Raw genomic sequence first — 72089 nt, 5'->3', positions numbered from 1 at the left:
TTTTTGACTTTTCTAGAGGATGTAACTCACTTGGTTAAGCCACTAGGTAATATACAAGGTCAAACTTAAGAGTTTTTCTATAGCTCAAATTAGATATCTGATATACATGTAATTTGGCAACTAAAAGTACAGGTACTTTAGTATCTGCCATGTGTGTGAGTGAGTGTACATGTGTGTGCATGCATGCACATGTGTGTGCATGCATGTGCATGTGTGTGCACTATAATTGAAGGAGAGAAGCTGGTCTATAGTCTTGGCATAACTTGGTCTGAGTCTTGGCACAACTCCAGTATACGAAGTATGTGTGGTGTGTAGTTGTAGCCTAAGTCATAGTGGCTCAGATGGTAGGACACTTCTTTTTTAATTTTTTTTTTTTTAGTTGTTGATGGATCCTTATTTTCTTTTCTTTATTTTTATGTGGTGTTGAGGATCGAACCCAGTGCCTCACAAATGCTAGGCAAATGCTCTGCCACTGTGCTACAACCCCAGCCCCTAGAACGCTTCTTTGTAGGGCAGCTGGGAGGACAGGGGAGGACAGTACATGGATGGAACATGGGCTTTCTTCATCATGCAAAATACAGTAGATTCAATTCAGTTCCGTAGCCATTTCTTCTTACCCCACCACATTGATTGATGTTATCTACTATCCTTGAGATGTCAACCATGTTGATAAAAAATTTGTTTTCTTGAGAAGAAACCTTGGTAAATGGAAAAAGGATAAACTATAGCCAGATAAGGTCATGTGAGGCTTGAGCAGGAGAGCACAAAAGGTTGTATCAAGGTATATGTTTGTATATTCATGGCCTTGGGTTTTCTCAGATGGGAGAGGGATTAAGCTGTGTGTCACTTGGCATATGGTTCCTGTAGATCAGTGCCTTAAAACAAACATGTTGGTTTTCAGAGTTTCCTTAGGTGCAGATTTCTCTACCCACATAGCACTATGAATATAGACTAATTATAAGCAAACTCTAAAAATGTGTGATTATGTGGTGGCTGATTTACAGCATTCTCCTTTACCCCACCCTCTGTCTGTGGCTGGAGAATAGAAGAGCCAGGCTTTATCTGTGAGACTCTGATGAGCTGCCAGGTCCCTTTGCCTGCCTTGGGAAGAATCAGGATCCTGTTAACTGGATGGAACTTTCCAGAGGTTTCCCCTTGTCCCTTCCAGGCAGAAAGTATTCTTAGATGGAGGAGAAACTGGTGTTCCCTCTTCTCTTACTGTTTCTTTTATTAGCAGTAAAAATTGGCCATGACAAATGGCATTATTCAAAGTGTTTAGAGGTGTGTGTGTGTGTGTGTGTGCCCTTAATTTGAGAATCCCAGGCATTAGAAAACCTGACCTTCAGATCCTAGTTCTGCTGTGTGACATCAGGGAATTCCCTCTTTTCTGAGTCTCAATTTCTGATTTGTCAAAGGCAGAATTGGGGAACTGGCTTTAATATCCAATGGGCTATGAACAGTTATATTTACCTTGAACCCCAAACTAAAAGCATAGATGGAGACAGAGAACACCCAAGAATTTATTTTAACAAGTCATTTGTTTACAGATGGGAATCTTGAGAGAAAGAAGAGGAAGGACCTGTTCCCCCACCCTCAGTATACCCAACATCCTCATTGTCATTGGAAACACAAAATTCTGGATTCAAATCTCAGTGCTGCCACTTAATCACCATGGTAGCTATTCCTGTTGTTGTTTTCCTCTGAGTCTTGGTTTTCTTTTCTATAAAATGGGAAAGAACACAAAGCCCTCCCAGTGTGCTATTGCAGAGTGGGTTGGGGGAGCGACTGTTCTCTGCACTCCAGTATCTAAGCCCTTGGAGGGCTGGTGGTGGCTCCCTCTGTCCTCAGCACATGGTGGCCACCTATTAATTACTGAGTAAATCCACAGTAGCTGGCCATGGGAAAGGGGCAGTCCTCATGCCCGAGGCATGGAGTGACTCCTATGATCAACCCTGAATTGAGAACCACACTCACCTCAAGTCAAAATTAAATGCCTGCTGCGCATGCTCACTTTGAAAGCCAGACTGGGTCCCTTAGGTTCTTAAAACAAAGACAGATTCTCACGGTTTCCATATGCTTTTAAATTAATTGCCTTCGGTGAAGTTCTTTGACCTTTGTATGTTTTTAAATCAATGCACCAAAGAAATGTGTTCTCCCGGCTTAAAGGCTTCCTCAACACAAGGCTGGGCAAAGCTCACTGTCTTTCTCCTCTCTGGATTGTGGACCTGAATTCAAAGAGAATCGAATTGAAGTTGGTTTTATGCGCCATCCTGGGAACTGAACCACCAAATCCAGAAGAGATTCTGGATGAAGCACCCATTCCCTGTGCTTTCATCACCCAAGGAGATACATCTTCTCTTGTAAATCTGAGATAAGTTGCCACCTCTAGTTACCTATACAGTCCCATGAGGACCATGTTCCCTCATCCTGCAGCTGTCATATTGGAGCCACCCTTGCCTTCAGGCACTGGGCTGGCCTAGCCGCTTCCATAACTTGATAACTTTATAATCTTCATAACACCCTTGCTACTTAGCTATTGTGCTGACTCTAGAAATGAGGAAACTGAAGTTGAGAAAACTTAAGCATCTGCCCCAAGGACTTACGGCAGGTATACTGCCTAGTCGGGGTTCTGGAAGTTTCTAAGTGGGTGTTATATTGAAGGATTTGCCTATGTGAAGACAGAAGGAATAAGGCCTTCTGCTGTCCAATGAAATGGCACTGTCCCCAGCCCTTGTTCTCCTAGACAAACTATGATTCCACTTCCCGAGCCCCCCATGTGGGGTTCCAGAGACTTTCCCAGCCTCATCTCCACCTCCCTTCGCCCTTCGTCTGAGCTCCACCATGGTTGTTCTCCGTGCACCTTCCTGGGTAACGTGTCCTTGTTCTCTCAAATATGCTAATTTTAGTTTTGTGTTCCTAACCCAGTCTTTTTGCACATTCTTTTTATTCCTTGGTTTCAGAAGTCCTCAGTAATATCATCCATTGGAATTATCCAGAACTGCAGAGGGCTTGTTAAAACACAGATTACTGGGCCCCACTCCCGGGGTCTCTGAATCACTGTCTGTGTGGGGACTGAGAGTTTACCTTCCTAACCAGCTCCCAGGCGATGCTGCCACTGCTGCTCTGGAGATACGTGTTTATATATGAATGAAAGTGTTGTAGTTTTTCACTCAACACCATTTCCCAAGAATCTGCCAGGGCTCTGCTACTTCTCGAGTAGGGAATGGACTCTCTGCCTTTGAGAGTCATGGTCTCTATAGCAGTTCTCAAGCTCAACTGCACCTTAGAATCACCTAGGGAGCTTTAAGAAAAATTTATGCCTGGCCCCTCCCCAGAGCAATTGATCAAAGTCTCTGAAGTGGGACCCGACATTGTTATGCTTTGTTAGCTCCCCAGAGGATGCTAATGTGAAGCCAACCAGGACGGAGAACTGCTGGTCCAAGGAGGGAAAGTCTTGTAAACAGAAAGTCACACTGCTAGAATCAGCAAATTCACTCTGCTAAAATCAGGGTATTTCAAACACATTCCTCAGGCAGGTGGTTGGGTTGAGTTACAGGGACAGGATGGAGGAGGATGTCAGCAGCCTTAGGTTTTAATTCTGTCTCTGTTTTGTGGTCCCAGGCAAGATCTTGGCCTCTCGGATCTCAGTGTTGGGCTCAGGACTGGAGTTCACTTTGCCTGGATTAGTGGTTCCCAGACTATGTTCCCTGGGTCAACAACAACAGCATCCCCTGAGAACTTGATAGAAATACAAATTCTTGAACCCCACCCAGACCTATCCAATCAGATACTCTGGGACTCAGCAATCAGAGGTTGTAAGGCATGTATAAAAGTAAGAACCTCTGATCTCAAGTGTTGCTGCGATTCATACCCTCCTCTCTCGCACCAATCCCAATGAGCACAGGGAGTTGACATCAATTGCAAACTCCATGTGTCTTTGTAGAAGACTTAGTTTCCCAGTTTTCTTTGAAAAGAAGGTGATTGGAAAGATGTTGGCAGCATGTACTTGGTGTGTTCATTGGCAATTTTCACCCTGCCTCAATCACGTATATATATTTTTCTACTCATGTTTGGTTTTGGAAATGAATATACTTTGCTTAAAGTAGAAAAAAGGGAGGAGACATTTGTTACCATGTATGATGATCAAGATCGTTATTTTTCTCTAAATATGTACACGATCCAAGTTCTTGCTCATAATAGCCCTCTGGCTGCAGTTCCAGTGATCTAATTAGATTACAATGGAGAAAATTAATTATTTAGATGTGTGCTGTTCTGCAGAAAGAAAGTGCCAGAATGTTCAGTAGGAATGTAAATCCGAAGCTGGACCTTGCCTCTGGTTGCAAAAGGGTGGGCTTGAAAGGGTTTGGAGAACGGCTGCATTGTGTCAAAGCAGTTAAAAGGGAAGGTCTCTTCTACTTTCAGCACAAGAGGGCTGCCTGTAAGGATTCCAGGTCTGCTTTTATGAATATGAGGCTCTAAGAAGTGTTGCAATTGTGAGCTGTGGGGGACAATGTCACCTTGATCCACCAATTTACTGCTGCCAGCAGTCAAAAGAGCTAAACATCTTCACAAGCTTCTCAATCCACTTTCATTTGATCACCCAAAGAGGTGCTGGGACAATAGTCTTGGGATGTGACATTGATGTGATATATATTTGCTTCAAGTAAAAGAAGCAGGTGCCTTTGAAGAGCTCAAAACTAGGAGAGGATTCTGATTTCCCTCGAGCTCCCTGGTACCCTGAGGAAGTAAAACTAGGGTTTTGCTGACTCTTATTGGGCTGAAGTTTTCCCAAATGCCAATCATCTTTGAACCCCCCCAAATCCATCACTTCCTCCTGAGCTGTCACATCTTTCTGATGTCAGACAGACCTTAGCAACATTCAGCTTGCATCCTGCTTCAGTATCTGCTCACTTGCAAAGGTGATTTTGAATTTTTATCTCAGGATGGTAGCATAAAACCCAAACATTGGGTAATGGTGTTTTGCCGCCTGTTCCATTTAATTGATGTCTGGCATGTTCCCCCACCCCTCCTTTCAATTTAGCCCTGGAAACATCTGTCTTTTTAATCCACCAATAGTGTCTCGAAAGGGTAACAAACCTGTTAGATAAAATATCAAAGTTATGAATTCTGATTTAATAAATGTGCATTTGAGAGATGATTCATGGCATGTATGATAGCTTTCAATTGCTTGCTCAAACAGTTCATGCTTCATTTCATTAAGAGCTTCAGTCAATGCCAACTGATTATCACAGCACTAGACATCTTTTGTTTAGAAAGCACGTGCACAGGACCTGTCTGAGATTTGGTCATATAGAAACTCATTTAAAAGGCAAATAAAAATGTTTTCAAAAAGATACTTTCATAAATATTTTTAGAGATTTTTTTTTTTCTGTTGTGACCAAAATACCTGATGCAAACACAATTTTAAAAGAGGAAAAGTTTCTTTGTGGGCTCATGGTTTCAGAGGTCTCAGTCCACAGAAGTCTGTCTTCATTCCTTGGGGCTCGAAGTGCAGTAGAACATCATGGCATAAAAGTGTGGTAGAGAAGAGTCGCTCAAGACATCAACTAGGAAGGGGGGTTCAGGAGAGAGAGAGAGAGAGAGAGAGAGAGAGAGAGAGAGAGAGAGAGAGAGAGAGAGAGAGAGAGAGAGAGAGAGAGAGAGAGAGACACTCTGCTCAACAACAGGGACAAAATATAAACCCCAAAAGCATGCCCCAGGATCTGCCTCCTCCAGCCACATCCTACCAACCTGCAGTTACCATTCAGTTAATCCCTATAAGGGGATTAACACACTGATTAAGTTAAGGCTGAATCATTTCACTTCTAACCTTCTTGCACTGTCTCACACATGAGCTTTTAGGAGCCACCTAATATCCAAACCATAACCTCCAATAAAATGATATTAGGACCAATGCCTACTAGGTACCAAGTGCCTTAAAACCCCACAGGATATGCCATCCTGCCTTCTGTAAGCTCATGTTCTAGCATGGGCTGCAAACCTTTGTGTCCAAATTATTTCACTCCAAGGAATTCTGAGTTCTGAGGGTTCAGAGTTTATAACTTGGAGCCCCCAAATGGCCGTGTGACATTGAACAGTTACATCAACACCCCAGGACTTGGTTTCTCTTATTATTTCAAATGATCTGTCAGATCCTGCTGTCTTTCAAGCCCTAGCAACAGTGACATTATCTAATCCTAATTCTCCAGGTATTGTGTTTGCCTCACACTTCAATTTCAACTAGAGAGACCCCAGAATAAGAACACTGAGGCTTAGTGAAGCCAGTCACACTATTAAGGGGAATTCTTCATTTCAGAGGACCATTGATATTCTTTGGAGTGTTCAGACTGTTGCCATAATTGTAAAAGTGAAAGAGAAAATCTCATGTATGGATGAAATTCAGTGCCTTAATAGGTGGAGATGAGTGACATTTTCATGTCACATGTAGTTTCTGAAGGTTTTGGGAAAAAATTGTTATACCAAATAGAAAAACAATCTTTTTTAAACAAATACATGAGGAAACAACTTCACCAGTGATCTCTGGAGACAATGCTTGTGTTGGCCACTGCTGGCAGTAGGGGCCACTCCCTCGACAGGCCTCCTCAGTCACATCTTGGCTTGCTCCAAGCCATCTTGTTCCAGGAGTCATCAAGTGTGGCACCTGGCTCAGTAGAGCCCTCAGCGAGATGTTTCTTCCCTGACCTACAAAAATGTTACTTGGCTAACTGTGGGCTGTTGTGGCTGACAGGGATGGCCTTGAAGGGTAGGGGCATTTGCTAAAGAGATCCACTGAGAGAGGCCGGTAACTGAGCAGAACATGTGGAGGGAATGAAAAGAAATGTCCAGAGGTTATCTTCCTGGTGCGAGCAAAGTGTGGTCAGTCAGCTGTCAGCAAGACTGGAGAGTTTTGACAGTCTATTTAAAGGCAGTTTCTGCTGTTCTAACTGAAGGGCATTTTAGGATTTAGGATTCTCAAAGGTAAGTCAGGCAGGGTAAGGGGGGGGGTTATACATTTTCTAGTCAGCCATAACTATGGATTCTAGTTCCATCCCTCTGGGGAAGCTTTAGGTAAATGATCTTTAATTTTCCTCATCTGTAAAGTGGGCATGCTTACCTGATAATGGTTTTGCTTCTTGGGAATTGAGTATGTTAAAGGTATAAAGTTACTGCGGTTATGAATGACTGGTAGTTATGAATTTTAAGAGTCATATTGATTTCTTAGCTATGGGTCTATATTACCACCCAGGTGCAAGCACTTTACAGGTTGCAAAGCATGTCTACATCCCAGGTCTTAGGTCCCATCTGAGTCTCAGAGATGTTCTCAGGGAGAGTGTGAGCTACATCATGCAGATGAGGGAGGTTGGCCCAACCAATAGGATCACAGCTCATCCCAGAGAGGATGGACTTCTATTTGGTTCCTTCTACTGTATCAGCCAGGAGGATCCACTGAGCAGCCCAGAAGTAGTTCCTCAATGTGCTGATTGGATGCCAGTTTTAAGTGGAGGAATAATGACCTTAGAATTCAACTTTTTAATTTATTTTTTCAAATTATTTTATGATATTCACAAGGCTAGTTTCTGATTATTAAATAATTAGATAATACATGTTCATGAAAGACATTTTTGACTATATAAAGAGACTTTCCAAAAAAGATAAAAATTTTCATAATTCAATCACCCCGAGATAACTGAATAAAATATTTGTATATTTCCTTCCTATTCTACCTGTATTTGTGCATTCTTATTGGATTGTGGGTGTGTGATATGCATATTATACTGCATGCCTATAGTTTCACAATTTGCAATATAGAGTTAACGCAGAACATGTTTTCTGTTCTTTTTATAAAAATTTCATACTTCAAAAATGTTGTAAGACCTGAACAAAATCTCCTGCACCTTTGCCAGATTTTAGAATTTCTAACACTTTTACCCCATTTCATCATTTGCCCCCCTCATTTCCTCTCCATGTTTGTGTGCATGCATATGTTCATATGTATCATCATTATTCATTTTCTGAATTATTCAAAGAAGTATATCCAATACCTATCTTCCCTAAAAACTCCAGTACACTTTTTGTCAAAATGAAAATACTCTCTGATACATCTTAATAGTTTATGCTTTCCCTGTCTTCAATGACTTTACATTTCTGCTAGGACAGGACTTTTCTTCCATAAGTGTATGTTTATTCCATTTTTTTTTTGTGATCAGAATGAAGCTCTATATTTTTTGGAGCTATGACTCTGTAATCTTCTCAGGGGACAACATTAGGAAGGACAAAATTCCAACCTATTCCATGATGCCAACTCTGATGCCCTGGTGGAGTTGTCTGCCTTTTCTTTCTTTTAAACCACAAAGTCACCAGTTTCCATTTTTAACCAAATGCATGCCGAAACATCATATTGTGCACCTTAAGTGTTGTGTTGATAGTTTTTGTTGCTATGATCAAAACAAATGACTTAAAGGAGTAAAGGTTTATTTAGGCTCCTTGTTTCAGAGGTTCAGCTCATGGTCAGCTGGCTCTATTACTTTGGGCCTAAGATGAGGCAGGACATCATGGTGGAAGGGTATGGTAGAAGAAAACTGATCAGATCATGGCATTCAGGAAGCAGAGGGAGAAGGGGTGAGGCAGGTGTAAGATAGTCTCTGTAGGCATGTCCCTAGTGACCTGCTTCCTCCAACCTTGCCCCAGTGCCTACAGTGTTCATCATCTCCCAGTAGTCCATTCAGCTGTCAATGAATTCATCCATTGATGAGGTCAGAGCCCTCAAGATACCTCACTTCCCCAAAGCTCCACCTCTGAACACTGCTAAAGTGGGGCCAAACCTTTAATGTGAGACTTTGGGGGACATTTTCAATCCAGATGATATCAAATATATATAATCAAAAAGTCTTTTGAAACTGCTTCAATACCCTGTACTTCTTCAAACCTCCACCCATTAAACTCAGCGTCTACTGATGCTTCCTGAAGAATTAATCACCTCTGTGATGGTTGTCAAGTGGTGATTTTCTATCTTCATAATCCCTCTGCATTTATTAGGTGGCATTCTACTGTAAGGGGGTGTTTTGCACTTTCTTCCATGTATTAGTTACTTATTTGTTTGTTCATATCTGCACAGACCCATGAATTCACATTCCATTCAATGGGTTAAATGGATTCCTATTATTATTTATTTTGGTGCTCAAATTGCCTCAGACTTGGGCAGTGGAAGACCCTTCGTGCCGACTCCTTGTGTGTGAACATATGCTCATCCTTCTTTGAGGACTTTTCCTATTTTCTGACCCCAGCACAAGTTTACAGACTCATCCTTTTCTTGCACCATCCCTGGAATCAACTATTTCTGTAAGGAAATCCATTCCCATTTGTAGGAAAAACCAAACTATAGAACCAGCCTAGGTGGTGAATGGATAAAGAAAATGTGTATAGACACAATGAAGCTTCTTCAGCCATAAAGAAAAATGAAAACATGTCATGTGCAGGAAAATGAATGGAACTTGTGATGGTTATGTTAGGAAAAATAAGCTAAATGCAGGAGGTCAAGGGTCATATGTGGAAGCTAAAGAGGAAAAAGGAAAAGAAATGTAGGTGGGTGGGTCTGATGAAGATTTAAGGAAGATTAGCAGAGTAGAGGAAATAAACCAGTGGGAGGGAGGAGGGAAATGAAAGGAGATATACAGGGGAATGATATTGTCCAAATTATATTGTTGAATTGTGTACATGAATGAATTTGTAACAACAGATCCCACCATTATGTATAATTATAATGCACCAATACAGGCATGTTTACAGCTACTCAGGTACCATCACTTCTAGGTCCTTTTTGCAGACTAAGCAAGGAAATCTATGTATGATTGTAAAGGTACACACCTGTCTATATCTCTACACATGCAATACATACTCACAGGTATACACACACACAAACACACACGCACCCTACATCACGATTTTCCACCCTTGATAGTAGCATTTTGGCTGGATAAATCTTTATTTTATTTATTTATTTGTTTTATCTATTTATTTTTATGTGATGCTGAGAATTGAACCCAGTGCCTCACACATACTAGGCAAGCACTCTGCCATGGAGCCACAACTCCAGCCCCTAGGTTGGATAATTCTTTTTTTTTTTTTTAAAGAGTGAGAGAGAGTGAGAGATAGAGAGAGAATTTTTTTTAATATTTATTTTTTAGTTCTCGGCGGACACAACATCTTTGTTTGTATGTGGTGCTGAGGATCGAACCCGGGCCGCACGCATGCCAGGCGAGCGCGCTACCACTTGAGCCACATCCCCAGCCCTGGATAATTCTAATTATCCAATTGTATAATTGTTGGGGGCTGTCCTGACTAGAGGATGTTTAGAACCATCCTTTGTCTGCACCCTCTATATGCTCTCTACAGCTCCCCCTTCAAACCCAGATAGCTCCAGAAACTGCCAATTTCCCTCTGAGGTTTATCAGTCTGGCTGATAACTAACTGACCTATGTCTATTTCCATATTTATTTTAGAAACACAAATTCACACTGATACCTTCAATTCCAATCCAGCACCTCCATACTTCCAATTCCAATCTCTCTTTCCATGTGTGTAAATTTCTTCTCTATTAGTAACCTGGTTCCCATTTCTCTTGATAGAGTTATATATTTGTCTAACTCCCCTGAATGCAACCAGTGTCCCTGTCATCCTGCTCACTTTCTGGTCCCTCACACCTTCTACTGCCATCTATTCAGCTCCCACCACCTCCTTTCTTGGTCTCCCAGCCACACTGGGCCACTGCCTCCATCCTATAATTATTTTCATCCATATTTGCATTCCCTTCCAATTTTTAAATCTCATGATGGCAGGAAGCAAGTCTGTCCTATTCATATTGAATTCCCAAGTGCCTGGCATAGTGCTCGTATATATGTGGTGCTCAACACTTGTCTGTTGGAAGACTAGATGCATGACTGCTATTCAGCCCCACGGCAGCAGGGCAACATCATGCCTAAGCATATGAGTCTTTTCCTATTCCCATTTTCCAGGTTTCAAGGGTTGAGACTGAGCTCCAGGTTGCTCATCCTGGATACTCATGTGACCAGCCAAGTGGCTCTTGGCCTGAATTCAGCTCTGTGCTCTCACACCCCAGCAGACAATATGACTTTTTGACCATACCTGGTTTTTCTCATTTTGCAGGGTTTAAGAGCTGAATTTCCAGCTGCCAGCAAGTGTTTATTTGTGTCTCTGCCTGACAACAGGGAAGCTCTCCTTTGCTGTCCCTCCCTGCCTGACCTCATCCTTAATAATCCCACCGCCACACTGCTCCCGCTCCCACTCTTCCATAGCAGCCGGTGATATTTGTTCTTCTTTGCCGAGCCTGCCTTGGGTAGACTGCTGATGTGGAAAAAGACTGTTTCTCCGGCACCCTGAAGGGTTTTCAAATAAAGCTCCTTTATTGAAGTTCAAAGACACCTGACTATCTTGCACCAATGGTGATACTTAACCAAAAAGAAGGGAGTTGGGATGCTGGGAGGCTGCTCTTTTTCACCTTCATCTGAGCTTGATGCAATGGCTTCCTTGCAGGCGATGAAAATATTTCTGAATGGTGCACACAGACCCTGACCTTCCTCCTACCTTCCTCCTACCTCCCACGATTCACAGCATATTGTGGGCTGCTGGCTTTCTATAGACCTGGGGTGAGGGGTCAAGTACAATATTTCAGCAAAACAGCAGCTCATGAAAAAGACAGCCTGGACCTGAAATTCTACCAGTCTCATTTTAAAATCTGTGCTCCTTTTCCAGCTCACTGTGTGGCCTTGGGAAAGTCTCAGAATCTCTCTCAACCTCATCCGTACAATAAGACATACAGTGGGTACATACAAAGGGCTCTTTGACCTTGGCCATGCCATGATTGTCTGAGGGTCCTTCCTATTGCAGGGGAGACAGAGGATGACCAAGTTGACATCACAAGACCTACATTCTGGAAAGTTCTCTGCCTCAAGCCTGACCTGGGAGCTTTGTCTATCTTGCTCATTCTCTTAGCTGGGTTTCTTGGGGGTGCCCCGCCCAGGTAGGCTTGTAATAAACGTATCCTCAGTTTTTGCTCCTGCTGGGTGAATTGATCTCTGAAATCCCTCAGTCTCCAGTGATTTCACTGTGAAATGGGGATAATGACTTGCACATCATGGAAGGTTGGGAAGGACTGAGAGGATGTCCAGCAAGCTCTGGCTCTAGGAGGTGGCACATGATCAATCCTGAAGGCATAGAGTTTACATTTTCATTGCTTGATCCAGGCCATCTGCTTCTAGGAGAGCGAGCTCTCCTGCTTTTTCCCATTGTGTGCTCAACCCTGGATGGTGGCAGAGCTGAGAGCCCTTAAGTGTGAGCCCTGTACTGGTGAGTGAACTGTGCTACTGAATTTTGCCCTGCGAGACAGAATAATTATTATCATCACCATGTTACACAAGAGGAATCTGTCCTGTACGCAGGGAAGGGGTCTCTGTGAGGTCGCTCAGTTGGGAAGTCATAGCACCTGGTTTCTAACCCCAGGTCTACCTGACTTCAAAGCAGGTGCTCTTTCTACCCTGTCGTCTTACAGGATTGAGGCTGTTTGATTTACCTGCCAAAGTCCATCTATTCTCCTCTGATCCAGGGTCTCCCTTGGTGTGACCAGGCCTGTGACCCTTGAGTTCCCTTAATTCCAAACAGGGGGTCCTTGTTGTCCACTTTGGCACCCCCAGGATGGAGAGTATGGATCAGGCTAATGCTATTGGCAGAGAAATAACCACAGCATCATCACGCCCTCTAACTGTGTTTGATCCAGTGGCTAATGGGGTCATTAGCAAAGGAGAGTAATTGTAGGTGTGCCTTGCCCTGTGGTTGCTAGATCAATGACCGTTTATCATCCTCTGACTTCCCTGCCTGGGGTACAGGCAATGGCATCAGATTGGCGCTGGCATCAATTCCTGGGAAAGTAAACACACTTTATAACCATCCCTGGTGATAGGCAAGACCCTTCAGGGCCTTCCCTGTGGTGGAAGCCAGCAGCTGCCTGGGTTGATGTTCCTCTGCCCAGAAATGGGCCTTGGTAACTCAATATTCTCTGTGTGTGACAAGCCAGGCCCTGGGGGCACACTGGAGATGGCACGTTTGGTCCCGAAGGCACCCAGCAAGCCTCCTGCTTGAAACAGCACCAGCTAGACAGAATCAATTTCCCATTGACTTTCAGCTCCATCTCAGACACAGTGTAATTCTCCTCTGAGGGTTTATAAAGGCCATTGACTGTCTTATAAAAGATTTAAACACTCACCTTGTGGCATGTGGGAGCTCTATCTATCATGATGCCTTTTTGACAATTTGTGGGGATGGGAATGAGTTGGGGGCGGGGGTTGTGGCCAGCAGTCCCAGGGCAGGCGTGGCTCCGACAGCCTGTGCCTGCAGAACCTCACTACAGAAAAGCAAATGGATCAATTGGAGGGTCCTTCTCATTCATCACCCAGGGGGCTCTTCTCCGTGGGAAGTCAGCAGCCCCTGACTTTGCTTTGAGAACAAGTTACCTGTGACACAAAATAAACCTGACCCTAGCATGGCTTCTGCTGGAACCAAGGGCATGTAACTGAGCTAAGATTGGAAACTGAGGCAGCTCTGAATCACGTCCAGAGTATTTTATGGTTAAAAACAATAGGATTTACTGATGATTGGGCATTCGGATAGCCCCACTCATGGGCTCATCCATATCTAGTCTCCTTTTAGATCCACCGAATTAAGTCTGGAAGGAGGCAGAGCCAGGATCTCTGCACTCATTTTACATACAGGGAAACTGAGACTGAGAGGTCATCTGTTTGGCCAAGTAAATCTCAATTTCCAAGCAAAGCAACCTTTTTCTACTTAACTCTCTCCTCCCCTTCTACTGCTCCCTCTCTTTCCACCCACCCACTCTGTAGCAAGCCAGGCGGTGCTCCCTAGGGGAAAAGAGAGGAACAAAATGATGGGGTTTCTTTCCTGTAGAAGTTCTGTCCAGGGGTGATACAGACAGGGAGTTGGGTGACTTGTGTCCTTATTATGGTTATTACTGATGTTTTTTTTTCTGTGAAGGCAGACATCAGGGTCTCTGATTCATCCCAAGTACTTAGAACAGCAACTGGCATGGAGTAGCTACTTGGTAAGGTTTGCTGAGTGGGTAAACGAATGAATGACTGGCCTCCAACCATTAGCAAGTGGGAGGCTTAGAATTTGTTGTTGTGGAAGATGGAGAAAGTTAAGCAGAGGAGCTATATACTTAGATTGTGTTTCAGAGAGGCCTCTCCAGTGCTACATGGAAGGTCAGAAGGGATCAAGGAGACATAATCTAGGTGAGAGAAGAGGAAAAAGCTCTGGACTGAGGTGAGGAAGGTGGGAACTGGGGAGAGGGAGACATCATGGCCCTGGGCTTTCAAAGACAGGGATCCTACAGCATTGTGGCAAAGGACTAGATTTTAGTCCCGACTCTGTTATAGACACTAGACATGCAACCTAAGGAAAATTCTCTTTCTTTTTGGAACTTCAAGACTATCATTTGTTGAGAAGGATATTAATGACTTCCCTGTATGTCTGGGTCATAATGGTGGGCTCTCAGGATTGAAGGGTTGGAACAAACTGTTGGGTTTACTGTGGGTGGAAGGGAGGACCACTTTATTGCGTACTTGCAAATATCTCATGAGATAGTATCCAGGCTATGTGAAAGACACCTCTCACAGCACCTTCTTTGTTGAGTGGCACTCTCTGTAGTAGGAAAAACCATCTCAATAAAAACAACAACAACAACAACAACAACAAACTACATAAAAACTATTCCTGTTAAGGACATTTCCATTATATTATAAAAATATCCCAACTTAGACCATATTTGATGAATAACCTCTGGAACTTCTAAAAAACTTTATTTTCTACTAAAAGCATTTTGTGGAACAGGGATACATATGTGGTTGAGGTATGTCCAGTTAGATTCTCAATCACCATACTTCAGTTAGCCCCTGTGTTAGCTTTCTGTCACTACGAAAATACTGGACACAATTAACTTATAAAGAAATAAACATTGCTTTTGGCTCACATTTTGGAGGTTCCAGTCCTTGATCAGTTGATCCTGTTGCTTTGGTTTTGTGGCAAGACAGTGCATCATAGCCAGAGTGTGTGGCAGAGCAAAACCATTTACCTCATTCCCAGAAAGAAAAAATAGGAAGAGAAGGGGGTTGGGGTTCCACAATCCCCCTGAAGAGCAGGTCCCCAACTGCCTAAAGACCTTTCAGTAGGCCCCACCTCTTAGAGGTGCCACCATCCCCCGATAGCATCATCCTGGAGACAAAACTTTTAATACACGATCTTTGGGGGACATTCAAGATTTAAGCTATAGTAGCTGTCATGGTGGCCTGTTCACTAAAGCCACATCATAAAGGGTCTTCCTTTTACATCAAGCAGAGGAGAATAGGTTTTTATCTTGTAATGCTGCACCAGGAGAGTAATGTTCCTATTTTCCTTCTTTGATGGGGAATGGGGCTCAGGTGGGGAGAGAAGAATTAGATGTCTTTGGATGAGGCTGGAAGGCCAAGGTACATCACTGATGGATGGAGAGATGGGGAGAATTTTAAAGGTATTAAGCCAGTAGAGTCAGATTTGATGGAACTTTGAGATATTAAATGGGAGAAATGAGGAAGGGAATGGAGTTGAACATAACCCTGTATCTGTTATTGATCTTGTTGGAGTAATTTCATGGGAAGTCAGAGTGCAGAGTCAGTGGAAGGGGAAGCAGCAGAGGGGAGAGGTAACCCACTTTTTGAAGAAAGTTGTGTGAGAGGTCTGTTGAGAAAGAGAGCATTAAGGGAGATTATTATTTTTGTGTTGGGAGAACTGAGCATATTTCCATGTTGAGGGGGAAAGGGTTTTCAATGAGAAAAATTCAGGAAAGGCAGAACACAGAAGTGCGTCTTAATGAGCAGGAGTTCTGGAGTGGTGCAGGGAGTCCAGAGGAAGGTGGGAATGGACACATCTTCTCAGGAGGAGGAGAAGGTGGTAAGAAGAGACACGGAGACTTCTAAATGTGCAGGCAATGAAGCAAAATGCTGAGGGAGTTTATCCCCAATCCTTCTATTACAGTGACATAGAGAGTAAGGCCCTCTGCTACCAGGCTGAGAGTGGAGGTGGGACTGGGGACTTAAGAACTGTGAGAGTAGAAAAATCTACTTATTGTAACGGAGGGGATCTGCCTTAGGACCAAGGTGTCTCAATGTCACAGTGGGGTAGGATTCAGGATAGTGCATGGCTGGATCATTTGCTCCAGCATTAGAAGGGGCCCAGTGGGGCAGGAATGGTGTGGGGCAGACCACTGGGTTCTGTTGGGGAGTGTGGCGGAGAAGCTATAGAGCAGAATGAAGGGAGGAGTGACCCGAGAGCTGATGTGCTAAGGGAACAACCCAAAGGACTGGGCATCCTGATAAAGTCAGATTGAAGGTGCCACATGATTAAGGGAGCTGAGAAGAAGTAGGCTGTAGGGAGATGTTAGATTTATGACTTTAGAGCTGGAAACTTTCTAGGTGACTATGAGCCCCGGAGCACAACCGTGGACACTGAAGCTGAGGTGATGAAAATAGTCACTAACGTGATGCTGAGCACACAGCTAAATGATTGAGGTGGATTCTCCTCTGAAATCTCTTAACAATCCCTATATTAAAGAGGAGAAACTGAGCCACAGAGGGAGGAAGCAACTTTCTGAAGGCAATGATGAGTCTTGGTCAACTTCTGGAATGTGAAGCCAGGTGGCCTTCTTCACACTTAGGACAGCAACTGACTGGGTCAACTCTGTGAACGTCAATGTTCCTTACCATGATGGCGACAGTTGGGCTGGAGAGGAAGGTGATAAAATAGGAACTGAGTCCTTCCTGAAGTGTTGATCTGTACCAAAATGGTAGCTGTAGCATCAATCTTGCCAACTCCACTCCTTGGGGCAACCCATAATGGCCAGTTCAACTCTGGGCTTCAAAGAAGTGGCAAGTCAACTGTTAGACATATTAATCACCTTCATGGGCCTCTCATCTGCCTAATGCAGTGATGGTGTCTGGGACCCAGAGATTAGTTTGACATAGTATTCAAGTCACAGTCATCGGGACTACAAAGCACAGGGGGAATCAGCCTTGACATGTCACTGCTGCTTGCCGAGGGAGGGGAACATCTCCTACGGTGCAATTACTGTGACACGGGGCTGTGTGCTAACCCAGGAGAATGGTGGCTTCTGTGCTCTTCACCATGCCCCCTCATCAGGCCAAGATGTAAAGTTCCCCAGGGGCCATATTTTCCAAGAGGTGTCAGCATCCCAGACATGTTTCAAATCATGTAGTCACTTTCCTTGGAACAATTCTCCTGGTACAGCCTGGATGCAGGCAAGTGAGGCTGTGCATACTCTGGCTGTTCACCAAGTTTCCCCAATGATCCAAATTGCTTTATTTTTCTCATTTAATTTAAATTCTTGTCCCTCTCTGCTTATCCCATCAGGAAGAAGTAGCATGGTATAGTAGAAATATCATCATTTACTTGCTTATTTGACAGCTATTTATTGAATCCTTTAAGAAATACTGGAATATGGGTTTTGGAGAAAAGTGAGTTTGTGTTTAATCCTAGTTGTGTGGGGTATAAACACATAGGCAGAGACTGCATCATAATGTACAGTGACTGTCACAAGTGAGCGGTTTTTAAATGGTAGGGAATCTATGGCCATGGGGGATTTTATTAAACCTTTGGATCCTCAGTTTCTTTCTTTGTGACATGGGGCATTTGCATCATGGTAGTGAAAGTGAGAAATCAGGAAGAAAATATCAGTAGGAACCCAGCATGGCGGTTGGCCCTATGCTGCATTCAACTCATTGATTCCCCCTCCCTCTGATCTCTGACAGGGACATTTCATTTTCCCAAATGAATAGGCAAGCTGGTTGCACAACTGTGGCCAGCAGGAGTGTATTTTTGTACCTGTATGGTGGGCAACAAAGGTTATTGGCATCTGTGGGTGGTATGTGGTCAATTAGCCCAGCTGAGTGATATGGACATTTTGATTGGAACAGGAAGAGAGATGTAAAAAGTTTATTTGACATCCAGAAAGCTCCATCTTGCCTCCTTCTGTGGTTCTGCTGGTCTGGAATGGGCTTGGCCAGGGGATGTGCTAGGATCTGCTTGGCTTGGGCTTTGTACAATAATCTTTAATGTGAGGATTGAACCAAGTGTGAAATAGCATGTGATGCTTTACAATTCCAGGAACTGAAATTGCATTCCTCATACCAGTTACATGTCGAGATGATCCAGGACTACTCTTCAGTGGCAGCTTCCATTTTAACATTTCTGGACCTGGGAGAAGGTCACTGGGTCTGATGAGACCCGCCTTTGCTCTGGCATTGTGGGAAGTCATGTCATACTCTGGCCTTGTAGGTGTTCCAGCTTGGTGATTGTACCATGTTTTTTTTTTTTTCCTCACAAATGTTATGAAATTTGTTCAAACATAAGAAACACTATGGTCTTGTGGAAAGAAGGAGGAGTTTCTAGTGAGGTTCCCTGGGGTTGACTCCTGGCTTTCAAACTCTCTGAGTCTCAATTAGATTAAGTCCACAGGACCCTCATGGAGTCCAATGACATAATGCATGAGAAAATGCCATGAAAATATGAAGAGCTGTGTAGAAGGTAGTTAGAGTCTTATTTATTTTATCCTTTAATTTATGGACCATGGCCTGCACTTTGATGATAAGCTTCAAGACTGTGACAGATTTTTTTCTGTTATTGTTAAAATATCATTAATCTTACAGACCATCAATAGAGAACATGGGTTAAAATCCCTAGATGTTTGTACACTCATTATTTGCCTTTAAAGGCAGTTTTGGATGGTTGGTCAGAATTTAATTTTTTTTTAGTTTAAACAGTAAATATATTATCCTTCATGATAATGAAATTATTAATGGAAATTAAGTGAATGGAGTTCATGATTTTGCCCATGTTAATTAAAACCCAACATAGATCTCTTGAACTCAAGGAGTTGGGAATGATATGAAAGCCAATGACTTGGTTTCAGGGATGTAACTGATAATTGCCTGAAGTCCCCTTACCTTTTGTATCTTCCTTACCTACAAGAGCACATTAATCCTATATACCCTCCTATCCTCAAGAATCTGCCATGGCATCCTATTGCCCAGTGAGTTCTGCAGAGTTTTGGATGGTGGCCCCTCTATTTGACATTATTTTCCCAGTCTCATCCACTGATGATCTATGTTTAGATGTTTGAAACAGTCCTCTCTTGAAGATTTATTGTCAGCTTGTGTGTTAAGTTTTGTAAGAATAGACCCCCAAGGGGTACTTCCTTCTGCTCCATGCCATTATGATTTTCCATATCATTGCTTCTAGAAGAATCATCTACCTTAGGCTTTGCATAATGCTATCATTGCTTTCTACAGGGATTTGTCCTAAGTAGATCCTCAAGGTAGTGTATTGACTAGTCCAGAGCCAACTGGGGAATTCTCACAGTGTGGGTTGCTTTGCAAGATGATGAAATCTGGGCAACTAACTTTGATCTAACCAGATCTCTGATAGGAGCAACTGTTCCTTATAGAAACCTACTTGCTCATCTCTCCAAGAAACTGAGAAAACTGGGATATGTTGGTCTCTGTAAAATATCATAGTTTCCACCATTGTATCCACACAGAATATACTCTCAATAAAATCCACCAAATGCATTAAAATTATGGGTTCTGTGGATCTACAGAGGCCCATATCATTGAATCAGGAAAATTCCCAAATGTTGGTAGAAGCTTGGCGAGCCCTCCCCAGAACAGCATGAGGTCAGTGAGTGGAAGTGTTTGTTTAGAAAAGTGTTCAAGTTTTCTATTGCTGTGACAAGCTACCACGAATTAGGTGACTGAAAGCAGTTTAAATTTATTATAGTTCTGTGGCTTAGAAGCATGACTTAGGAGTAGCTGGGTTAAAAATCAAGGTACTAGCAAGTTTGTGTTCCTTTCTGGAGGATCTAGAGAAGAATTCATTTCTTATCCTTTTCAAGTTTCTAGAAGTTGCCCACATTCCTTGGGTCCTGGCCCCAGCTCCATCCTCAGAGCCAGCAATATGGCACCTCTGACCATCCTTATAGCTTCCTCTGATTTGATTTTCCCTTATGCCTCCCTCTTCCACTTTTTGGGGGGGGTGGAGGTACCAGGGATTGTTGAACCCACTGAGCTATATCCCTAGCCCTTTTTATTTTTTATTTAAAGACAGGGTCTTGCTAAGGTGTTTAGGACCTTGCTAACTTGCTAAGGCTAGCTTTAAACTTGCGATCCTCCTGTCTGAGCTTCCTGAGGATTACAAACATGCACCCTTGTGTCTTTTCCACTCTTATGGGTCTCTGTGATGACTAGAACCCCCTTGGGAACTCCAGGATAATATTCCTATTAATTAGCATTATTATTTCTATCTATTAAGTCTCCTTTGCTATGTAGCCTAATTTTTCCAAATTCCAGATACAGAAATATGGGCATATTTGGAGGAGAAATTATTATGCCTATGACAAATACAGAATTGGGAATATGGTCCCTGATTCCATTTTTCCCTCACTCAGAGTGAACTATTTATATATGTAATAGATTTGCACACTATGGTATCATTTATTGACACTATATTGTCTATAACTATGATAGAACTCTTGACAAGGTCAGTCAACTCACCACCCATCATCCAACCTCCCCAACAACTTGACTGATGCCTGCCTGCTGCATGCTAGAGATTTAAGACAACTGATTCTCTCTATCCAAATAAGATCATAGGTGAATGCAACGTGGGGACATGATGATGACTTAAGGCTGCAGCACATCTTCAGGGATTCAGAGAGGAATCGGAGAATACAATATCTGCTTTGTCCTCATGCCATGCAAGTGTCTCAGGAGCTTCTTGTGAATAGACACAAGCTCTCCTACACCAGCCCTGACTACCTGTGGCTATTCCCTCACTTCATGCCATGGTTGGTCCCTGAGATTTTACTCATGAAGATTCTTCCATTTAGACTACATGCATTTTTATAATATCTTTATTTTTACAATCTAGACCATAAACTCCAGTATGGTAGAAACCATGCTTTCTGAGGGATTTGGGGTGTAAGAAACACTGTTTTTCTTTTCCCATTCAAGCTTTTGAACGTTAGAGAATACATACACACACACATACACACAAAAGAAGAGGTAAGAAGAGGTTGATGAATGTGAATCCCTTTAGCGTCTTTCACAATGGTTGTCCAATGCTCAAAACCATTCATCTAGTGCAGTGGGTTGGAATTTGTGGTTTAAACCCTGGGCAGTGTGGAATCTCTTTGCCATCCTACATTTAAACATCAAGATAGGCAATATGAACAATTCATTAGCCATAGAGCGTGGCTGGAAAAACCAACATGGACTTCTTTGAGCCCTCTGACCTTATGAAGTAGGACTGCAGCCTGCCCACATCAACCACAGACATCAAAGGGAGCCAAGAGGAGAATAAGGAAGAATTGTGGGTTCGTCTCTGCAGGGGGATCCTGCTGGCTTCATGACAGAGAGGCAGGGAAAAGAAGGAGGATGTATAACATCAGAGCTTGGAGGGCAAAGAAAGAGGAAGAAATCTCAGAAGCAGCCTCTCTACCCATTAGGAAAATGTAGCCTGTTGAATCTAAACTGACCAATAGGACTTCAGGAGGAATGTGGCTGGGAATGTCATAAAAATTCATACTCTGGTGAGATGGCGTGGGAACCTGGGGGAAAGACCACATGCCACTTTCCATTCAGGCCTTTTGCACAGTCTTTGTGTCCCCAGCAACTGACATGAGACTGGCCCTAAGGAGGGACTCCGATAGTGCTTGCTGACAGAGTAAATGGATCACTGAAGGGACAAGGAGTGGCAGTGGCTGATAGAATGGTGGCCATCATCCTTTCCTCATTACTCTTAGTTATTAATTAATGTCCTTCAGCTACTGAAGTATTATAAATGGACCTCATCTCCACCTCATAAGTAAGCCTGTCACTGAAAGTCCCTCAGCATCTCGTGCAACCTTCCCTTTAGCCACATCCATCATGAAGGTGTGTTGTCATCTAAGATGAGCTCCTGCCAGGGGAAGGGGGGCAAGGGATGTAGAAGGAAGGTGGGGTGGGGACACTGACCATGGGATCAGGGCTTCTTGTCAACCTGATGAAGTGAGCCAAGCAGGCCCTGTTATCTGACAAGAGCTGACACAGTAGAGAAGGTGAACGCAGAGAGTTTATGGGCATCCATGGTGGGGGGCAGTGGGGCAGCTCCCTCTGCTTCATCTCCTTGTGGTGGAATGGAGGCAGGACAGATGGTAAGGAATAAAGAGATGGACCAAGAGTTATGGTCCTCTGGAAACAAGAGCTGCCGGGACTCAATCTAACCTCAGAAGAGAACTGGACAGGGAAAGGTAAGGACCTTATCGTAGGAGGTGGCCCACTCAGACAAGGAATAGGAAGGCGACGTTGGACGGGAAGATCCCTTCTCTGAATCCCCAGTATCCAACACATGTCTGTTGCTCTGGAGAGAATATTATGAGCTCTGGATCCCAATTCCACCCTTGCCAGGTTGCATCCCTTTCCTTTCCTTACAAGTTCATAAATGGGCACAATGGGAATAAACCCTCTATTTCTCAGCCTCATCATGGGAATTTAAAAACATTTTCCTTTGTCCTACTTCCATCCCACAAAGCTCCTAGTGATACTCCTCATACATTAATTTTGTGGAAAATAAGTAATTTTTTGAGTATTGTCTATGAGCCAGGTACTGTGCTAAGAACTACAAAAACAGGTTAAGAGAAAAATGTGGCTTTACCCTTGAAAAACTTCATGTGGGAAGCAGACCCCAAAAAGTAATAGAAATAACATGGCACTGTGGTTCTATTGAGTGATTTTAGGAATGAAGATCTGGAGAATAATAGGAATGCCTTGAATCCAAAGCCACCTCTCCCCACAAATATCCAGGCAAAGGGTTTGCATGGCACATACACAAGAAATAGAGCCAATGGCCTAAAAGAGCACAGTTTTACAAACTGGGAGAAAAGATTCAGGAAACCAGACTGAACCTATTGAACCAGCCTTTTTGCTAACATACCAAGGATTCTTGTGAAAGGAGACCCTGGGGCCCACTCTGTCTCGTCACCTCCCATGCCGAAAGCCAGGTCTGAGATCTCTCCTCTCTGGACAGCAAGGTGCATACAGGGAATTTCCAGTCATTTAGTGCTGCTGAGGTTGAAGGCAGTCTGCTGTCAAGAGATGAGACTGAACCCTCAGGCAGGTCCCAGGTTACCAAAAACCACACTGAGAGCTTTAGAGTTTCTATTTTGTCTTGAGAATAAGTGGTTTGACTTCTCTGTTCATCTAATTCCTCGGCGGAGCTATCAAAGAGAGGGCTGCATGGTCTTTGCCTAGAGGATGGGCCTCAAATGTGTAAGGGACAGTGAGAACGCGGTTGGGAGGCCTCAGCAGAGTCAGGGTTCTTGATTGTATGACTCTGGTGTGCAGATATGGGGGTGGTGATGGGATTTGGATATTACACACCTGCCATGACCCTTGGAATCAGGGAGACTATGGTTGGCCGTGAGGGAGATCCCTTGAAGCCATATAGGAATAAAAGCTTTTGGTGAGAGATCAAGATCATTCCCAAGTCCTTCCATTTCCTTGGCTATAAGGGTATCAAGATAAGCTGGAAAAATAGTCAAATGCTCAAATTCCAATAAGGAAGAACTACTTCCTCTGAAGATCACTGGCTTCATCCTGGGGTCATTCTGACTGCTAGAAAGTCCCCCTCCACCCGGCGATGCTATCCACTCCTTCCTATTCTGTTTATTCATCAGTGTTCACAGAGTGAGCCAGGATTCATGATGCTTGAGGCTTGTTTTAGTTGAAATTAGTAATCAATAACATCTATGGTCGATAGGCACAGGGAAAAATAAATAGTCACATGAAGGTGACCAACCCTAATTTAATGAGAATGATTCATCACTTTAAGCAAAGTGCTATTGGCCCCAGAAATTGGAATCAAATCCTTTAGCAGGGGGTCCGGGCTTCCTGGGAGGGGGAGAGTGGGCATCTGTGTGGGATCACAAACTCGTTAGCTTTGTCGATGGCCCTGCACACAGAATATGGGCCCCCTCAGTAGCAAAGCTGTCAATGAGCAACATTTATAGGTTACGTTTAGATGGAAAAATTATTAGTGTAAATACATTTGGTGTCCAAAAACACACGTGCTGAGTAGCCAGTGAAGAGAGTATTGGGAAACCCATTAAGCAATACAGCATTGCAATTAGCATCCACACCCACACAAAATGCAAATACAGTTGTAAACTGAATCTTGAAAATTGAGTTTTTCCAGCTTCTTGGTTCCCATGTCAACAATGTTCAGCTGGTGCTATGTGGATTCTGATTGCAGGAAAACACATCTTGTTCTTAGCCCTTTTATATTGTCCTATAACATGGGGTTGACACTTGGTACTTTATGTGTAAAAAAGAAGAGGGATCTATTGTGAAAGCCACTTTTGTGGGGCATTGTGCTACTGACAGCTGAGAGCATCTATGCCTTTCTTCCGGGCACTTCTGCCTCTGGTGGGATCTTCTTGTCAGCAGAGATTTCCTGCCTTTCCAGTTCAAGGTCTCAGCCTGAAAATCAACTCAAATTCTTTCTCATTTGATCTCTTCCCAAGCTACTTCTTTTTACCCTCAGATTTCTCTTGTCCAAAAATACTTTATTTATGGACATTGAAATTTAAATTTCATATAATTTCTCACGTGTCATGAAATATGATTCCAATCTATTAAAAACGGAAAACCACCCTTATCTTGGGGACCAGGTTGTTCATTAACAAGGCCATACATGACTAAGGTTTTCTGACCCCTGAGCTATTATGACCAAGAGCGTGGCTTGTGAATCTAGAACCCTTGAGTTTGAATTGGTTCTGCTGGTTGCTAGCTGTGTGACCCTGGGCAAGTTATTTGATATTTCTGTGCCTTGTGTTCCATCTGTTCAATGGGGAAGCAGCACTACTCTGCAGGATTGTTGAAAGGCTGATTTGATTAGTAAAGGGCTTGATTAATAAGTGCTTAAGAAGTATTAACTCTTGTGGTCCTGTTGTCTTTACATGTAAGCATCCCTCCTCCACTGTGTTCAAATCAGGTGTCAGTATTTTGTGGAGGAGAACTCGATCAGCAGGCAAAGGCATGGCTGGACCTGACTCCATGGTGTTTGCTATAATGCAAGTTGCAATGCAAGTTCCAGCCTGTATTACATCTTCTCTTGAATACCCAGGTATTCTCTTGAATACCCTGTATTACATCTTCTCTTAGCAATACCCAGCTAACTGAACCCAGTGGAACCACCTCAGTCATCAGGTCTTGTACTTTTCACTTGCTGTAAAAGTAAAAGCTTCCCCTTCTGTAGCATTCATGAACTATTCTTCTACCACATCCAAGCTCTCTTTCCTTCACTCTCTTAAAAAATAAATTTCTTGTGAATGTCTTCTTCTTTTTCTTCCTCCTCTTTTTCTTCTTCTTCCTCCCCTCCTTCTCTTTCTTCCCTTCCTCCTCCTCCTCCTCCTAATAGAAAATAATGCAAGAGAATGCATTATTTTCTTTGTCAATCTCAACTCTAGGTTTCAAGAGAGACCATCACTCCCCATTTCCATACAGGTCCTTATCTTCAGAACTAGGTCTTACAATCCACTGAGCACACCAATTAGAATGGTCAGATATACCTCAAGCTCTGAATATCTCAAAACAAACAAACAAACAAAAAAAAACTAAACAAAATAAAACAAAACACTCTTGGTATTCTTTCACGAGCTTTTGAATCTAGTTAATGGAGCTCTGGTCTGATTTGGGGGCCAAGTCTATAGCACATGCCTCAGTTTGTTCCCAAATTCTTTTACCTGAGAGAGTGTATTGACAACTCACCAATAACCTTAGACTGAAGGAATCAGTACCCAGTTAGTGGGAAAGAGATATTCCTATACAATGAGGTGACTTTGGAAGTTGCACAGGGTTTCTAAGTGGGAAATTCTTGATTTCTATTAAGGCTGCCACCATCCTTCCAACTACACAGATGTGAAAAGCTTATTGTTATTACTATTTTTTTAACCACCTCTTACTCTCAAATTTGTTGGCTTCCTCTCTACATTCCTTTTACTTTGGTGGTATCAGAACTCTTCTTTTCATGTTTATCTTTCAAGTTTATTCCCTTTTCAATTCTTGGTCAGCTTTTTGCAACGCAATTTAAATAATCTTCCTGACTCTATCCTTTCATCTATTTAATCCATCACATATTGAGTCACCAAATTAATCCTCTCAAATAGGATTTCTAATTTCTCAGGAACCTGCTCAGAACCTTCAGTGATTCCCTATTGTAAATGGATTTGATGAAATAACTTGTTTGAACTTGATGGTCTGAACTTCAGAGTCATTTCTGTCTTTAATATCCTTAATTATGCTTATTCCTAAATATTTTATTTATTTTTTGATGCTATCATAAAAGGGGTTGTTTTCTCAATTTCTTTTTAGATATTTAATGTGTTTAAAAAACATAGATGTTTTTTATGTTGATTTTTGTATACTTCAACCTTATTAAAGTTTTATATTCTAACAGGTTTTTGTGGACTCTTTAGAGTTTCTAACAAATAAGATCACAACATCTGCAAGGAATATAATCGTATTTCCTCCTTTCTGATTTGTATGTCCTTTATTTTTTATCTTGCCTAATTGCTTTGACTAGGACTTCTAGTCCTATGTTGAATAGAAGCTCTAACATTGATAAAAGAAATTAGAGAAAAATAAATGGAAAGACATCACATGCTCTTAGATTGAAAAAAAACATGTTGTTAAAATATTTATACTGCTGAAAACAATGTACAGATTCAATGCAATCCCAAAGCCTTTTTAAAAACAAAAATAGAACAAAATAATTCTAAAATTTATATTTTAGATCTCAAGTAGTTAAATTGTGAGCAAGAAAAACAAAGCTGAGATCATCACACTTCCTGTTTTTAAAAATGCAATAATCAAAACAAAATGGTGCCGTCATAAAAATAGAGTCAAGAAGATTATTTAAATTGAGTTGCACAAAACATAAATACTTGGAAATAAACCCACAAATAAATGGTCAACTAATTTCATAAAGGGTTCCAAGGTTCATAATAGTGAAAAGATGTTCTCTTTAGTAAGTGGTGTTGAGAAAACTGGTCACAATTTTTCAGAAGAAAATCAACTAAAAATGGATTAAAAATTTAAACACAAGGCCTGAATTCATAAGTCTTCTAGAATAAAATACAGAGGAAAAGCTTCTTTTTTTCCCCACATTTTTTATTGGTACATGATAATTGTACACAATGGTGGGGTTTGTTGTTACATATTCATATGTGCAATATGACAATATATTTTGGCCAGCATTATTCCCCAGTATTTCCCCCTTTCCTTTCCTCTTCCCTCTTCCTGGTCCGTTTCCTCTCTTCTACTTATCTGCATTTGATTTTCAGGAGATCCCCCTGATGTTTCTTTTCCTTTTATCTCTCTAGCTTTCACTTATGAGAAATCATACAATCCTTGACCTTCTGAATTTGGCTTATTTCACTTAACATAATGTTCTTAATTTCTATCCATTTTCCTGCAAATTACATAATTTAATTTTTCTCCATGACTGGATGAAACTCCATTGTGTTTTATACCACATTTTCTTAATCCATTCATCCGTTGATGGATACCTAGGCTGGTTCCATAGTTTGGCTATTATGAATTGTGCGGCTGTAACATAGGCAGGCATTCTTTAGAATAAATACCCAAGAGTAGTATAGCAGGGTCCATGTCTAATCTTTTGAGTAGCCTCCATACTGATTTCCATAGTGGCTGTACTTATTTACAATCCCCCACAGAATAAAAGTATTCCTTTCCAGTATTTATTATTGTTTGTATTCTTGATCACTGCCATTCTGATTGGAATGTGATGAAATCTTAGTGTAGTTTTGTTTTACATTTCTGTAATTTTTAATGATATTGAACATTATTTCATATATTTATTGGCTGTTTCTATTTCTTCTTTTTTATTAATTAATTAATTTTAATTAGATATATATGACAGCAGAATGCATTTTGATTCATTGTACACAAATGCAGCACAACTTGACATTTCTATGGTTGTATACAATGTAGCACACACCCTATGTGCACTCATACATGTACCTAGGTTAATGATGCCCGTCTCATTCCACCATCTTTCCTGCCCCCGTGCACCATCTCTCCTTTCCCCCTCCCTTTGTCCAATTGAAGTTCCTCATTTTTTCCCATGCTTCCTCCCTCCCCACTATGGATCAGCATCCACTTATCAGAGAGAACCTTTAGTCTTTGTTTTTTTTTGGGGGGGGTGGGGTGGGATTGACTTACTTCACTTAGCATGATATTCATTCTCCAATTCCATCCATTTACCTGCAAATGCCATAATTATACTCTCTTTTAATGCTGAGTAATATTCTATTGAGTATATATACTACAGTTTATTTATCCATTCATCTATTGAAGGACATCTAGGTTGCTTCTATAGTTTAGCTATTGTGAATTGAGCTGCGATGAATATTGATATGGCTGTGTTACTATAGTATGCTGATTTTAAGTCCTTTTGGTATAGACCAAGGAGTGGGATAGCTGGGTCAAAAGGTGGTTCCATTTCAAGTTTTCTAAGAAAACTCCATACTGCTTTCCAGATTGGTTGCACCAATTTGTAGTCCCACCAGCAATGTATGCATGCATCTTTTCCCCACATCCTCACCAACATTTATTGTTGTCTCAATTCTTGATAACTGCCATTCTGCCTGGCATGAGATAAAATCTTAGAGTAGTTTTGATTTGCATTTCTCTAATTACTGGAGATGTTGAAAATTCTTTCATTGAGGTTTTTCAATCTTTTTCTGTCTTCCTCAGTTTCTTCCTTCTTTTTTTTTTTTCAATTTTTACTGTAGAGGTCTTTCACTTCCTTTGTTAGATTTATTCCTAGATATTTTTTGAGGCTATTGTGAATGGGATTTTTTTTTTTAATTAATTGGGCTAGTTTTTTTGGTGTTAAGTTTTTTGAGTTCTTTATATATTCTAGATATTATCTTTTGTTATAAGAGTAACTAGCAAAGATTTTCCCCTATTCTGTTGGTTTTCTCTTCACATTCTTGTTTCCTTTGCTGTGAAGAAGATTTCTAACTTAATGCCATCCTACGTACTAACTCTTGGCATTATTTCCTGGACTTTAGGAGTCCAGAGAAATTTGTTGCCTGTGCCTATATGCAGGACCATTGATCTTATGTTTTCTTCTAGGGGTTCCATCGTTTATGGCCTAATTCCTGTCTGTGATTCATTTTGAGTTGATTTTTGTGCAGGGTGAGAGATGAGGATATAGTCTCATTCTTCTACATATAGATAACCGGTTTTCCCAGCAATAATTGTTAAAAAGATTGTCTTTTCTCCTGTGTATGTTTTTGTCACCTTTGTCAAGGATCAGATGACTGAATCTGTGTGGGTTTGTCTCTATTTTCTATTCTGTATCATTGGACTATGTGTCTGTTTTTATGCCAGTACCATGCAGTTTTTGTTACTATAACCCTGTAATATAATTTGAAGTCCATTATTATAATGCCTTTAGCTTTGCATTTTTAGCTTAGAATTACTTTGTTTATTCTGGCTATTTTACTTTTTCAAATAAATTTTAGGACCTTTTTTTTCCTAGTTCTGTGAAGAATGTTACTGGTATTTTCATGGGGATTGTATTGAATCTGTATATAAATTCTGGTAGTAAGTCCATTTTAACAATATTAATTTTGCCTATCCATGAATATGGGAGGTCTTCAATCTTCTTCTCTTCCTCAGTTTCTTTCTTCAATGTAATTTTCATTTTCACTGTAGAGGTCTTTTACTTCCTTCTTTAGATTTATTTCTAGATTTTTTTTTGAGGCTATTGTAAAAGGGATTATTTTTCTGATTTCTTTCTTAGCAGGTTCATTGTTGGTATATAGGAAAACTGTTGATTTTTGTATGCTGATTTTGTAACCTGCTACTTTGTTGAATTTGTTTATTAGCTCTAGCAGTCTTTTGGTGGAATGTGTTGGACCTTCTAAGTATACTACCATGTCATCTGCAAATAGTGATAATTTTACTCCTAAGGAAAACCTTCTTGACACTGCTTTTTGCAATGATTTCCTAGATATGACATCAAATGCACAGGCCACCAAAGCAAAAACAGTAAAGAGGGAATAAGCAAATTAAAAATCTGCATCGCAAAGGAAACAATTGGCAGAATGAAAAGGCAACCCACGGATTAGGGAAAATATTTCCACACCTATATCTGATAAAGTGTTAATTTCTAAAGTACATAAGGAACTCTTACAACTCAATATCAAAAATAAATAAATAAATAAAACCCAATTAAATTAACAGGCAGGATACCTTTCATCAAAAGTATCAAAGATTACTGTTTAGTTGGCATTTTTTTTTAAAAAGACCTTACAAGAACAATTGTAAAGGAGGAAAAGTTCATGTGGGGGCTCACAGTTTCAGAGATCTCAGTCCATAGTCAGCTGACTCTATTCCTTGGGGCTTGAGATGATGCAGAACATCATGGTGGAGAAGTGAGGCAGAGGGAAGCGGCTCACATCATGGTCAGAAAACAGAGAGAGATTCCACTTGCCAGATAAAAATTATATACCTCAAAGGCACATTCCCAAATCCTCCTCCTCCAGCCATGTCTACCCACCTTTAGTTACCACTCAGTTAATCTCATCTGGGGGTTAAGGCACTATTTGGGTTAGGACTCTGATAACCCAATCATTTCTCTTCTATATTTTTTTGCATCATCTCACATATGAGTTTTTGGGGAACACCACACATCCAAACCATAATAACTACATAAGAAGAGCCAATAGGTATATGAAAGAAAAGTGCTTAAAATCATGAATCATCAGGGAAATACAACTTAGAACCATGGCACCTGTTTGAATGTCTATTATGGAAATGATAAAAGACAGCAATATTTGGCAAGAATGTGATAAGAAGGGAAACTTCACACACTTTTTATAGGAGTGAAAATTAGTATAGCCATTTGGGAAAACAGTATGGAGATTCCTCAAAAAAGAAAAAAAAATAGAAGTACCATGTGATTCAGAAATCCCAATTTCTGAGTATATAGCCAAAGTTATAAAATCATTATGTTGAAGACATTGTCTGTATTCTCATGTTATTTGCAGCATTATTCACAATAGCAAAGGTCTAAAATCAACCTAAGAATCTGTGAAGGGATAAACTGATAAAGGGAGGGTATATGTACAACACAGTACTACTCAGATTGAAAAGAGAAAGAAATCCTGTCATTTACAACAACATGGATGAAGCTGGAGGAGATATTTAGTGAGGTATGCCAGGTACAAAAAGAAAAATACCTCATTATCTCATCTATGGACTATAAAGAAGTTAAACTTGTAGAAGCAGAGAATAGATTAGAGATTACCAGAGGCTGAGGGTTGGGGGAATTGGGGAGATGTTGGTTAAAGGATATAAAACTTCAGTTAGGCAGAAGGAAGAAATTCAAGAGATTTATTGTACATGATGGTGACTGCACATAATAACAATATATTGGATATTCGAAAAATGCTGAGAATAGTTTTAAATGGTCTTTGCATAAAAACTGTAAGTATATGAGATAATGTGTAAGTTAGTTAGCTTGATTGAGCCTTTCCACAGTGTACACATATATCAAAACAGTATGTGTTGATACACACCATAAATAATACAAGTTTTATTTATCCAATAAAAAAGAGGAAAGAAAAAAGGAAAAAAATACTACTCTTTGTGACCACATAATTGGACTTAGAAAACAAGTCAAATAAGTCAGTCACAGCAGGACGAATACCCCATGATTCCTCTCAGATAATGGTTTTAAAATAGTCCAACACAGACGGAGTAAATAGGTGCTGGGTACTGAGAATGGTGAGGGGATTGATGAGAAGTGTTGTTCCAGGAGATAATGTTATAGTGATATAAGATACATAAGTTCCAGAGGTCTGCTGTACAGTATAGTGCCTGTAGTCAACAATAAGTTATTGCACTAAAAACAAACTAAAATAGTAGATCTCAGGTTAAATGTATTTTTTTTTTACTCTTAATACTAGGTCTAGTGGATATTTTTTCTTTTTGAATTTGACAAAATCTTTTTTATTTTTTATTTGCTCTTTTTAAATACATGACAGTACAATGTATTTTGACATATTATGCATATATGGAGTACAACTTCCTTTTCTTCTGCTTATACATGATGTGGAATTAGATTGGTAATATATTCATATATGAACATAGGAAAGTGATGTCCAATTCATTCTACTAACTTTCGTACTCCCATTTTCCCTCCCTTCCCTTCATTCCCCTTCGTCTAATTCAAAATAATTTATTATACATATTTATTATATGTGTGATCTCCATCCTCCACCTACAATGTACAGAGTCTATGTAGAAAAGGGTATTTTTTTGGTTCACTGCTTGATCTCTAGAACCCCCAAAGGCCTAAAGAAAACATAATAAACATTTTGGAATGAAAACCTTGAAGTTGTTAAGTAAATTCTCAGAATATTCAAATATAGAAACAAATTCCAAAAATTGAGGTTCTTGGGTGGTTAATTCTTCAGCTGAGGTTCTCTTGTTTTATCCCTTTCTTCCTGGAATGTCACATAGGTGAGCACCAGGAATTCAGTGGACAGTAGTGGCTTGACTTTTTCAACCAGAAGCCCCCAAATAGCCTCTGGACAAAGTCATATTAGGAAAAACTTGAAATATGCATGTCTAGGGGGAATATTATACAGCCTTCATCAGAAGCTTTCTTTATAAATCCGAGCTTCTTCCTGTAGAAGAAGTAAACTTTGCAACCCATAGAGGGACCTGATAAAATAAAAACCTTGCAAAGTCTGTGGTTCATCATCCCCAAATTGCCTTCTCTTATCAAAACAGTGTTTGTGCCTTTTTCAGAGAGGGTGGTTTTTGAAGGAAAAGCATTGAGTCCAGTGATACATGAGTCACTTAGTTGCTACCCTTCCTTGGTGTCATGGAGCATGACAGACATCACATGCACACACTATAGAGGGGCCCACCAGGCTTTTCAAGGAATTCATGCATAATGGAATACTGTCCCGGATGGGGGCAAACCCTCTTAGACTTGTGGTTCTTAGCCAGCTCTGGGGGAGCTCTATCTTACTCTCCCTGCTCAGGCCCCAGGATCTCTATGGAGCCAGCATGGTCTTGTGCTCCATCGTCTTCTCTGAAGTCTCTTCTCCGCATCATGACAGCACAGGGGCTGGTTAAAGATTGCTTGAACCCCACCAAGACTTTTCTAAATAGGCATTCTTTGTCACTCTAATCCCACAATGACAGCTGATGTGCCGTAGTTGGGATCTTCGTTCTGATCCTTCAGATTGGTCACACTTGGAGGCAAGAGTGATTCTGTGTCACTTCCTGAGTTGGTCAGGTCCTCTCATTGATCACGCATCCCTTATGCCTTCAGTTCTATTCTCTAGACCTCATCTTGGAGCCTCACATTCTTATCTTGAGTTATCCCCAGACTTTCAGTTGCAATCGTTCAAAAAACAATGGTGTATTTTTACAGAAAGTCTCATTAACCAGATCAAATAAACAATTTCAAGGTTGCTAGTGTAGCCCCCAAACATGTACCATTTAGTTTTGCCTCATCAATGAATAAAAGTAACTATCTCACCACAGGCTTTCCAGCTTTGAGTCTTACTGTTTTTTTTTTTTTTATTAGTCTTTGCTAAATTAAAAGAAAAAAAAACTATGATGGAATTTCATTACTGATTCAATTTTATTTCTTTAATTATCCAAGAGATTGAGCAATTTTTCATATGCTGATCCGTCATTTGCATTTCTTCTTCTGCAATTTATCTTTAACCTCAACGAGTTAATGTATTTGCATTTCCATCTACCCCCAGAAATGCAAATCTATTTTGTAGTTTTCCCTGGGTGAATTTTCAAATTAAAACAGCCAATGGTCAGACCCACACTAGGATATCCATACTGCATTGCAATTGCAGATAAGTCTCTTCTTGTTCATCTCATGCAAAATCAACCTGGACTTAAAACTCAACAAGAGTTTGCAGATGAAATATCTGCTACCATATATCTATACGTGTACATATATGTATGTATACCCACATGCATATTCAGGATGCACACATATATAGTCAATTATGTGTGTGTTTACAGGCACAGATTTAATATGTATATATATTAAAAATGGATATATATATATATATTCAACTCAAAGTATGGGTAGGACTTTAATCGGGATAGGTGGGAGCTATGGTTTTAATAAAGAGTGTTCTCAAGAGGCCAAAATGAGTCTGCAAATCAAAATAGGTTTTGCTTTATAAACAAACAACAGTTGTTTATGAAACTCTGAAAATTAGCTTCTGGATATAGTACAACAGAAAACGGTCTGGTCTATAATGATTGTGCCATGGTCGCTGTCTGATGGAAAGGTAGAACTCAGTATTCTGGTGCTGAAGTGATGTGTTCCTGTACATTTTTTCAAAACCTTCCGTAATGCTGTATGGATGTCACTTCCTGAAGCAGAGGATTTTCTCAGCTAAAAAAAAACCAAAAACAAAACGAACACGTGATGTGTGTGCTTTTTGCTTCTATAGACGTTTGCATCTGTCTCTGGGTTTTGCATTGAGGGTGCCTCCTGGATGAGGAGAGGACATCAGGAAGCAGCCAGGGCTTCCACACTCATTCTCCTCAAAGAGCTTTCTGGGCTTCCCATGAAGCCACCGCTGGAACCTGAGAATTTATGAGGTGCATACTGTGGCAGCAACAGGGCGCGTTTATCAGGCCGCTGGGCCAGGACAGTGGGGGTGAAGGGGAATGCAAATCTATTTTATGGTAAAGATGACTTATTCAATAAACCCAGTTTATTAAAGTGCTCCCAGGGTTGATGTTTAATGTTCCAATATGCCATAGATCTTCCTGGGCCCACCTTATCTGCCCTCCTCTCCTTCATCTCACCCTGTGCTCTCTCCCTCTTCCTTCTGTTCTCATTTTTCTTCTTCTCCGTATTAGTTTCTAGAAGCACAGGTGAGCACAGACCAATCTCACATGCCTCTGGCCTTTGCCCAACCCGGACCCAGGGAACACATGATCCACTAGAAGCTCTGCACCTGCAGTTCATTAATTGAGCATGTCCCTCCAGTTGGCATGCTTGCATTCACCCTGCTCTCTCTATCCCAGATCTTTGACCTTTTCCCAGCACACCCCATGAACATGCCATCCTTCTCTCTGCCTATGAGTCCTGGTGCTGCCTTCCTGCTAAGGACTTCTGTCTTGAGCTGTCCCTCTGGCCTGAGAGGTCTCTTCTCCAGCTAGCAGACCTTGCTCTTGCGCATTTGCATCCTGGCTTTGCATAAGTCCAGTTTCAGCTTATTTACTAGTGCAGAGAAGAGATGCTCAAACTCTTGGCCTCTGCCCCATGGGAGCCATTCCAAGTCAGCTGTTTCCTTGGTGTTCCCTGCAAGACAAGGACATTTGTAACCACCTCATCTTTCAAAGGAGAAAGGCAGCATCCATCTAGGAAATGTCCACTCAATCATCCCTTCCTGGATGCATGCTACACACAGATGCTGGGCCAGGAGCTGGGGCATCTCCCTGAACTGGTCAGACTGCCTGGAGTTGAGGCTCAGCTCTGGTGCCTGTACTTGTAGAGGGAAACCCAGAGTGGAGCCGCAGAGGATGGCCCAGCCATCAAAGACACTGGTAAGCAGAGTCACCCACTCTCCATACCAGGGTCCATCATTCTTCTTTACTGTTCCCCAAAGCCAGTGCAGGCCTGCTCTAGTGGCACACATGAGTTGGGAAGTGTATGACCCCTGTCACAAGAGTTGAAGGACTGCTATTGTCTACCTTGTAAAAGAAGACTGAGGGATCCTCGAAACACTGTCACATCAGAGTGTTCCCTGTGATTCTAAAGTCTCAAACTGGAAATAAAGAGTGCAAGTTATGGAGACATAGATTTCACCTTCCCTTCATTATGGTTGATGAACGAGGAAATGGGAGGAGTCCTGGGATGATGAACTTCTGTGGTGTGGAGATACCCAAGCATAAGAGGCACACGGCTTCCAAATCGTGGTGCCTTGAAGGGGATTCTTATGTGTCTAAATGAAGCAATGATTATTATTAAGACACCTACTGGGTGCAAGGGAATGTATCACATTCTGAAAAGGAGAGATGACAAAGCTCCTTGTTCCCAGGAAGTTTCTGGCAGGTTCCTTAGTTTGGTGGTCACTATAAAATGGAAGAGGTATACAGGAATCCCACTGTGTATATATGGACACTGATGTCAGAAATGTGCAGCGTTCCCCCTGGTGGTCTCTAGCAGGGGGTCCTATGGTGTGCTGGTCCTCGTGTGAAGATCCTACTTGCATTTTCTCCTTTAGTCTTCACCTCAGTCCTGGAAGGAAGATATGAGTATTAGGGTTTTGATCCAGCACCACATCCTATCCATCAGACCACCATCCTGTGTACTTCCCATCACAATTCACAAAGGCAAATTCAAGACATGTGGCCATAAGGTCCCGGAGTCCCAGAAGCTCAGAGCATGGAGCAAGCAAGACATGATAAATATGCAGAGGCTACAGGGAGGAAAACTAGTGCTTTCTGCACTTGCTGGGGACCCGACAGAGTTTTAATGATATCATTTGATTTTCTCTACAAGATATATGAAAATCAGACATTTTTCAAGTGATGAGCCTCTGGCTTAGAGAAGTTAATACCCTGGTTAATATGACACAGGTAATAACTTCTGAAACTGGAATATTCCCTTTACCATTACCACTCCACTGTTCACTTATAGTAGTACTACTACTATCACTGCTACTGCTACTACTAATCCTACCTGCCACTACAATTCCTATTAATCCTACCTTGATTACTAATATTGCCACTATGGTTACTGGTGCTACTACTAGGAGGAGCAGTGTTACAAGTACTATTTGCTCTTCCTGCTCTTCCAGATGATACAAAGTTTGGAGTTATTCTATATACTTGGGTGAGATGCCAGGCTCAGTCCTTTTCAACTTTATTAGTTTAATTCTCATAAAAATTTGGTGAGACTAATAATAAAATCTTTATCCAAAAGCTGTTGGTTGGACCTACATTCTGGGATCAATACAAACAGCCCCAATCTATAAGTGAGCTGGAAACCAATGAACTAGAAGCTAGTTTCCATGGATCATAAAACCCTCCTGTGTTTATCTTAATTTGGGGATTAAAAAAACAAGAACAAAGCAATCAGCCTATTTTCCTTGGATATTTTGCTTAGATAGGGCTCTCCTGAATTTAAATCAGGTAAAATCCCCAACAGAAGAAAAAAATCACTAAGAACAGCAGGAATTATGCACCAGGCTATAGGTTGAGCGGTCTGTGGATGCTGCTCCATTTCATTCTTTGCTCATCCAGAGGTAAGTTCTAATTGTTCCCATTTTACAGATTGGCAAGCTGAGGTTCAGCGGAGGGGAGGAGCTTGCCAGAGGGGGCATCCCCAGTTGGACACGCCCCTGGATATGAACCCTGGGCTCTTCTTCTTTGGACCTCTCTTACACCAGCATGGGGCTTCAGCAGCAGAATTAAAATGTAAATCAAAACATAATTGGCTTTGTGTGCACAGTTTAGATAAGATTTACTTTTGAAGAATGACTTTGTGTTCTAACCCAGCAGGCCCAGCTCCGTGAGGCCCACTTGCACTTAATAACGGCCAGGGAGCGGGGCCATAAATATTGCAAACGATGCAGCTTGAACGAAACGCCCTATGAACCGTAATAAAACCCCCCGTGATTAATTCCAGGACGCGCTCTGTTCATATTAGACCTGCAGTGGCTTCCCTGATGAGATCAATACAGCGTGGCGGAGTGATCCTAATAGAAGTGTTATTATCTTTTAATCTTCGGGAAAATGCCAACTTCTCGAATCCGTCACCAGGCCGCCTGCTTTATTTTCTCGGTGCAACCTTGAAGGCAGTTGTTTTCCCTGAAATGAAGATACATTAGAGTCTTTTCAAGGATTTATCAATAATAGGACCTGGGCCTTCTTTGCAGGGCCCACCGCTAAAAGGCACATTTGTATGCAGCGAGTCAGAACTGGTCACGGTGACCTTTGCTGTCATCTGCTATTTTCCCAGCAGACAAATGCCTCTGGAGAGTGAGGGGTAAAGACAGATTCGCAGGAGGAAGACAGGGACGAGAGCAGGCAGTGAAATAACACCACTAACAAATAACCTGGGGAGGGTGTTAGGAAGCCAGGCGTGTCCCCTGGTGAGGTCTCAGGCAGCAGAAATGGCCTTCATGGCGTGAGCCGGCAGCGGTCGCCCTTTCTGCAGCTTCTGCAGGTCTCCAGGGACCGGAGCCTAGTGGAAAATGAAATGTCACTGCCCTGTGAGGAGTGTCCAGACAGCAAGGAAGGAAGACTCCTTATCTCTTAGCTTCGTACCCCCTAGGGATGCTGTATCTCCAGGCCACCAGAGGCAGAGAGGTTTTGTGGTTGAGATTCAGTGACAGTTTGGTGAGCTCCTCCCCAGGAGGGTGGGGTAAGTGGGCCATGCCTGTCAGGAGGCACAGATGTACTAGCTCACCAGTGAAAATTCTAGGAAAACCTGGGCAGGGTGCCATCCTCCATTCTTGGGCATGTCCTGAACCTCACCTGCTGTGTTCTGCAGAATTCTATTGGAGGTACCACAGGAGGCCCAGCAGATGTCCTCCGTGAAAGCCACCAAGAGCCCATGGGAAGGAGGAGGATTCCCAGTATGTTCTTCCTCCTCCCCTGCAGAGCAACACAGCACCTCTGTTTAAAGACACACCGCATCTCTGAACTTCTGCCTTGGGGGAGAACTGGGCATTATCCCATCCCCCTCTGTCTTGTACATAAAGAGAAATTTAGGCCCACAGTGGAGGAGTGACGGAGCACTGGTCTCACAGCAGGTTATCTGCAGGGCTATGTCTTCTGGGATTCTGCTAAGGGCTCTGTCCACCTCAGTGTGCTCCATGTTGTCATTCGGGAACCCAGGCTCCCAGGCTGCTCTTAGCTGATGTCTCTGCTGTGCTCAGGCATCTGAGACCTGCTCATTATCATCTGTGTTCATCCAGCAGACAAAGGAAAATGAACCATGAGGACCTTGTAGGGAAACATGAGGACCAGGGAGTATAAAATGGCATCTGCCTATCTTTTGCCCAGTTCCACTGGACAGGGCAATGGCTCTGCCTAAGAGCTGGGTTTTAGGTAGTGTCATCTGCCAGTGTGCCACAGAAGCAGTGTACCTGGAGCTCGTGAGTGACTAGCTTATTACTGCTGCAGCACCTGCATCTATAAATAAGGTGCCATGATTTGGTTCTTAAGCCCGGCTCCCCACAGGTCCCTGGGAAAGGCTTGCTCCCTAGGAAGCTTCTATTGGGAGGTTATGAAAACTTAAAGAGGCAGGGCCTAGTGGAAAGTCTTTCTGTTATTGAGAGCCTGCCCCGAAGGAGGCTGTGGGACTTCTTTCTTTCACTTACTGGCAGTTTTGTTCCATCACTCTACTGCCATGTGCATGGGCTGCCTCTCCACAGGCCCAAAACTTACAGACAAATCAACCAGGGATGAAAACTGTGAACCAAAGTAAACCTGGTTTTTTTATATAAGTTGGTTTGTCTCAGGACTTGTTATAGTGATGAAAAGTTGATTGATACTGCAAGAGTGCAAAGAATTCCCTTATTGAGCGATAGCAAGGACTATAAGGAAATTAAACATCTGAAAGATCTGACAAACAGTTGGTGCTAAATAAATGCTAATCACATGTCATTGCTTTTTCCAGTCCCTGTATCCTTGGTCTTGAATCCATTTCTGAGTCTCTACCTCAGTCCCAGTAGCTGGGCTCTGCCCTTTAGTGGAGATAAACACTTTACATTCTGATTTGGCATTGAAAGTGACCTTGACCTGCCCAGCTCACTAGGACTGTTGTGAGACTCCACCTGCCCCTGGGCAGTTCCTTGCTACCTCTGTCTTCTTTCCTTTACTTCTCCCATTATCTCCAGGTGGTCTATGATCTGAGTCCAGCAGAAAACTTAGACTCATTAGATTCAGGTTGGCCCTACCCTATGTTCCAAGAGTCACACAGCTTTCTGCTGCCCATGCTCTTAAACAGAAAGTGTTAACAGCATCTAGAGGGGGCCCTTTCCTTACTTCATTTATGACCTTGTGACCTCAGGAAAGTGACCTTGATTTCTTGAGTCACATTTGAATTATAGGAGCCTTGTTAAAAAAATAAATAAATAAAACAAAAACAACTAACACACAGGCTGTTAGGAGGAGAAAAAAAAAGTCTTGGTTTTGAGCTCACTGGAGGAAGAATTTGTCTCAGAAACTGGTAGTACATACTGAGGTCACTCTGTAGATATTCCTCATTTTCCCCATCCTAGAATTCAGGATCTCTGAGAGGGCTGTGATAGTGCAAGAATAAGATAAGTTTGAGGGACAGGTACCTAGGATCTGCCTCTCTCCAGGGCAGTGCTGAAGGACATAAGGTCCCAGCACGTTTTCCTCTCTCTTCCGCAAACCTCAGCTGGATTATGTCTGTTTTGCCAGTGGGTCAGACTTAAGGAATATTGCAGCAGCCTTGGTGGAGGAAATCTCTATTCTTGGCTGATCACAAAATAGAGAGAGGCTTTTAATTTTCCAGGATGTTACTTTTCCAAATCAACCCTCTACACCCCACAGAGCTTTTAGCACCCAGCATATGGGCTCCAAATGAACTCATCAGAGGTAAAGGTAGACAGGACAGATGAGAAGCAGTGGTACAGGAAGGGTTGATTCTTGCTTTGTGATGTAACTCCTCCCCTTCCTTGTACCTTGGGTCATCTACTTTTCCTTTATGAGTACTTTTACTTTTATCGAAGCACTTTAAGTTTAGGTGAGAAGTCTCAAAGGAGGCAAGGACCATGCAGATGGGAGATATCAAGCATGCTGGTGTTCTGGCTCTGCTGCTCACAAAGCCACTCATACTCTGCTCATCTCTGCAATCATTCATAAAGTCTTTAACAAATTAAAAAAGTTTAGCATACTTCCCAAATCATTCTGTGAGACCAGCATTACTATGATACCCCAAACAGGCAAAAATATTGCCAGAAAATACAGACTCATATCTCTTATGATAATATGCAAAAGTCCTTAGCAAAATACTATTCAATTAAATTCAACAATGTATAAAAAATAATTATACACAATGACCAAATAGGATTTATTATGGGAATGCAAGGCTGGTTTAACCTCCAAAGACCAATTAATGTGGCATACCATATTAATACAATACAGGAAAGAGACCATATGATCATATCAAAAGATACTGAAAAAATTCACAAAATTCAACACTGCTTCATGATAAAAATGCTCAACAAATGGAGTAGAAGGTAGCTTGCTCAACCTCATAAATTGCACCTATAAAACCTCTAATACCATATTAAAGTTGAAAGTCTGAATGCTTTCCCCCAAGAGAAGGAAGAAGACAGGATATCTACTGTGATCACTGCTATACAGCATTGTACTTAAGCAACCAATTCCATTTAAAATAATACCAAAAGAATAAATAAGAAGAAATTTAACAAAGGTAATGCAAAATTTATATTCTGAAAACTGTAAATATTGTTGGAAGAAATTTTAGAAGATGAAAGCCTTATAAAAAGATTGGAGGACTTAATGCTACAAAATTAATCTTTCAATTACTAACCTATTGGTTTTTGAAAGGATGCCAAGACCATTTAGTGGGGGCAAATAATAGTCTTTTCAATAAATAATTCATGGAAAATTTGGTATTCAAATGTAAGAGAATGAAATTGAACACCCTACTTCACATCAAATAAAAAATATCTCAAATTGATTAAACATCTAAATATGAGGGCTAAAACTATAAAATCCATTGAAGGAAACATAGGTGTAAATCTTCATAACGTTGTATTCAATGGTTCCTTAGATACGATACCAAAACACATGAAACATGAAACAACAGAAAAAATAAGTGAGCTGGGCATTGTCAAAATCAAAAAGGACTTGCATCTAAAATAAATAACAATTGCAATTCAATAAGAAAAAGGAAAATAGTCAATTAAAAATGGGCAAAGGATCTGGATAGATATTTGTTCAAAGAAGATATATTTGCCCAATAAACACATGAAAAGATGTCCAACATCATTAGAAATACAAATCAAAACTACCATGAAATGCTTCTTTCCAATGACAAAGGCAGATAATAAAAAGTTTTGGAAAGGGGTAATTGAATCTTCACACACTACAGGTAAGAATTTAAAATGTCATAGATACTTTGGAAAATGGTCTTGTAAGTTCTCAAATGATTATGTGGTCGAGTTACAATGCGATGCAATATGATAATCCCATTCCTAGGAATTTACTCAGGAGAAATGAAAACATATGTCTACACAAAATTGACACATGAAGCTTTATAGTATCATTGTTCATAATAATCCCATAGTGGGAAAAACACAAATGTCCACCAACACATGAATGGACAACAAATGTGGTACATCTATATAAAGGGAGGTTATTCCAAAACAAAACGGAAAGATACAACATGGATGAACCTTGAAAACTCAGTACAAGGTGAAAAAAGCCAGTCACAAAAAACCATGTGTTATGTGATTCCATTTATATGAAATATCCAGAACAGGCAAATCTACAGAGAGAAGTTGGGTCAATGGGTGCTGAAAGTTGGGAGGAATGGGGGAGTTTGGGGGAGTGATGATTAGATGTGTGGGGATAATGAAAACATTCCAAAATTGATCATAATGATGGTTGTAAAATGCTATGAATGTGCTGAAGGTCATTAAACTATAGGGTTTAAAAGGATAAATTTCATGCTACTTGAACTATATCTCAAAAATGTTGTTAAAAAGAAATCAGTGAGAGGAGAAAACTAAAGTGCAGAGAGATTGAAAAACATGTCCATAGTCACACAGCACTGGTAAGTAGTGGAGCCAAGATGTGATTCATACCAGAGAGTAGCACCCCAAGAAGCAACAGATGTTGTTACTACAGATTCGTTCAACAAGGATTTATTGAGCACCTTCTCTGTAAAACCACATTCGGACTTCCTGTCTGAGATGATGAGTCAATAAAGCAGGGTTGATGTTCAGAGGTGCTTTTATATCTGCTTGCTTAGTGATTCTGCAGTTCAGTCAGGATGGAGGGGTGTGGTTATAGCAAACATTTAAGAGATATGTGGTTTGATTTAAAGGGTGGACAAGCACACAGTTGCAATGATACTATAATCCACGTTAAGTCAAGATAACATCTTGATCAAGAGTCATTTGTACTAACAAAACTTGTGATTTCATTGAGACTGAGAAGATGTGTGATGGTAGAGAATATTTGCTCATGATCCACGAGTAATAACATTTCTAGGTTCAACTCTTCTGATCAATGGTCTTTTGACTTTAGAAAGCCACGCCTGGACAGATGTGCCAATATTAGCTGAGGATCACTAGTGGAAGGTAGTGGTGGAAGTATTTCAGTGGAAGCTGAGTATTTATCAGAGTCAACATTAGCTAGAGACACACATTCATCAGAGGTTGGTCACATCTTGGCATGTCAGATTAAAAGCAAAAATTCATCATGTGCCCTGTGCCCTGTGATTCCTATTAGAAGAAAACCAAATCCAAACTAGGACTCATCATGCCTACCATGTGTGATGGTAAGATGCAGAGACAAAGCCGCTCAAGGTTCTCAGATACAGTATGTGGTTTAGGTTGGTGGAGGTAACATGGGGTGGGGGTTAGGAACAGTGACTCTGGAATAAAAAACTGGGTTCAAATTTTCACTTGAACATTTAAGAAGTGGTATTACTGTTGGCAGGTCATTTAATTATCCTGTCAAGCAAGGAGGATCAAGAATACTTTTGTCCATTATTTTGAGGATTAAATGAAATAAGGTATGGTAAATCCCCATAGTGTTTGTAAAATGGGAACTGTTGCTACAGGAATGATAATCAAGCATCATCCAGGTCACTGTCACCGATGATGGCCAGAATCCATTATCAAGGACATTGGGAGGCAAAAGGCTGTCAGTGGCCACTCCATACACATCATCCTCATTTGGCAGAGGAGGGAAATGGAACTCAAGGAAAGGATATTACTTCTCCAGCAATCTCACAGCAGAACAGTTGTTCAAACATCATCATTTGGACCTCTTTTGACCTCTTACTACCCTGTCACACCACAGAAAGGAAAGAAGGCATCATGGTAAAAGCCCAGCCTGGGTTGAGTGAAGGACTTAATTAACCAGTTTTCCAATCCAATTAACCATCTCTTTCCCAGGATCCTCTGTTCTCTGGGTGAAATGCCTCTTGGCATTTCACCCTCTTGGCCAGGAGGAATCTTGGCCAAGTTTCTGGCTAATGGAATTCATAATTGCTTGGCTTACAATGTGGTTGGATAATTCTTCATTAGTTAACGTCATCCATTCTAATGGGAAGAAGGTGAGCTGGAAAAACTACTAGCCAGCTCTGTTTTGGGTGCCAATTTCTTTGTGTGCTGCATGACAGTCTTGGTTTTCTTTTGGTTTATTGTCCACCCTTTTTATGTCAGGGGACTTTAATTTTTTACTCTTGTCATTGTCAAACTCCTGTTGTACCTACTTTGTGTCCCAGTTCCTTAAAGTGAATGGTTTTTACTCCTGGCTCCACAATTCAGACTCAGATAGCAGGGAAATGCCCTGGAAACATCAAATCACCATTACTCATTTTTGCAAATGAGTCAACTCCAGCTTCAAGAAGTAACTTGTTCAAGATCATGGTTGGTGGGAGGGAGGACTTGGGAACAGTCCACAGTGTTACATGGCCTTGTGGATGAGAGAGAATGAGGCTTATCTGGCAAAGTTCCATCACCTCTGTCTTCTAGACTGGTTTTTGACTCTCCTCCCTCTTGGTTCCCACATACTCTGGAAATTCAGACTTCAGGGCAGAAGGATGGGTATTCTCCAAGGCAAGAGGGAAAAACTCTCTTGGCAGAATTAGGAGCTCATTGGGAAGGCTAAAGGCAGACACAACACACTGTTCCAGAACATTCTCTCCAGATAGTCCATGATTAGTTACCCACCTGCATGGTGGTTCTTGGGGTGAGATCTCATTGATAAACAGGACTCAGCCCCTGTTTAGAAGATCTCTGAGTCTGAAGACACCTGAACTTAGCTTAGCCCCAACTCTATTGTCCCCCATAGATCCCGCCTCTGGTGTTGCCTCATGCTATTGACCCTGTGAAACTCAGTTCTCAGACCGTTCCAGCTTCTAAAAGGACCAAGAGAGAGTCTTGACTCTGGCTGGCTGGATGTAGAGCAGAAAGTGCTGTTGGGGCCTGGAAAAGCCCTGTAGCAGGTGACCAATGAGAGGGGCCTATGGGATTGAAGGTAGGATGTCATTCTGAGTGATGGTTGCTCATGTGCCACTGATGACATTCCTGGAAGACATTCAGACAGAGAGGTGCTTAATAAGAATTAGTGGGAATGAATGGATTGGATAAACAAAAAGAATGGCAAGGGAAGGGGAGAAGACTGTGAATGAATTAAAATCCCAGTTAGTGATAATAATAGTTAACATTATCTGGGCACTTAGTATGTACTTGGTACTCTGCTTCCATTATGTTACTTGAGTTTCCCATCCACCATATTGGTGGGTACCTTTATGCATATCTTCCAGCTGAAGAAAGTAAAGCTATGGAGGTTTAGTGACTTCCCCAAGATCACACAGCCAGGACATGGGAGACCCAGGATTCAGTCCTTTTATCAGCTCCAAAGCTTGTGTTCTTCTCAGTGAAAAGTGTTCTTTCCCCTCCACCCTGACTCTGAGAAAAGCCAATTTCCAGTGGTCGTGGTTGTTTGCTGAAAGGAGCAATTCCCTTTCCTCTAGCTCTAATTTTCCTCCAACTAATTGCAAATTAGTGGTAATTTTCAAATGAAAAGAGGGATCCTGCATGCCATCCATTTGTGCTTACCCAGCAAGACCCTGGGCCTGTGACAGCTCTGTCGCCATGGCAACCCTGCCTCCAGGCCTTCCTGGAATCCTTGGCAGCACTGACTGAACTCTGGAGGTGGGGACGCTGGCCTTTCCAGGTTAGCCTCTTCCTTTGCTTGAATGGCCCCGCACAGGTCCCTAATTTCAGTGTTTAACAGAGCTCTGCTCTTCCTCCTTAATGCTCTGTTTGGTCCCCTCTATTTTGGGTGAATTCAGAACTAAAATAATAATAATAAGAAGAAGTCCTAACAAAAGAAACTTAGTGGTATGAACTGGGGACTGAAGACACGCTGCCTCCCCAGGACTACCCAAAAAAGGTGGGGAGTGGATTATCAACCTTCTCAGTTCAACTACGGTGGCTGGTGGCCTTGGCTTCCCTGCTCCAAGACCCCCTGGATGCAGAAGCTTCTGTCTGCAATAGCACTGGATAGTCTCATGCATGCTACTGCCCCAACCCAGCCCAGATGAGCCTTTTCAGTGGGGTACCCCAGACCTGGAAGGTAAAGGATCTTTGCAAAACACGGATTTTAAAATTTATTTACTTATTTGCAGTTGAATGTGTGTTCTCAAACCATAGCAAACATGCTGATTGCCTACTATGCACTAGGCTCTGAAAGGTATAGTGAGAGACTCCTGTTCCCTGACATTAAGTGGCTGTTGACTGCTGAGGGAGATGGATGGGTGCCCAGCGCTTCCCGTGCTGTGATGTGGGGTCAGCACAACCAACCACATTTGCAGCTGTAGGGACACGAGCTGAGCCTTGGGAGGAATTAACAAATTGCTGGAAAAATAAAGTAGGAAGGCACAAATCCTGGGCAGAGCATCTGCTGAACATGCATGCAGAGAGATGAGACAAAACTTCACATATTTTGGTAACACCGAATGGTAAGCATGGCCAGGACGCAGAAGATTTAGGGAGGGAGTTTGAGAGAGAATAATCCACATCAAATGCCTTGTACAATTGCAATGAAAATAAATTTAGCAATTGAGACTTGGCTTAGCACCAAGGGAGACAGGCCTCTTAAGATCTTCAGACTATTCAAATAATGAAGGAAGACAGGGGTGGCATCCACCTCACATTATCACAGTACTAGAAAACCACCCAGAAGGGTGGAGTCCAGCCCGTGAAGTTCTTGGTTTGGGGCTGTAGGGAAGATTGGTGGCTCCTCTTGCCTCCTCTCCAGTGCCAGTTTCAAGGGACCCCTCCCAAGGAGATAAGGCAAAAACAAAGGGGGCACGGAAGACGGTCAGGGACTCTAGGCTCTGGGTTCCTTTGTGGGGGCTAAGAAAGGATTTACTCTGGGAGGAGTTGCCTTTTGGCCTCTGCCAAGGTCATGTGAATGGCTACTGGACAATGGGGCAAAAGATGGAGGTAGTATTAAAGTAACATGAACCCCTAGAAATCCCCAAAGTTCAGACGATGCCTGTACAAGGGACAAGTGGCTGAAGACACTGTAGCTCTGGATTTTCAACCAGGTGGTACCTTCTGGATAATAGCCATGACAGCCCCACCCCACCAGACTCCAGATTCATCACTTTTAGCCATCTCCTGCCTCCCTGCCTCCCGGCCTCTACCCTCCCTCTCTCTACCCTGCTCTGCACTTCTCAGCACATTTTTGAAAATATATATTAGTAACCGAGGTTAAAATTCACATCTAATGAACTGCATTTCAACAGTGTTTGACTAAATGTATCCTCATGTAGCCTAAATCCCCCCAAAGATAGAGGGCATTCCCATTTCCCAGAAAGCTCCTCCCACCCTCCCACAATCCTTGCTTCTCAGAGGCAGTCACTGTTCTGATCACTGATCTGACCCTATTTCTGAGCTGGATATAAAAGGAACAGCCTGCGATGTTCTCTTTTGTTTTGGATGCTGTCTCTTGTCCTCGGTTTCTTCTTTGTTCTGGAACCATTGGGCCACCTCCCAGGACTCTCTCTTCCTTTTGCCGGAGATTTCACTGGGTCTTGTTGTGCCCAGGTGAGAGTCATGTCATTTCCCCACAGGTCTCCCTTGCATTAGGACCCCACCTCACTCAGGCCCATGTAGGTGAGTCTGGGGGACAGCAGGCAAAAGGAAGGATAGGTCAGAGGTCTGCAGAAAGATCTGCCAAACCTGAGGCTAAACAGGTCAGGCTCTGCATCTGTCATCTCTTGGGGTGCCCTCTCTGTGCAATGGAGATCAGGAGTGAGGTGATGCTTGTCAAACCCAGAGTGGAGGTGCCTGGCACTCAGAGCTCAGCCTTCATTTTTAGTACAATAGGTTGAAGGAACACAAGATGGGTGCCAGAGGCTTAAGAGGAGATCTTTACAAACCACTGAGGAGAACATGTCAGCTGCCTTCTTCCACTCTGCAAGGACAATGATTATTTTGGCTAACTTTTATTAGAAGCTTAATAGGCAATGGATGGTGTCTGAAGTGCTTTGTGTAAACATTTCTTTTACATTCTCACAATTCTGACAATATGTAACTGAGTGACAGGAACACCCAGTGATAAGTAACCTGTGAAGAATCCCTCAAGTCAGCAGGGGGCCAAGCTGGGATTCTGTTCTGGGAGATGTCTCTCATGAGCTTAGCTTTTTGCCACTGGTGTAAAACCTGCCCCAAATATGGGCATTTTGAAATAGGGTAAGGGTTACCTAGGAAATGGATCAACTCATCAGAACATGGATTCTCTATCTCAAACTATTCTTAACAATCAGAGGTCTGAACTTAGTTCTTTTAAGGAAGATGGGAGGGACAAAAAATCAAGGATAAGATTTGTAGCCAAGCAATCAGCTGGAACAAATCTTTCTTCACAAATGGGGTTTATACTTAAGGAGAAGAATAGTATACACACTGAATAGCCACATTTAGGATTAATCAGAGACAAAGTGTTCCTTGAGCCTGGCATTCAGGGTGCTTGTCTCATATTTGCATTTAAAAAAATAGGATCAAGTTTTGCTAAAAGCAGATGACAATTGCTGACTGGGAAGTGTTATTGGGAGCAACCACTTTCTGGAAGGTTCTCATTTACCATTTCTGATGGCATCTGGATGCACCACTGGAGGAAGAAACAGGCAGGTGGTTTTTGTGCTTCAAGTCTCAGACCTATTCAAGGGACCCTCCAGAAAGGCTGGATGGGAATATTCTCACCTGGCCTGCCTAAGTGTTTTCTTCCATGATTGGAGCTCTGAGCCTTTCTATACACAAGGGATCTTTACCCTGGAGTCACAGACTCCTGGGTACTTGCCAGACTTCAGGAGCCATGTTTTCCTCCCATGGTCCTGCCAAAATGCCTTAGTCTATTATTAAAGGCCTTTTCCACTGATTTTATTTCTTGCGATCTAATCTCTTAGAATCTCAATTACTTTGGTTGTTTAGTGGGGATAACAGTAGAAAAGTCAAGAGAATTACTTCAGGGAGTAAATGATGTGGTTTAAGTACAACCTAGCAAAGGGCACGGCTGTGTGAAACCTTCAGCTCATGCCAGTCTCTTACCCTTACAATTCTGTTTGAGAGAAGCACTAGAAAACATTCTTTGTTTCCTTCCTCTTGCTTTAATCCCAATAGCAGCCTCCTGGGAGTTCAGGTGAGGTCCTGTTTCTTCCTAGATCACACTTCTCTTCCAGTTCTCTAGCATCCTAAGTAATACCCTTGTGATCCCATAAAATTCTTGAGGAGTAGATTTCCCTTATCACAATAATGCTAATTGTTACTGTCAGTGACAAACCAAGCATGCTATCACAACCGTCATTCATTTCATGCCTACCAGGTGCCTGGTATTTTTTTAAACACTTGATTTCTGGAATATAGATGACAATGAACAAGCACTTAGGAAATAAATGAATGAAGCAATTGCTCACACTCATACTTCAGTGCGAGGAAGCTCCCACCCTAACTGTCCATTTTACAGGTGAGGAAACAGAGGCTCTTGAAGGTTAAGTGTCTTCTGAGTAAAGGATATTAGAGTTGGCATTTGAAACCTGGCCCATGTGTAACCAGATACTTTAAGGGACTCAGACCACAAGCTCCCATCTGCTAACCCCTAGAAATGGTCTGCTTTTGAAAAGTTTTTGCCCTGACTTGTAATTTATTTGCAGATCCCAGCCTGCGGGATTGATTCTGAATTTATGATGCATGTTCAGGTCTTTCCTGACTTGTTGTGCTCCTGGAATTTCATTAGGCCGACCTGTAATTGTTGTGGTAAATGTTTACACATCTATAAATTATTATTAGGCAAGTGGGGCAAGGTCAACCTTTATCTTCTAAGGCGTGGGGAACACGCTCCGGAGATTTCCCAGCGGACAGAGGGGTTAGGATCTGATTAATTATGGACTGTGTTGGTGTCATATTGACAATGCTATTTTTTGCTGTTAATTTTGAAGCCCCAAATGGGTCATCTTTCCTGAGCATGAAAAATTATCACCCTTTTACTGATTGGGTTGCAAGTGATTCAATTTTAAATCACTAATGACTATTGATGGCTGATCTTTTACTCAGAAAGCAAAGCCCAAGATACCATTGGGGTCTTAGACTGAACTTTATTTTACTCCGCTTCCTGCTGTCTGTTTAGGTTAACACATCTATTGCAAACCCATGGTGTCCCATACTAATCATAAAACTAAATAAAATAAATTGCCATAATAATGTTAAAGAAACACAAATCAATGGAAACTGTTTGAGTCAGTTTTTTGATGCTGTGACCAAAAGATCTGAGAAGAACCACAAAGAAGAGTTTATTTTAGCTCATGATTTCAGAAATTCAGTTCTCAGAAGGTTGACTCCATAATTCCAAGCCACAAGTGAGGTAGAATATCATGGTGGAAGGGTATGGTGGAGGAGAGCAGCTCAGGACATGAGGGGGGCGGAGAGGGGGGGGAGAGAGAGAGAGAGAGAGAGAGAAACTCTCCACTCACCAGGGACACAATATAAACTCCAAAGACAAACCCCCAGTGGCTTATTTCCTCCGATCGTATTCTATTTGCCTATAGATACCACACAATTAATTCATATCATTGGATTAATCCACTAATTAGGTTAGGCCTCTCATAATCTAATCACTTCACCTCTGAAAATTCTTCTGTGTCTCACACATGAGTTTTTTGGGGACACCTCATACTGAAACCATAACACTAGTATAATTAAATACTGTGTGTTAGAGGCTTTTATACATGTGTGATCTAGGGCAACAACTGTATGGGATGGCTTTTATGTTTTTATTTTCAAGTTATGGAAACTGAGATTCCAGAGTTTAAGTTTCTTGGTGGAAGTTCCACATCTAGAATAATTTGAAATAAGTTCTATGAGGCCAGAGACCCCTTCACACTCAGGCTTAGCGCTGAGTCCTCTATCTAGATTCTGGGAACCAGGTTGAGGGGTGAAAAAAAAAATAGCTGCATTTCCATTGAATTTTGAGATCATGCTGTCAGCTTTCATAGCACCCTTGGTGGTAGCAAAATGATCAGGAGTAATAAAGCCTTGGCCTCAAACTCAGTTCAACTTTTCTCCTTTCTCAGGACATAAGAAAGAGTTATGTGAGCTTTATAATCTCTGGACACACTCAAGGACTGTCCTTCCAGTGTTAACTTTCCCAATTTTCTACTTCTTCCAATTACCCTTCTACTTTTACTTATCATCTGAAACCTCTGTAGGTTAAGCATCTCTGAACCCTTAGTAGGTAATACAGTGGCTGCCATCTAGTATAGTAGGGTGTTCAGGTTCTCCAGAGAAACAATCAATTGGATGGTAGAAAGATAAAACTAGAGGTATACAGAAAGGCAATTTTTAATGTGGGATATAGAAGCTGAGAAGTCCAATAGTCAGCTGTCTGCCAACTGGAGGTCCGGGAAACATGGTGGCGAAGTTCCAGTCTAAATGGGAAGGGCTGAGAACCAGGGGAGCCCTTGGTATAAGTCCCAGGCTGGGGTTCAAGGTCAGAAACCCAGGACCATTGATGTCTGTAGGCAGGAGAAAATGGGATGTCCCAGATCAAGTAAAGAGAGTGCAAATTTGCTCTCTGTTTGCCTTTGGGTTCTTTGTAGGCTCTCAGTAGATCAGATAACTATCCCTCTGAATTGGTGAGGGCAGTCTTGTTTACAGCAGTACACTGATTCAAATGCTAATCTCTTGCAGAAAAATGCTTACAGACAATTCAAGAATAATGTTTAATCAGCTTCCTGGGCATCCCTTAGCCCATTCACATGTACACATGATATTAGCCATCACAGTACATTTTTAATACAATCTGCTGAAGGAATACCTGAATGCAAGAATGCCTATGTCCATTCTGAGGGAAGTGTATAAATATAGTCATGCTGGATGCAACATATTGAGGATATATATGATATTATTAAATAAATGAACATGTGTGTGTATATATACACACACACACACACAAATACACACATTTCTGTGTTTTTAAACTCTCTTCATTTCCTTTGTAGATAATTTCACTACTGATAGGAAGAAAGTGGTGGATACGAGAGTTCCCTGCCCTATGGAAAACTAAATTTGAAGCCCATATTTTTTGAATCCCCTAAAATACTTTAAATAGAACACTGACAACTGTAGCCTCAAAGTCTGTAACTCAAGACCAAAGAGTCCCCTTTGTACTCTAGGAAAGGCTGGAATATGCTCCTCTGGCTCTGCTAGTTAGTCTGGGAACATGCAGCTTCTAGAAGATAATTATTGGCATTTAAGCTTTTCCCACTGGAAACACTGAGGCAAGCTCTTTCTACTGCTCTGCCTGCCTCTATGGGGCCTCTGCTTTATTAATGAGAGAATGGCAAGGTTGGGCTTATTATTCTGGCCTCCTATTTCCTCTTCCTGATAGCCGCCTCTGTATTCAACTTTATATCTACCTTTATATGTTCTTTATATCCACCAGCAAGTGAATCCAAAAGTTTGGCTCCTGATCACTGATTAGTCACCATGTGCAGGACTTTGATATTTAATCTCCTACTATGCAGACTGATCAGACACTGTGTGGATTAGCATGAAACAGCCAAGATCACATTGGCTTATAGGGATGCGGGTAGGCAGGGTCTTCAAGGGATGGTGGAAGCCAATGAGATACTGTAGGACCCTAGAATACCATATAGTGTTCTCTTTCATAACTCTGAGAATAAGCCAGGGTCCTCACCTTTAAGGATGATGCAATCTCAGTGTGATTGTTCAGAGAGATGTTTCCCGTTCCCCTTTCCATTTGCTGTAGTTAAGAGCATTCCACTTGAAAAAGGAAAAGGCCCCATGTAGAACCTATCCTGAAGCAGGTTGCTTGGCTTGCAACCCTTATCAACCAGCATCCAAATGTCCAATGTTCACATGCCTCAGCTTTACCTAAAGGGGCTCATTAAAAGTGATGTCTCTAACAGCGAGGGCTGAGATCTCAAGCAACTCACACCAGCTGAACCTCAGTTTCTCCACTTGTTACTTTCGGTTCTACAAGCATCAAAAGGCCTTGAAGGTCCTCATGGAGCCCTTTTGTGTAAAAGCTTTTTAACTTCTTGGCCTTTGTGCACTTTCAGGAATCTCCTTGAGCTCCTCTTCCTTGAGTGCCTTTATATTTTGAGATGCATAATTTTCATGTTGAAAAAAAGAAATATAATAAATTTTGGTTCAACATTAAGTATGCTTGTTTTCTTCTGTCTTTAAAGCCTGAAGAAGTCAGGTTGTGTGAATCTTAATCCCAGACTCATTTCCACCTCCTCATTGCAATGACAATGCCTCACATCTCAGAGGTCAGGCCAATCAGAGCAATGAACCTGGAATGTATTGACCTGCAGCTTGGCGGTAATTATTTTTACTTCTTTTCAGTGGATTCCTATTCATTGGTTAAAGGTTTGCATTTGCAGAGGCCTCCATGTTCTGCATATAATTCAGCTCACCTTCTATGCCCCAGGTCCAAATCTGTGTGCAGCTACCAAGTCCATTACTACCAGAAGTTTCTTCTATGCTCTCCCACCTGCCATCCAATCACCAGGTGACCAACCAATCACCAGGTGTCTTAACACTTCCTGCCTCTATTGCCCCCACTTTATCTTTGCTGTGCCTCCTTGGGTTTAGTCTCTCATCTGTTTTAACCTGCCATATTCTCTCAGTCTGTCTGGCCTGGCAGCTGGCCACCTCTCTAATCCATTGTACTTTCTAATTCATTGTCCACAGCACAGCCTGCAAGAAATGCAAATGACCCACTTCCTACAGAGGAAGCAACAGGGATTTCTTTTGGAAAGAAGCTGAGAGGTCAAGCAGGTGAGATGGAGGTGGAGGATAGCCTGATGGTGGAGATCAATGTGGTGAACAGAAAGGCAGTTAGGAAGTTGTGAGCCAGAGTTTCACTGAGGACTGAATGAGAGCTCTTTGACCCAGACCCTTACAGTACTGTACTCTGGGATGTTTGCTTAATCTCCATGAGCCTCAGTTTCTCAAAATGTTAAAGGATAGTTGAACCAAATGGAAAGGGTGAGGGACACATCCTCCTCTGACAGGGAGGAGTGGTCAGGGAAAAGAATGTGGTATGTGGAATCAGATGGACCTGTGTTTGAGTCCCAGTTCTGCCTTATATGAGTTTAGGCAAGTTACTTACCGTCTTTGGGTTTCAGGTCCATGTTCTAGAATACGGCTAAGGCCACCTTCTCGTGGGTTTGGAGAACATTACATGGGGTGTGTATAACGAAGGTAGCACATAGTAAGTGGTCTATGAGAAATACTTGGTACCACTCTCTTGGGACATTTCAAACTTCCCTCTTGGCAACTCCATCCCTGCCTTTCCCTTGGGGCTCTGCATCCATCTCACCCACAGCTCCAAGCCCACCCTGCTTGCTCAAGTCTTTGTCTTCTGGCTTTTCCAAGGCACTGTAAACTGTCCTCGATCTTCTTTCTCCTGAAGAGTGATTTTACATCTTTGGCTTTGTGTGAGTTCTTGACATATGTTAATGTTTGGAAAATTAGCCTGGGACAGAGCAGGGAGCCCTTCCAAACACAAGCCTGGAGGCAACAAATAAATTTCTTTGTGGGGATGGTTCTGTCTGTTGCAAGTTAAAACTTAACAAAGAAAATAATCCCCTTCTGTTTTGGACACCCTGGAAGCTGTGGGTGTCCTCGCCTCTGGGTCCAAACGCCACTTGTTCTGGCAAGGATGCAACTATCATCAAAGGTGCCTTGTATCATGTGCCTGACATTGAGCAAGACCCTTAGCACACAGAGTACAGATGAGAAATGGCAGTGTATCAAGGTTAATTAACTTGTCCAAACTCACCTACAAAAAAATAGTCCAAGTCAGATTTGGAAGCAGATCTGTTAGATTCCCAAACCTATGTGATAACCACTCAACCTCATGACTGGCCTCCGGGTGCATCCTGGACTGCTGATAGTGAGAACAGAGATGGGGTACCAGGTAGGAGTCCGTGGTGACTGGTTAGGGAGAGATGGAGCTTGAGAAGTCTTTTTTGACCCAGGAGCACTGAGGTTTATCAGGCACCCAGATACCCAGGGCTTCTCTTAGTGCCCTAGAAACAGGTCTATGGCAAGAGGAAGATGAACTCTAAGCTTTGTCTGCATGCACTGTGGGTTTCTGTCCTGGTCTTCAGAATGGTCTCTATACCTCATTGTCTCTTGCTCTAGAACAATGTGATAGATTATTTAGAAAAATGACCACAAAAATTTCTCCCAACCCTTCATGATATGACTTTGTGTTCTCCCCCATCCAGCAGTGGAGTCTCTTTCTCCACCTCTTGAACCTAGATTTCGTTTGTCAAACTGAAAAGTACTTGTGCAATGGGTCTCACCCTCTTGATGCTTTTTGGAATGCTGGCATTCCCAAGCAAGGAAGCCTGAACTAGCCTGCTGGAGGATGAGAGGCCAAGTGGAGCCAAAGTAAGCAGCACCAGCTGTGGCCCCCTAGACTCACCATATTGCCAGCCCCAGCAGTGCAGGCAAGACTGTCCAAGAGCACGTGGCACAGCTGGATACCAGCTGACCACAGCAATCAACTGAGCAGCAATCCCATCTAGCTGAGCCACAGAACGTGAGGAATAACAGATGTTTGCTGGTTTAAGCCATTTAAGATTTGAGTAGCTTGTATTTAAGCAAAAACCAGAATATCACAATTGATGAGTAGTAAGAATTTGGGGTGATCTTGTTTCTGAGTCCCCAATGCCTTTTGATACCTCTGGCTTGGCACATATATATTTGATCTAACTTGAATTTAAGCCTGAAAAGCAAAACAAAACAACCAAAGTCAGGTATCCCAGGTCAGAGTAGAAACTGAAAATTATCTCATCCAGCCTCATTTGTTTCCCAAGTGGCCTATAGGGTTTTGAGGACGAGGCAAGATTATGAAAAGTCTTATATTCCCCAAAAAGGACCTGCATGACATCCTGAAGGTATTTAGGACCCCTTGAAAGACTTTGTCTGTTTGTCTTAAAATAAGAATTGAAACTAGTCTGTATTTTGATCATGAAGTGGTATATATTTGCAAAAATTCACTGAGTTATACACCAAATAGGGTGAACTAGCCTGCTGAACTAGCTTGCTATATATTCATATATAATGCCTTAATAAAATATTTAAAAACAAATCAACAATTTTTAGTATGGGGAAGAATGAGAATTTGAATGAAATCTGAAGACTCTGGAGTCCCATCATGAAAACCATTATGTTACTATGACTACAATTTTGTCATACATAATTCATTAAGAAAAATTCTTTATAACTCTCATTCTTAATGAATGTTTCAGTTAAAGAAATTATATTGTGATGGAATTATAAAAAGCAGCTTAGAAACAAATGCTTATTCACTGTTAAAAATAATCCAGTTATGTTCAACTCATGGAAAGGTGAAATAGATGTACTTTTCCCTGTTCTTCTTGCTCAACACAACTAAAAGTTCTGAGTTTTATGTATGAAAAATGCATAAGACTGAAATGTGGAAAGAAAAAGGCAGACTGACTAACAGCATGGAGACCTGAGGAACTACACAGTGGTGTGTTTTCTGGATTTTCCTTTTGCCTAATCTATCCCAGGTTTGCAGCTTAAGAATCCAGCAACTCAGAATCAACAGTCAGTACAAAAAAAAAAAAATCCAAATACAAACAAACAAAATACAAACAAATGTTATCTCTAGTTGAAGAAAGGACCAGGAGAATGGGTAGCAAAGACCAAGAAGGGCACCTGGATTTGCACCCTCATCAAGGTGTAAGAGAGTACACTTGAATCCTCACTAGATAACATCAGAGAAGTCTAAATGGGATCTGGGCCTTTTATCTCTTCTGAGTGTTAATAAGGAGCCTTCCTCCTACTGCAGTGGAGATCACATGGTGGACCTAGACTTTGATTCCTAATGGGAATAAGGAAGCATCCCTCTGCATCTCTGCTGGGGTGGTATCACAGGAAGCCAATAGAGAGTTAGGGCTCTGACACCTGCCCATCTGTAAAAATGTTACACCTTCCTCACTCCTAAGGTATCAATAGAGGACAAATAGGGAGCAGTGATGAGTCACTTCTATCCCTCCCAACCAGAGAGGTATCAGTGGAAATGCATTGAGGAAGTGGAACTCCCACTCCACCCAGCAGTCATGAAGAGACCCTTCCCCTCAGTTGTCAACAATGGCTGAATGGACAGAGCAGTGCCAGCAAAATCCAGCAAATGTAGAAGGTTAAAATAAGATCCATAGTGTCATAATATAACACTCAACATATATCCAGGTTTCAGTAAAAACTCACGTCTTGTAACAATAACCAAAAGGATCTCAAACTGAAAGGTAAAAGGGAATCAATATATGGCAACACAGAGATGACAGAGATGTACAACTACTTGACAAAGATTTTAAAGCAGCCATCACAAAAATACTTCAGCAATTACAAAAAACAAAAACACAAAAAAAAAAAACTCTAAGCAAACTAAAAAAAGTCTCTGCAAAGAAATAGAAGAAACAAAGGATAACGAAATAGAAATTTTACATTTGAAAAATGAAATAATGGAAGCTCAATGATGGGATTAATAACAGAATGAAGGTAACAGAGGAAAAAATCTGATCAGTGAACCTGGATATAGAAAAATGGGAATTACCTAATAGGAGCAATGGAGAGGAAGTAGGCTAAAAACGAAAGACGGAGCTTTAGAACTTTGTGTGATTATAATATGTGATCAAATATTGATGTAGTTGAAGTCCAAAAATCAGTGTACAAAGAGGATGAATCTGAAAAAATTCTCAAAATAATAATAATGGCTGAAAACTTGCCAAATTTGGCAACAACAACAACAAAACAGAATGTCAAGAAACTGAGTGAACCCCAAGCAGTATCAACTGAAAGATGTCCTCACGAAGGCACATCATATTCAGACTTCTGAAAATTGAAGACAAAGGTAAAATCTTTTGAGCAGCTAGAAAGAAATGACATCCCCCAAATTTGAATGATCTCTGCTGATCAGTAGAGACTCTTCATCAGTAACCACAGAGGCCAGAGAAAGTGACACATTTCTCAAGTGTTGAAGAAAATGAAATATTATCAGGATTTTATATCCAGCAGGAATATCATTCAAGAATAAGATACTCTCAGATAAAGGAGGAAAAAAAAGAATTTATCACCAGTGGACATACCTGAAAAGAATGGATTAAGGTAATACTATAAACATAAAAAAAATGATGAAGGGATTCTAGAATACCAGGAAAGAAGATAATGAGAAAATGGATAAATACAGTTTCCTTCTCCTCTGGAGTTTTCTGAAGTATGTTTGAAGGTTGAAACAAAGATTACAACACTTTCTACTGTGGTTATAAATGCACATAGAGGAAATACTCAAGACAATTATGTTAGAAATGGAAGACATAAAGACACATAAAAGGAAGTAAGGTTTCTATACTTCATTCAGACTGGTAAAATGACTAGAGCGACCACTAAAAAAAACTATTCAAACAGACAGATGTAAAAACACCATAGATAAACCAAAATTGAATTATAAGAAACATTCAAGTAATCCACAGGAAGGTGGGAAGAATAAAACAAATAAATATTAATCGAGAGAACAAAGAGGAAAAAAATCAGATTCAAGCCCTAAATATCAATAATTGTATTAAATATAAGTGGCCTAAATCTCCTAATTAAAATATGGAGATTGGCAGAGTGGATTTAAAAATCATGTCCCAACTGTATGTTGTTTATTAGAAACTCATTCCAAATATAATGATACAGGTAGGCTGAAATACAATTTTAGAAAAAGATGTATCATGAAAACACTTATCAAAGGGAAGCAGGTTTGATCTACTAATATTAGCTGGGTAGACTTCAGAGCAAAGAAATTTGCCAGAGATATAAATAAATATCAGAAGCTCCATTGAAAGGTTCTAAACAGAAAAATGATGTAGAATCTGGGTTTTAAAAAGACTTCTCTGCTTCACATTGTTCCAAGGGACCTTTCAAATTTCATTCAATACCATTGTCTAACAGAACACAAGTTGCTTGACTGTCATTTCTGGATTTATCTTTTGAGGCATATTTGACCTTTGGGCTCCTGAATCTCTATTATAGTGCATGATATGCTGTATTATGCTTATTTCTTTATGTTTCAAACTCCCTTTCCCTTTGCTTCCACTTATCTTCCCCCACACTACAGATGGGCATGCACAGGAAATGTCTCTGATTCATTTTCTTGTCCTGCAGTTCATAGGATGAGGAATGAAATGAAGTAGCAGATAGTGTTGGCCTAATTAAGGAGGGAAAAGAAAACTATGTAAAGAGAGAAGTAGATGGGGATGGCAATGTCCTGGTGACTTCCATAGCTGACTGTGTCCCTACCTAGTTGGTAGTTCATTGTCCTGGTCATCAGCAGATCTCAACTCAATACAATTGGCAAATTTCCCCAGCCTTTCTAAACAGGAGAAACCCTTGGCCTCACTTCTTCAGCCAGGACAGTTATTTCTTCCTTGAACACATTCTCTTCCTCTATTCTGGGTAACCATCGTGCCTACATGAGGGTTTTTAAGACTCCAGGCCACCAGATTGGTCCCCTTAGATTTTAGTTGATGTTGTTGTTGTTTCTCACTTAAGTCTCTGAGGCTGGTCCCAGGCGTTCCATACCTGGTGTCAGGAAGCCTTGTCCTTTCCATCATAACTTGCCGAGTGACTTTAAATGAGGATCACATCTTTTCTGTACCAGTTGTAGAATAAATCATTTAAAGTAAGTTATAGAAAATGTCTCTACCAAGGAAATTCTATGAAGCCCTGAATTGAAACAGAAAGTTTAGAGCTGGAAGATTCCTTCCCCCAGAACCTGGATCACATAGATTTGGTGACTGTCCTTCTAGATGGTCCTCTTTGCAACCCTGGCCTTCCCATCGCTGCTTCTCAGTGCCTTCTCTTCTTTGAGGGACCTCCAGAAACACCCAGGGTCCTTCCCACGGATTTCGTTCTCTGCCACGACGGCCCTCCCTCAAGTTGGGGGATGTTGTGTGCACTGGGTGGTGTTTGGATCTGACATTTCAAGAGGCTGGGAAACCATATGGAGTGGCTGAGGAGGTCTGCCTCTTGCTGATGGTAGGAGGGAGATGAAGGTCAGGATATCCAAGTTCCAAGAAGGGCAGGGACTGAACATGATAGAAATGGATGGCTGAAACGCACATCTGTGGGGGCAGTTGCCCTGTAACCCAGGACATCACAGCCTGGTGGAACACTGAGCCATATTTATAAATTCCATATCCATATTAAACCGACATTTCTTGAACAGTTTCTATTTTAGCGATTCTAGACCCTGAGTCAGCCAGGTAGCTCTTACAAAATACCCATGCCTGGGACTCACACCAGAAGGATAGAATCAGACTCTTGTTGACAGGACCAAGTATTAGCATGGTTTAAAAGCTCCCCAGTGATTTTGTGGTTTCATAGTCTTCTGCAGGATCTGTTAGGCCTCTTCCCACACATTGTTTGGTTAATGATCCCAGAGATTCTATTAGGTTCTTATTTTTCTCCCCACATTATGGATAAGGAGACTGAGGGTCCAAAAGTTTAAGGAAATTACCAGTCTATGAGAAGGAGAGTATTTAAAACTAGGTAGGATTCCAATTCCTCTGCTCTAAACCACTGTTCTCAAATGGAGTAAGGACGTGGTGTCATGCAGGAGAGCACAGGGGAGGTGGATGCTTGCAAAAGGGTTTTGACATTTCCTTCTAGAACGTGCTAAGGAAGTACTGAAAGGTTTCAAACACAAGAATGACCAGGTGACCTCTGCACTGAAGGAAGAACAGTCCCTTTGCATACTTCTCAATCTGCTACCAACACAAAGCCAGGCTTTTTAAAGAATCAAATTAACCAGTTCCTATATTAAACAAAAATGAGTTTCCAAAGGAATTAAAAAATTGATATGTGTTCATAGGTGTCTAGGGTGTCCTGACTCTGACTCTGCTCTTATCTGTCACCCTCCCCATGAGACATGAACCTAGTGACATCCAAAGTAGTATCTTGCTTCTCAGATCACCTCTTATGCTCAGCATAAGATCCGGCACTGAAGGGGAGACCCACAGGGGCTTGTGAATTGAAATGCAGGGGGTCCTTCTGTGGTTTCTTCCCAGCTGCAATTAGCAGATGGTAAAACTCCTCCCCAGGTGGTTCTTGACCTGACAGGTGCACACGTGGAAGGCCTCTCCTCTGCAGAGTGTTTGAGCACATGATTTAGTATTAACAAGAAGTAGTGAGTCCGGACCAAATCCAGGAAACAGACAGAGACATGAGTAAAGAGGTAACAGCTCCTAGGAAGAAAGTTTAAAGTAAGTAAGTCTCCTGGTCCAGGGAAGGAAAAGCAGGCTGTAATGTACGAGGTGTCAAGCCCTCCCTCCGGCCAAACCACCCTCCCTTTTTCCTACCTGTGGTCCTGTAGTAAACATTGGTTGAGGTCCTATCATGTGCTAGGCACCATATTAAGTCATGGGAAGGGTAAAAAGGTTTATAATGCATATTCTAAATCTTCAAGATATATAGTTTGGTAGATGACAGCAAATGAATAACTGTAACAAAACATCAAGACTAAGTGGTAGGAGAGGTCAGGGGAGAAAGCCGAGATCACTGCTATCTTGGATGTTTGAAGAATGCTATATGAAGGAAGAAGTGAACTTGAACTTGAGTTGAAGGATGGTTCAAATCAGAATAGCAGGAATCATCAAGAATGCAGACTTTATCCAGGCAGATCTAATTGGAACCCTGATGCACAGATTACTAACTGTGTGTCCTTAATGAAAGTACTTCACCTCTCTGAACCTTGACTTCCTCCTTGGTAAAAGTGGTTAAAATATTCTGTAAAAGTTGGGTCAGTGTCTCCAGTGACCTATGACATACAGAACCCAAAGGTAAGTGATTCATTCAAATCTTACTTGATTGAGCAGCAGCCTTGACACAAATGGCCCTCTTCCTTTCCTTCCATGACTTCCAGGGTACCATACTCTGTTGGTTTTCCTTCCACCTCCCACGTTGTGCCTTCTCCGTCTCTAGCTGTCTCCTCCTCATTCTTCTGACTTAGTTGCTGGACCTCTCCATAGCTCAGGTCTAGGACCTCTTTTCTGGTGATCTCATTCAATAGTATCTTGACATTTACCCAGTTCTTGACATTTCCCTCTTCTAGACTCTTCCCTGGACTTTAGGCTCAGACACTCAGCAGCTTACTGGATACGTTCAGTTGGATGTCTCTTTGGCATCTGAATCCAACATTTCCACCACAGTTAGTAATCTGTCCACTCTACCTAATAAAACTCGTGCAGAGGTTTCTGTCACCTCAGTTATTGACAGTCCCATCTTTTGTGTGTGTGTGTGTGTGTGTGTGTGTGTGGCTGGAGATAAAGGCTTTGCAGTCATCCTTGACTCCTTTTTCATTTCATACCCCAGATGAGATCCACAGCCAATTTTATGGGCTCTACATTCAAAACACATCTTGAATGTGACCATTTCTCATGGCCTCCACTCTTCACACCCTGGTCTAGCTACCATGATTACTCAATTGGATTGTGAAATGCTTCCCCAATGCCATCCTGCTTCCACCACTGACCCGATGGCCAGAACTATCCATTCATAATGTCTCAGGCCATGTCTTCAGTCTCCTCCAAATCCTGCAGAGACTTCTCAATGCACTCAGAGGGAAAGTGTTCCCATGCCTGTAAGGGCCCCACGATCTGCCCCCACCCCTTCCCCTCCTCACCATCCAGACTGCATCTCTCACAGTCCCATGCCTTGCTGTTCCAGCCATACTGGCTGCTTCTTAGGTGACTTGCAAATCGATCGAACAGGACCCCACTTCAAGGTCTTTGCATTTTCAACAGCCAAGGGGCTCTTCTCTAGAAATATGGAAGATTCAGACTCTAGTCTGCTTGGGCGTCCGTAATGAGATACCATCAATGGGTGGTTTAGACAAACAGAAATTCATTTCACAAAGTTATGAAGGCTGGAAAGTACAAAGTCAAGGACAGGCAGGGACTGGTTTTTGGTGAGGGCTTCCTTCCTGGCTTGTAGACAGTCACCTGCTATGGACTTTCCTCCATGCATGCTCAGAGAGAGGGAGAGAGAGAGGAAGGGAGGGAGGAATGGAGGGAGAGAGGGAGAGAGAGAGCGCGAGCGAGCGCTTTCTTCCTCTTTTTTTTATATGGCCATCAAACTCATCAGATTGAGGTCCTGCTATTATGACCTTATTTGATCTCAATTACCCCCTAAATATTAATCTGTTTCCAAGTAAAGTTACATGTGGGGTTAGAGTTTCAACAAATAAATTTCCATAGCATGAAACAAATGAATGTCCATAGCATAAAACATGTACACGTACACACACACACACACACACACACACTTGTTGCTGTTTAGTACCTTCTGCACTCAGCTTCCCCTCTGAGAAGAGAGTTTATCTGTTTTACTCCCTGACGTATCACCAATGCTTAGACCAACACCCTGACACGTTAGGTGCTCTGGTGGTGGTTTTGGCTTTAGTATGCTGGTGCCAAACTCATTCTTATACACTTGCCTACTAGTGTACTTACATACGGACTGACAGAAAGTGTTACTTACTAAGTGCCTGGCACATGGAATTTTTCAATAAATGTTCTAATTATTAGAAGGTATTGGAAAGAAGGCCATTCAGTGGGGAGGATCTCTGTAAAGAACAGACCCATTCACAGAGCGGGCAATATGGCTTACTTACAGGGAACAGCGAAGTGTCCCCTACTGGGGCTTCCAGCTTAATATCTTTGAGCAGGAGAGAGGATATTAATCAAATTTGGTATGGAAGAATACTTAGAGAAAGGTGAGCCCTGGGCAGAGAACCTAAAGGAGAATTCTCAAAAGACTCGTTTTGCATTTTCAGCTTGACTCTGTCTGCTACCTTCTGACTCAGTCTTTTATAAAGTATTATATTTCAATAATTTATTTTCACTTAAAAACAATATTCTTTGAGTCTTTTTCATATGGCCCACATAATTGCTAAACAACTTATTGAAGATATAAATTAGATGATTTCGTAACTTCTCTCCCTTTTTCTCTCTCTCATATTATCAGTATCATTGCTGCAATGCTACAGAACGATCCTCTCGTAAAAACTGCTGAATATTCTCTGAAGCCCAATTATTTCTTTTTCATCTCATTCTCTTGAAGTGAGGGTCTCTTTGCCCATTATTAGGAAGAGTGTTGAGTTCTGGCAGAGTTTAGATGGTTCTTTGCTCAAATACTCGGGTCTATAAACTCTGGGAAACAGCACATACAGAAGGTTGGTTTTGACTTTGCCTGGGGACCTGGCTTCTGTGCAGGGGGTGGGATCAGTAACCTGTCCCAGTGGAAGCCTGGAAGCCACAGTGGCTACTTTCCCAGGTGTCAGAGGTAACCTGGGCACTATTCTCCTCTTTTCCTCCCACTGTGGATGGTCAGGTTCCTTTCCTGTTTTTGTTTTTGTTTTTTTCCTCAGAGTTCTCTAGAGGAACAGAACTAGTGGGATATGTATACATATGATTATGAAAGATTGGCTTACACCGTTAGAAGCTGGATAGTCTCACAATGGCCGTCACAGGCTAGAGATCTGGAGGAACCAAGAGCTGCTCAGTCCAAGAAGCTGTAATCTGAGAACAAGAGGGAACAATATGCAGCTCCTATGCAAGATTGTCCCTCTAGAAACTTTTTGGGGGTCAGTTGGTGAGAATTCACTTGGGAAGAGTGGAGGAACGGGAGTCTGAAGGAGCTGGGGTGATGGTGGTAACAGTAGATGCATCAACTCCAGAGGACTCTATTTGTATGGCTAGATCTTCCTCCTCTTCCATCTTTTTCCAATCCAGGGCCTGGCCTATTGGAAAATGTCTCCATTCTCAGGGCAGATACCTTCCCTGGTTTGCTGTCTCACATGCCAATGTCTTTGGAAACACCCTAAACCAGTCAAGTTAATAATCCAGATTAGCCATGTTACCTTAATTTGTAGCCCCTTGTGCATCAGGGAAATCTGAGGGCAGACATTCAGGGGACTGCCATTACTGTTACCCCATCTGTTCACCTCTACCCCTGCTCTCTCTGATCTTCAGATTCTATATACCTATAAATCATGTCACCACTTCTTTTCTGAAGTAGATACTGAAGCTCAGACAGTTTTTTCCCAAACTGTGGTCTGAGGACCACTTAAAGTCCAATCACCTAGAGAGCTTGGAAAACATGCAGATTCCTGGCCTCCACTTTTGAACCCTGTCTGCAGAATTTCTTTACACTTAACTTTTGTCTTCCCCATTATTTATTCTATGGAAATATAAATGCATATGCATATATTCTACTTATTTACTCATTGAGCATTTCAAAAAAGAAACTTGAAGGGTGGGAAATTAAGTCTATTAGAACATTGAAACACTTGCCTTCCGATTTCATCACTTCATAGATGAAATAGCGTTTTTATATTCTTTGTAAGTTTTTAATAGGACAATAAAACCATATTGCAGAAAGCTGAGAAAATAGGGAGAAAAGTATAATTTCCCCAATTTGATGAAACAACTATTTTCATGCTTATATGGTCCCTTTGGGTCTCTGTGCAGAAGTATTGGTAAATGTGTATGGTGCCAACATTAGTGTTCACACTATCCAGTGTGATGTACAGTCAGAAAGCAGAGGAAGAACCCAGACAGCACTCTGTGCTGCCTCTTAGGGAGGAAGATGCAGCCCACCAGATTCATATGAAGTGACTTTCTTACAAGAGACCCATCCCAGGACACCCAAAGACTCCCATAGCATGAGGTGCAATATAGCCTGAGACCAAATCCCCAGCTCTACAAAGTCACTAGCATCCCCTGGGCTGGTACGTGTGGTGTTTTTTCAATTTAGTTTGTGTTTATTGTTACCTCCTATGTGCCAGGAGATGAACAGGACTCTGTTGCTGCCCTGAGGCCCCCAGACTGGTGGGGAGGACAGACACTTAAACAGCAATTACCACACAGTGAAATATGGGTCACTCAGGAGGGTGGGACCCAGACGAACTAGTTCACCTGTTAGATGTAGGCACAGGAGCATTTGGGGACCTTGTGCTTCTATTCTTACCTCAGACTTGTTCCTAAGGCAGTTAAAGGACTTTAAAAAAATCAAAATACTCAAAATTTTCCATGTGTAAGACATTGAGTGAGGCTTTGACGTGACTGCAGGGAATCACATATTCCTCCTTTTTAAATTTTATTATATTTTATTGGAATTCTGAAATATCTAAAACACACAGAAATTAACAGAAAAAAATAATGAAAGAAACACACATGTGTTCATTAGGCAGACTTAAATAAATTATTTTTTCACATTTGACTCTTATTTTCTTAAAAGGAAATAAAATACAGTGCTGTTGAAGTCACTTTTGTAACCCTTCTGGATCCCATTTCCCCCAGAGGTAAACACTGTTTTGAAGTTATTATGTGTCCTTCCTGTATGTCACTGTGTGTGTGTGTGTGTGTGTGTGTGTGTGTGCGTGCTGCTTTTATTACCTGTGCTCCATGTATCTGTACATATATGTAATGTGTGTATTTAAAGTGGAGGTGTACATGTATGAACTCCATCATGTATATATCCTTTTGCAACTTGCTTCTTTCCATTTTTCAATATTAAGTTCTTGACCTTTATCCTTAAGGATCAAAGGGAATCTAGTTCACTTCACTAAGACTATTGTTTAATATATTCTATTGTTTAAAAATACATGGCTCATCAGTCCTTTTTCCTTTGGACAGACATTTAGGTTGCTACAGAAAACAAGCTTCCCCAAATCTCCTTATACATGTGTGTAAGACTTTCTCTAGATCATGTTTCTAAGCGTGGGTCACCTGGGTCTTCAGAAATGTGCATTTTTCAGTCTTACTATATTATTTCCAAATTGCTCTCCAAAACGTTTGAGCACATTTTCACCTCTACCATGTAACAGATCCCATTTTCCAAAATTGGTATTATACATTGCAAGTTTTGACAACTTTATGGACAGAAAACAGTATCTCATGGAGGTTTTATTTATAGTTCTCTAATTAAAAGAGAAGATGACTATGTTTTCATATGTTCATATGTAGGACTTCTTCGTGTATTCTGGGTACTAACCCTTTTTTGCCTATATGCATTGAGCATAGTTTCTCCCAATCTTTGATTATCTTTTTGATGTTGTTTTCAGAAACTTTTCCATTATGGATATTTGTAAATCTTTCCTTCGGTATAGTTGTGCACTGAAAATTTTGTTTAAAGAATTCTCCTTGTCTTGGGGCCATAAATATATCCTCCAGTGTCTTCTTCCAGATAGTTAAGATTTTATTTCTACATTTAAATCCGTAACTCAGATGGATTGGAAAAAACATTTTTTTTTTAAATTTTTTATTGTTGGTTGTTCAAAACATTACAAATTTCTTGATATATCATATTTCACACTTTGATTCAGTGGGTTATGAACTCCCATTTTTACCCCATATACAGATTGCAGAATTACATCAGTTACACATCCATTGATTTACATATTGCCATACTAGTGTCTGTTGTGTTCTGCTGCCTTTCCTATCCTCTACTATCCCCCCTCCCCTCCCCTCCCCTCTTCTCTCTCTACCCCCTCTACTGACATTTATTTCTCCCCCTTGTATTATTTTTCCCTTTCCCCTCACTTCCTCTTGTATGTAATTTTGTATAACCCTGAGGGTCTCCTTCCATTTCCATGCAATTTCCCTTCTCTCTCCCTTTCCCTCCCACCTCTCATCCCTGTTTAATGTTAATCTTCTTCTCCTGCTCTTAGTCCCTACTCTGTTCTTAGTTACTCTCCTTATATCAAAGAAGACATTGGGCATTTGTTTTTTAGGGATTGGCTAGCTGAAAAAACATTTTTCACTATGAAAATTTCATGAAATTAAAATCGACACCTTAAATAGTATAAAGCAGATATATTATAGCTGCAACAATGTCAAGAAACAAGACCTCAGGTCTAGAGAAACCCTGTATTTGCCTCCTATCAAATATAAAACTCCTTCACTTGGCCAAATGAATCATTATCCTATCATAACAAACATATTGCTGCTTTTCATTATAGTTTTACTGTATAAATATTTTAAAATCCTTAAAATAAGTAAATAAATACAGCATTTACTAAGTATTTAACATTATTAAACTCTAGTTTTACTTGTATTTATCAATCTATACATAAATGGTATACTATACTATGCCATCTGCATTAGTCCAATTTTTGTTGCTCTAACAAAATACACGAGCTGGGTATTTTATAAAGAAAAGATGGTTTTTAGTTCACAATTTCAGAAATGGAAAGCCAGTGTGTTTGGCCTCAGATGAGGACACCATCACGTCTTGGCAGAGCATCATGGCAGAAGCACATGTGAGAGAGAAACCCCTTGGTGAGATGGGACACTAGAGAGTGGGGAGGGTCAAGTTTTGTTCTTTTGTGTATGTGTGTGAGTGTGTGTGTGTGTGTGTGTGTGGTTGTTCACTTATTTTCCCATGCTCCAAAGTGAAAAATCAAATAGTTTTTGAGTTAAATTTTTGGGGTATAGATCTCTAATTATAGAGTTAAACACATTGAGAACATAACAAAGGTAAGCCAATGACCCAACAGGTGCCCTTTTACCCGAAAACAGTGTCTGTAAGTCCCATTAATTTGGAAAATCTTTCATTTATACATTGTGTACATTATTTATTGGATGGTTACTCAAATATCTACCATTTTTTTATTTTTTGAAGAAAAAACAAGTAGAAATATAAAACCCTAAACACTTCTTTTTTCCCATTTATTTATTTATTTATTTTAATTAGGTGTGAATGACAGCAGTATGCATTTTGATTCATTGTACACAATTGCAGCACAGCTTTACATTTCTATGGTTGTACATGATGTAGTGTCACACCATATGTGCAGTCATACATGTACCTAGGGTAATGATGTCCATCTCATTCCACCATCTTTCCTACCCCCATACTCCCTCCCCACTCCTCCCTCCTCTTTGCCACTTCAGAGTTCCTCCATTTTTCCCATGTCTCCCCCATAAATATCATGCTAAGTGAAGTAAGCCAATCCCAAAAAACCAAAGGCCAAATGTTCTGTCTGATAAGTTTTGTTCTTTTATAACAACATTCTTTCAAGAACTAACTGAGGTCCCACAAAAACCACATGAAATTCTTCCAAGGGCAGTGCCCCTGGTGACCCAATCACCCTGCTCTGGACTCTATCTCCTAAAGGTCCCACCACCTCCTTTGTGCCACCATTCTGGGAACCAACTTCTAACCAGTGAAACTTTGGGGGCCACGCTCAACCATAGCTGTTTTTTTTTCTTTTCATTTTTTTTAAAAAAACCTTTTATTCTAATTTGTTATATATGTCAGCAAAATGCATTACAATTCACATTAAACATATAGAGCACAGTTTTTCATATCTCTGGTTGTACACAAAGTATATTCACACCATTCACTTCATACATGTACTTAGGGTGATGATGTCCATCTCATTCCACCATCTTTTCTACCCCCATGTCCATTTATTTTCATTTGTTTATTTATTTTCCCATGCTCAAAAGTGTCTGTTAGATGTAGGCACAGGAGCATTTGGGGACCTTGTGCTTCTATTCATACCTCAGACTTGTTCCCAGGTCAGTTAAAGGGCTTTAAAAAAATAAAAATACTGAAACTTCTCCTCCCACCCCTTTGCCCTATCTTTGATTTCTACTTGTTTTTTCTTCATCTAATTCCTCCCATTCGCCCCTCCCAACCCCACTATGAATCAGCCTTCTTATATCAGAGAAAAGATTCTGCATTTGGTTTTTGGGAATTGGCTAACTTCACTTAGCATTATATTCTCCAACTTCATCCACTTATCTGCAAATGCCATGATTTAAAGAACTCAAAAAGCTAAACATCAAAACAAAACAATAAAACCAAATAACTCAATAAATGGGCCAAGGAACTGAACAGACACTTCTCAGAAGGTGATATACAATCAATCAACAAATATATGAAAATATGTTCAACATCTCTAGAAATTAGAGAAATGCAAATCAAAACTACTCTAAGATTTCATCTCACTCCAGTCAGAATGGCAGCTATTAAGAATACAAACAACAATAAGTGTTGGCGAGGATATGGGGGAAAAGGACACACTTACATTGCCGGTGGGACTGTAAAATGTTGCGGCCAGTATGGAAAGCAGTATGGAGATTCCTTGGAAAACTGGGAATGGAATCACCTTTTGACCCAGCTATCCCACTCCTTGGTCTATACCTAAAGGACTTAAAAACAGTATACTATAGGGACACAGCCACATCAATGTTTATAGCAGCACAATTAACAATAGCTAAACTGTGGAACCAACTTAGATGCCCTTCAGAAAGTGAATGGATAAAGAAAATGTGGTATATATACATAGCACAGTTTTTCATCTTTGTTTCCTTTTCTCCAGTACTCAGTGTATGAGAGTATCCAGGTGAGGTGCATAGTCTGTCCCTGTCCAGGACGGCATGTTATGCCATTGTATGGGTGTTCCACAGTGCATTTATCCTTTCTGCTGTTGTTGGACATTTTTAGATTATCTCTGTTGGAGGACGTAGTATAAGACTGAGGTCCCTTTCATTTTTTTTCCATGTGGATATCCAGGCCTCCCCTGCTCATTCACTGAAAAGACTCTGCTTTCTCCAGTACTGTGTGGTAGGTAGCATCTTTGCTATAAGTTGAGAGTCTGTATACCTGCGGGAATCTTTCTGATTTTCTTTTTGTTTTGTTTTGTTTTGTTACATTAGTCAATTTGTCTGTTTTTATATCACTATTACATCACCTTAATTAATCAAGCTTTTAATCAATTGACTGAGTCCTGGAAAGGCATTCTCCCCTTTCTTCCTCATCAAATGTACCTTCCATTTTCTTAGATCATTATATTTCTAGTTTTTAATTAGCTTCTCCTCCCACCCCTTTGCCCTACCTAGAATTCATCTAATTCCTCCCATGCTGCCCCTCCCAACCCCACTATGAATCAGCCTCCTTATATCAGAGAAAAGATTCTGTATTTGGTTTTGGGATTGGCTAACTTCACTTAGCATTATATTCTCCAACTTCATCCATTTACCTGCACATTTACCTGTGAACACTTACATGTACACACATATGCATGCACACACTTTGAGTTTTTAATTGGAAACCAGCTGGATTTAGGTTCATGTGTGTTGGGATGTTGGGATGTCGGGATCTAATTTTGTTCTTTTGTCCCAACTTCATTTTCTGGTTATTGATGTGTATGTTAATACAGATGCACTATTTTAATTTTTATTAGCATAGTTGATCCTCAATATTCACGGATTATGAACATGCCTACTCACTAAAATTTATTTGTAATGCAATAAAACAATACTGATGGTACTTTCATGGATACTTTCAGACATGCGCAGAGCATGGGAAAGATGATTCAATTGGTTGACAGATAGTCCCAGCTGAAGTTAACTGGGGTGGTATTTTGCTTTGATGTGATATTTTGTAACACATGTAAAGGAGTGTCCTTTTTAATTGTGTCTTTTTAATTGAACATTTTTGCACTTTT

This window comes from Marmota monax, unplaced genomic scaffold (assembly GCF_021218885.2).
Source record: "Marmota monax isolate L192 unplaced genomic scaffold, Marmota_monax_Labrador192_F-V1.1 WCK01_AAM20220418_F8-fsc00024, whole genome shotgun sequence".
NCBI lineage: Eukaryota > Metazoa > Chordata > Mammalia > Rodentia > Sciuridae > Marmota > Marmota monax.
This window is presented reverse-complemented; position numbering follows the sequence as displayed.